A 70,226-nucleotide genomic window follows, 5' to 3' on the forward strand; every position below is an offset into this window, starting at 1 on the left:
TGACATGCAGAGGTCTACCTAGGTGGCCTGGCAGAAGGAGGGGCTGAGGGAGTTAGCTGACCTTGAAGTCTGGAGTGATGTGGCCACAGCATGGGGCACCAGGCAGTGAAGAGGCAGGATGGAGCACAGCCCTGGTCTTGGACTCTGGTCCCAGACTTGGGAAGGAATGAATGTCTATTGGGCCAAGTCCCCTGTTTGTGTCCTCCAGCCCTGGCAGCTGCAGAACACCAAGCATCCTCTAGTTTGCAGGCGTGGCCACTCGGCCTTCAGGCAGCTGAGTGAAGAAGAACTCATATGCCTCACATCAGGCAGTAAGGAGAGCTACACAGAAAATGAAGCAGGCCCAGGGCAGCCATGATGTTCTTGCGTTGAGGGTCAGGGTGAGTATCCTAGTTTTATTTCTATTGCTGCAATAAACACCATGACCAAAAGAAACTTAGAGAGGAAATGGGTGATTTACATATCCTGACCACAGTCCACCGTTAAGGGAAGCCAGGACAGGAACCTGGAGGCAGGAACTGAAGCAGAGGCCATGAAGGGACACTATTTACTGATTTGATCAGTATTTTGTTGTCTTTTGTTTCTTATACAAACCAGGATACACAGAGGGCTGGGCCTGCCACATTAATCATCAATCAAGAAAATTGTCCCCCAGATTTGCCTACATGCTGAGGCATTTCTCAGTTGAAGTTCCCCCTTCTCAATGACCCAAGGTTTTTTGTTTTTTCCTTTTCCTTGCTTAAAGGTACATACCTTTAATCCCTGCACTCAGGAAGCAGAGGCAGGTGGACCTCTGAGTTCAAGGCCAGTCTGGTCTTCAAAGTGAATTCCAGAACAGCCAGGTCTACACAGAGAAACCCTATTTCAGAAAACAACAACAACAAAAGCCAAACCACTAATAACAACAAGAAGACAAACAAACAAAACCAACAAGACAAACAAAAATTATTAAAGAGAGAGAGAGAGAGAGAGAGAACTCCAAAGACCAGAAAGTGGGTGGCCACAGTCGTGAACCCTGGGGAGTTGGGAAGTCGAGCCACATGATCTGCTGCCAGGCTGGTTGGGAGGACTCTGGGAGCCAGGGTGAGCCCTGTAAGCTCAGCTCCAGCAACAGGAAGAGAAAACTGTTGGTGGGAATGACAAAGGGCTGGGCAGAGCTAACTAGGTTGGAGTGGGCCTGCAGACATGGGAGTTATTCAGTCCCAGAGAGCTACCAGTTGCAGGCCAGAGAGAGACTTTGCAGGCATGGAAGGATGTGAGTACTGAGGGGAGGGAGGAGTTCCCAGCAGGGAGCACTGAGGCCTGAACTCAGAGACACCTTTAAAGATGGCAGGTTGGTGAGACCACAAAGGGCTAAGGAAAGCTAAGAGAGCCTGAGGGTGTAGGAAGGAAATCTGTACCCAGCCCAGAAGCGGTCATGACTCCATGGTATGGGGGGTTGGGGGGGGCGGCCACTGTGGAGGCACTGTTGATGATGGAGACATTGCTAGACTGTGGGCATTGCTGTTGCCCTTGTCCAGTGCCACCCTGGAGAATGAGAGGCCACCAAGGAGAATGAGAGACACACAAAGACTCAGTCCGTGATGAGCCGCAGCTCTGCACAGGGCACTAAGAGGTGAACATGACTGGGGCTGGCAGGAAAGAGGGGCTCTGAGAAAACGGCCATGTGTTGGTACTGATGGGAATGAACAAGTGGGGACGAGAGGGCAAGAGAGCAGGGACAAGAGGCTGGTCCTCTGGGCCAGAGCTAACCAATCTACAGATGAAGTGGGGGAAGACCTGGCCTGTGGTCACAGACTGGAGATGGGGTAGTGCACGAGGCTCCCCAGAGGGCTCCTAGTTAGTTTCCCCCACAGGAGCAAGAACACAGAGTTAGGGGTTGCAGGGGCTGAGCCTGAGTGATAAGGAGAGTCAAACAATTTCTAGGAGCACCTGGGCAACTTGAGCTGGAAGGCCAGGTCATCAAAGTGGGATTCCTGCTCTGCTGTCTAAAAGAGATGAGGCAGGCTTTAACACAGCTGGTGTGGCCAGGAGGACAAGCAAGGAAAGGATTAGCCAGGAGATGCTGTACCATAGTGCTGCGTAGGAAAGGAAGAGTGCAGAGGCTCCCAAAGGATGCGAGCATCCCAGGTCTTCCTCAGGCCAAGGAATTAATAAGAGCACATGGGTTATTGCCCAGCCCAAAAGGAAAGGCTAAGGATTGCAAATAATTGGGGTGATGGGTTGAATCTTCATGGCTGTAACTGTGAATGTTGCAGAAATAGCACAGGGCACACAGAAGGGTAAGCAGGCACCCCACCATTCCCCAGATAGAAAAAGCTGGTCATAATGTCCAGGTCTGTTGTCCTTGGTGTGAGTCCATCTGCCATTGACCCTATCTCCAGACTGCTCTAGGCACAGTACCTATCAACTAATACACTCCCAATTAAACAAATGTTTTTCATGAGACCCCACTCAACAAGCTGGGTGAGAGGAGGCAGAGCAGGGACCTGGAGATAGCAGACTGTGGGGTAACCAGCTCAATTGCATCATGTCAGAGGGAAGCTGGCCATCTGAAGGCTCTGGCCTTGACTCTGGTGGCAGGGCCCATTGAAGCTGGACAGCTGGGAAGGTTTCAGGCCCCATTTGCTAGGAAATTCGAAGAGAGGACAGGGAGTTAGTGCCGTTGCCTTGGCAACACTCTGTCACATTATAACGAGGCTCAGTGGTAGCAGGAAGCCTGGCTTAAAGGAGTACAAAGCATATCGATTCACCAGTGTCCTGAGGAGGCACACCAGGAAAGCTGGCTGGTCCATCAGGAAGACAGCGGGCGAGGTACTTAGGGAGCTAGGAGGTGGGGCAGACCAAGCAAGTGCCGCACTCGGTAGCCCTGGTGGCTGGGCACCTACTGAGTGTCTGAGACAGCTGAGTTTCAAGGCTGGCACCGAGAGGCTGGGGCTACCCTAGGTGGGAGACCTTGAATCTAGGCCTTCCCAGACAGGAAAACCTTGAGTCTGGAGAGCTGCACGAGGCCTGGCGGCCTGGAGGACTGGGCCACTCTGAGACAGGGTGGGTCCAAAAGAAGACAGTGGGCAGTGGGACAGGAAGAGTGACCACTGCACCTATCCCAGCACTGAAGTAGGGCCAAGCAGCATAGGCTTCAGCCTTGGCAGTACAAGGTCAGGGAAGAGGCGAGAACAGAGCACTGAGGACCATAGGCAGGAGAAACTGAGCACACCAGCTCTAGCCTTCAACACTGGAATGACAGAGTCCAAGTGAGAATGTCTTTTCTCCGTGATGATGAAATCGAGGGAAGCCAGTGGCTTCAGCTCTGCTTTACTCTCTCCTTGCTTTATATTTGGCTACAGTGTGATGCTATTGGCCTATGTCTGCAGGTCCCCAAATGCACAGATCAAAAATAGCTCACAGGAATGGAAGGCTGCAGAAGCGGGCTAAACGGTACATTATAATAACTGTTTATATAGTTTTACATCGCACTGAGTATTAGCAACAATCTAGAGGTGATTGACTGGAAGTGTGTGGGAGGAAATACAAGTGTTATGCATCAATTAAAAATTTAGAAATTTCAAAAACTGAAACAGGGAACTGGAGACACTCAGCTGTTAAGAGCAGTTGCTACTCTTTCAGAGGCCTGGAGTTAGGTTTCCTGCAACCATTTCAGGTGGCTCACAACCACCTGTAACTCCAAGGAGATCCGACACCCTCTTCAAGCCCCCAGGGGATGCCTGAGTTCGCCTGCACAGACACGGGATTAAAAATAATACAAATAAATTTTAAAAATAAAAATAAATAAAACTGAAAACATTGACTAAAATAAGCAAGGAAGTAGGACATGCAGGAAAGTGTGCACAAGCTATCGGCAAACACCACACCACTGTGAGGAGGTGTGTCGAGTTTCAAGTTGAACACGCAAGTGACAAGCCCACTCTCTTCCCTTTCCCCAGCCGTCCCTGTGTACAAGCAGGGCTAGGTGTTTGACTCTCACGACTGTCCTTGCTGATCATCACTCTGATGGCGGGAATGGGAGGGGCACCCGGGGATGAGCAGCCAGGATCATAGCAGCTGCTGAGAAGCAGGGCTGGACCTGTTAGGCCACGTGGCTGTAAAGGCACAAACTCACAATCATCTGTTTATCTCCTGTTCAGACTCACGAAAGAATGGACATGCCAGGTCCAAGTGGTACCTCAATGGTTCTGGGAGTGGGCTTCCTTGACATTATCTTCGTGGTCTTGTGTTTTTTTTAAGGTATGCAATATGTGTAAGTTTGTGTGTGTGTGTGTGTGTGTGTGTGTGTGTGTGTACGCGTGCACATGCATGTGGTGCTGAGGACGGAACCCAGGGCCGTGCATGCTCTATCATTGACATACATCTGTAGACTGTATAATTTATTTTAAAAAGTTTTATTCAACACTAATAACAATTCCACAAAATTCTCACATTTGCTGTTCTTCCAGAAGACCCGAGTTCAGTTCTCAGTGCCCACATCAACAGGATCACAACAGGTAACTCCAGCTCTGAGGGAACCAGTGTCCTTTTCTGGCTTCTGCAGGTACACTAATACACACACACAAATAAAAATAAATCTGAAGTGTGCAAGTCAAAGGTTCAGGATCTATTACCTTATTATATGTATGTTGGGGTAAGAATATATCCAATAAAAAACATTTGAAGTGCAGTTTAGCAGCATGAATGAGCACTCTCTCCAGCCATTCCTTCTATCTTCAAAACCTCTCTCACAACCCCAAACACGACTTTGCTCTCAGTAACCATTCCTTACTCCTCTCCCCAAAGCTGGAGCTCTCCCTGACTGACCACCCCACTACCTCCACCTCCCAGCTCGGAATTACCATCTCCTCAGCTCACTCTTACTTTTCAAATTATACAACCGTCTGGCCCAAGTCGCTTCATTTCCAGGAACTGAAAGCAGCACCGAGATAGGTGTTTATGCTCAGTGCCGCAGCAGCTTTCTGCAATAGCTAAGAAGGGAAACACCCAACACTGACTGACTAATCCCTGAACAAGTGGACAGATAGAGAAACAAGGTCCACCCTCATAGCTACGCCCACCAAACGCTGATCAACAGTGAAAAGGAAGGGCATTTGACAGATGCTACCATGGGGATGAACCTCACCACAGAAGGATGGGTGCCACTGAATCTGAAAAGGGGCCAGCCACCTCCTGGCCTACCTCGTGATCCAAAGCACAGACCAGGCCCGCTTCCCTAGAGTTAGCACCCAGAGGCTTGGGGTGACCCTTGCAAAGGCCTTCCTGAACCCCAGCCAGGATCTCACACCCCACCTTCCTTGGAACTCCCTGGGTAAGTCCCACACCAGAACCACCCCAACCCCTCCGGCCCACCCTTCCCTACCCCACCCCGTCCCCCATCCTTGCCTGTGACGTAAAAGCATAGAGCCATATCCCCTCACGGCTCTGCTATTTGCTATTGAGGATTTTTTTTACAGCGTTCATTTTCTAAAGACTGAAAACAAAACAATGGAAACAGATCAGCTGAGCTGCTTCCAAAGCCTTCAGCCGCTAAGCTTCTTGGCAAATACCTTGGGGACTCCTCCCCCAAAGGGTACAATTTAAATGAAAGACAAGCCTAGCCCCTGGACAAACTCACTACACTCGTAGGCTTTGGGTGCAAGAAAATGAGAAAAGGGCATCTCCATCCTAGCTGGGGCACTCCAGGGCCAGGAGAAGGGATGAGGACAGGCTGGGCCCAGAGGGGTTTAGAGGCCCCAGCCCCGGTGGGGAACTCTCTTCTGGACCTTGGGTCTGTCTCTCCTGAGCATCGGTATGTGTGGTAAAGAGAGCGACAACACAAAGACAGACCCCACAGCATGTGTATAACAAACCTATGTGGCGTGCCACGCACACCAACACAGGATCAGACGCCCACTCCAACCCCTACCTGGGTAGGGGACCCATCACCTCTCTACTCACACTTCAGCCCCTAGCCGACCACCCTACAGAGACAGGAAAAGGCCTCTCCCAGTCTCAGGTGGCCTAACTTCAGCTTCCCCCTCCCTACCGCCTCTGGAAACATCCTTGCCATCCCTGTCCCTTAAGGGTCACTTAGGAATGTCCTGTGCAGCATAAGGACCAGGCCTCTGGGGATGTCACTCCACCCATCCTCAACACCTTCCCTCGGGGCCTTCCTGTCACCACTCTGTCCCTGGCGGAGTCTCCACAGCGGGTCCCTGGGCTCCCCTTGGTCAAAGGCCGGTCGAAATAGAGTTGTCTGGCCCAGTTTAATTTCCCCCGCCTTTTTGATGTCACATCCTGTCCCAGCCTGCCTACCCGCCGGCCGCCGCCCTCCCTCCTCCCTTCCCCGCGCGAGCAAGGCGCGTGGGTCCCTCGGCGCCGCCCCCGCCCGCGCCCCTCACGGAGCAAACTTTTGGCATCGCTGCAGCCCGGGCGCGCCGCCGAGCTCCGCAGGGCGCGCCTCTCCGCCGAGCCCGGGCGCGCGGGGACCCGCCTGGCGCGCAGGGAAAGCAGGCGCAGCCCCCGCCCCGCCAGCCCAGCCCTGCCCGAGAGGCAGTCGCGCCGGAACCGGGACCATAAATATGCAGAGCGGAGGTTCGGCGCAGCACAGCCCGCGCGCCGCCCGCCCCGGCTGCTGAGCAGGCGCCGCTGGAGCCCGAGCCGCGGCCGGAGCCCCAGCCTCAGCCAGGAGCGCGTCCTCGTCCCCGCAGCCGCCGGCCGCCAGTACCCAGGCCCCGCACGCCAGGACGTCGGAGCGGCCGCGAGACATGCAACCGGCCCGGAAGCTCCTCAGCCTCCTGGTCCTCCTGGTGATGGGCACCGAACTCACCCAAGTACGTGTGACCAACGCCATTTTCCTCTGCCAGGGCCACCGAGAGCCGGGCAAAGTCGGGGAGCTGTCCCCCGGGCTGGGGCTGAGGAGGAGACCGGGATGCCGAGCGGCCCCGAGCTTGAGGGACGGGTGCAGGCTGATTTAGACTGGGTTTCCGCGGCCCTGGGTCAGAGGGGCACGGCAGCCCCTCTCCCAAGACCACCTCCCCACTCCTGAGAAGTTCAGAGGGTAAACGGGGGGCTTCGTTTTCTGGGTTTGTCATCTGGTAGGGAAGACAGAGGCCACAACCGAGCCCCTAGGCATCTTGCCAGTGAAGATACCTAACTCCTGCCTCCCAACACACCCCCCTCCGTGGCCCGTCTGTCCCTTTGGGAACAGCTCTACCCTCTGCGCGGTGGGCATGGTGCCACCAAGCCCTGGAAGGACAGCTGCAAGGCGCTGGGGTGCATTGTTGGCTGGCCGTGGAGGATTTGGGGGCTGTGACCGCACGCGGCTAGAGGCATGAGTGATTCTCCGTGTGCGGGTTGGAGATGCCTAGCGCTCATCTGTCCAGAACAATGTAGCGACCGGAGTGTGTGTCTGGGAGGGTGTTCTCCATTTTAAAATCACAGCTCGGGAAGCCGGAGCTCCCGGCTGGGAGGCTCTCTACTGCTAGGGTGCTCGTGCGTGCTAGCAGGGAAGAGCCTGCCAGCTTTGGGGCTGCTCGGGAGTGACATTAAAATGCCCTTTGTCCGGTGCCACTGTGCCTTGATCTGAGTTAGGACCTCCACTCTTGGCAGTCAAAAGTCCAGAAGGTGAGTGGGCAGCCCACCTTTTGATCCCAACCCCATGTGCCTGGACCCTCCCTACCTCTCTCTGCCCCTCCCTCAGAATAAAAGAGGAAACAAAGGAGACAGGGAAGAGCAGAGAGCAGACTCCGGAACACACTTCCCTTGTTCACCTGGAAGCTGCCTGGCTGCCTCCGTCCGAGACACAGTTTAGACTCGACCTGCCAGTGGGATCTGTTGTTCCACTTGCCCTCTATGTCTTCTGCCTGGAGCTTCCTGGACAGACAGCCAGTTTCTCCTAGAGAAGAGCTTTGTGGAACTCTGGCAAAGGAGTTTCCATAGTCCCTCTGGGGAAAGCCTGGAGGAGGATGTTGGCTGGGCATGGTGCATGGATGGATGAATGAATGCACGCACACACACACACACACACACACACACGTGCCAAAAAGAGCCATGCAGATCTTGCTTAGCAGTGGCCTAGCCTTACAAAGGGCAGTGCCTTTTTGACAAATCTTGGCACAGAGATAGTGGGTCCTGGGTGGGTCTTGGAAGTGACTGTCCCCACATAATGTTTTTCTTTCTTTCTTTCTTTCTTTCTTTCTTTCTTTCTTTCTTTCTTTCTTTCTTTTTCCTTCCTTTCTTTCTGGCATCTGAAGACTCAAGAAGCTTTTCCTCCCTAAATCCTCTATCTGTTTTGGTTGGTTGGTTGGTTTTGCTTTGTTTTCTTTTTTGTTTTTGTTTTTCCAAAGATCTGCTGTAATGTGGAGAAAACTTTTAGTTCAGTTTCATTTGGACCCTTTGTCTCTATGGTGGTGTTTGCCCGTCTGTGCTAACAGAGCTGAAATCCTAGCAAGAGCCAGGGGCCGTGGGCAGATCCCTGTGCACTCAGTGCCCGCATCTGTGGTCTCCAGAAGGGACGCCCTCCCGTAGGGATGCCTTCAGGACCCTGGTCAGCTCCCAAGCCCCAGCCCGGCGCCTGGTGCTTAAAAGACAAAGAAGTTGTTGCTTGCTTGCCTGGAAGGTTCTCTCTTAGAAGCTGAGCCTGGGGTTCCTCCGAAGAAAGCCATAGGCTCTCCCTCTTCACCTCTACTGAGAGACCTGCCTTCCTTGGGCCAGCCCCTTAAGTCTCCTTTGTAGAATCTCGCCTCGGAAATCTGCTATCCCTGACAGCGACGGGATTTCAGCACCAAGTCTCTCAAACCACCAAGACCTCTCAAACCACCCAAATGTGTTTAGTCTAGGAAGGCTCAGAGCTCTCTGTCTGGGTTCTGCAGTCAGGGGCCCCAATGGGATGGGGACAGGTGGTTCTCACAGTCAATGGTGACAGCTTGAGCTGCACTGAGTCAGTTGGTCCCTTAGGATATCCATGCCTGGAAATCTGCTTCTTCAATCCTACTGTGACAAGAGACACCACTAGAATACCTTTGGGGCTCCGAAAGCATCCTTCTTCCACTCCCATGGCAGGGAAAGTACTCCCCACAGCCACATTTGCTTTCAGCTCTTCCAAAAAGTGGGAACCCAAGATCCCAGGGTGGTACTGGTACTGGTGGGCATTCGAACCAGTCAGAGATGGATGGGCCATCCTAGCCATGGAGAATGTGCTGGGCCATCTGTTCTCTCAGCAGCTGGCTCATGATCCACTCAATCAAATGCCAAGTGCTGATTGACAGCTTGCTCCATGCAAAGCTGTGGCCCTCATGACCTTTGTCCTCAGACAGAAAGCCACTTGGTGTGGCTTTGTTCTGTGGTTTTCAATAAAAGGCTGGCCTTTTTACTCTTTGAGGGCTATCAGTGGCATCATCAGGAGTCTCCCAGTGGGGCACTGGTTGTTTACTTTAGTGCTAGGTCAGGGGCATGACAGGGGCTCCTTGGTCCACAGGCCCATGCATAGCCCACTCCAAGCCTCAGCTTAGATAAAAGTGTGGTCTGTGGGTATGGGATAAGGGCTTGGAAGATCTCCAGCAATGAACTTGAATCAGGGGGGGTTGTTCTTACTAGTCACACTCAGCACTGACCAGGTGACCTTGAGCCAGGTCTTAACCTCCCTGAGTCATGTTTTTAGAACAAGGAAGATTAAATGGGGTGATTTCATGGACTTCTCTGTCCAACACACCTCCTATCCCACTCTTGGATCTGCTCCACTCAGCAGCCCTTTTCTGTAACAAGCCTTTCTTGGCCACCAGCTGGTTGTATTTGACCTCTTCAGGCCTGGGCATATGATGACACACAAATCCAAATCCTTGTCATCATCATCTGGGGCAGTACACTTTGTGGGAAGATGTAAGGCTCTGTTGTCTGCACCAAGTCCTCTAGCTGTGAATGGAAGAAGCGGGGGAGAAGGGTGGTGTCTCAGCTGAGTGCTAGAGCTGTTTCTGGGTGACCCCAAGCAGGAAGATAGGGAGGAGGACACAGGAAGGAAAGGGGGCTGCAGAGACTGCTGTTGACGAAGAGCCCAGAAACCTTCTCTCCTTTACCCTGTGCTCTGATGGCTGCTGGGGGCCAGCTCCTCATTAGCCATCACATCCAGCCCAGCATGGTTTTCCCTAACAATACAGCGACCCAGACACTCCAGTGAGGCCAACACTGTAAATGCTTATAGACTTTCCCCTCGTGCCAGCTAACGCTGTCAGGGTTGTTGCTCCATTTCTGTTTTTGTTGAGTGACCACTGCACACTTGGTCCTTTAGTCTGGTAGACTGTTTGTCACTGCTGGTGTCTGCACAGTTGGCCCACAGGCACCTGGCCACACCCGGCTAGCTTTGTGGATAGGACAGGTAGAGACAGAGCAGGTGACATTAACCTCATCTCTCAGAATCCCAGTAAGGGGTCCCATGGACACCTTCCTCATCTGCCCAACCCTTCATCTGCTTTGGTCACGCAGCACATATGATGAGCAGGATACAGGGAGCCAGGCTGGACTGGGCTCATTTCCTGCAGCTGTTATTTCAGAACTCTGTGCTAGAGCTGGGCACTGTTCAGGGGCTGGTGATACCTAGGAACAAGTGCCCGGCTTCTGAGACACAGACTCTAATACCTGGGGCCTACCTTGCTGACAGGGAGGCTGGAGAACACAGAGTCGAGGAGCACAGTACCTTAAATCCCTCACACGCATAGCAAGTTGCTTTCCGCTCCCTCATTCGCCTCCTGCAATCAAGAGCTAGTGGTTGTCCGCCTTGGGTGGTATTTATTGTTAAAGTTATCAGGCCCTGTAATCAGTATTAACATCACTGCATAAGGTGATACAGAACTAATTGCCAGCTACATTGAATTAGATGCACGAGGAACTGGCCTGATGGGAAGAGGCTGCTTGCAGCTTTGAGAGATGCTGTTTCTCTGCGGCCTGGCAGAGACCAGCACCTGTTGGCTTGTCCCACTGCAGTCCAATAGAGGGTGGGAGGTGAAAAGGAAAGCCTCACCCCCCACCTCTTAACTCTTTTTCAGATTGTTATTCATATGGAAGCTCCCAGGGGCTCTGGGTGCTGAGAGGTCAGCCGCTGCTGAGGGCTGGCACTGTCTGTGTCCTCCTCCCATCAGGCATAAGTAGGGGGACTGAGGTTTTCATACCATAACGTCCCTATGACCTGGGCTCACTCTCGTTCTTAAAATGAGGACTCTGAGGCCCAGGAAGGAGGAAGAAAAACCTTTGTGAGGGCCCCAGGTGCAGCCTAGCTGTCTGACACCTGAAATGTGGGTGCCTGCTAAAACAGAGAAAAATAAACAGCTCTGTGGATGAAGCACCTGAAAGAGGAGGTGTCTGCTGTGTGCTCAGGTCACACCAGCCTCTGTAGTACAGAGCTGTGGGTAGCTGTCTAGCTATGGGAGAAGATGCTGACCTGGACATTTAACATTCAAGAGGAAGCAGGGAAAGGAGCAAACATAAGGTCTGAGGCCATGGTTGGGGTTTCTGTCCTCCCACTAAGGCTCAGGCCTCAGGTGGATCCCTTCACCTGCAGAGGCCCAGGGAGATCTGACAATGCATGCTGGGGTTCCTTGGCTCAGTCTTCGCAGGGAATGCATGGGAGTCCAGTGCCTCCTCAGCATTTGCTCCGTGACTTGAGATTCCAGAAGTCACAAGTAGAACGTAGCCATGTGGAACAGATGTCACCTATTTACATATCTCTAAATCACCCAATCTCTGTGAGTGTGGCCACATCCCTTGAAAGATCTGTGCAGTTTGCACAGTGCAGGGAAGATCTGGGCCTCCTCAAAGGGACCAGCACCGTCTATCTGTGCTCCACCCTTTCTCGAGGATTCTCAGCAATAGGTTTTCTGCCTGGACCATCTGCTACTCTCTGCACCTGGGTTAAAGCTCATGAACAGTGCTTAGGAGCCAGCTGGTAAGAGTAGCTTCTTTACAGATATGAACATGTGGAGCTATCTCTTTGCTCCACAGGGCTGGCACCCCAAAATATAGCTCAGTTGGTGGAGTGCTTGCCAAGCACGCACACAGGCCCTTCTGAGTTCTGTCCTCAGTGCCACGTGAATCTGAGCTTGGTGGAGAACACCTGTCATCCCAGCCTTCAGGAGTAGAGGCTGGAGGATCAAATGCTCAGTTTCAGCTATACGGTGAGTTTGAGATTAGTCTGGGATACCCAAAACCCCATCTCAAAATAAAACCTGAAGCTAGGTGTAGCTCATGCTTATAATCCCAGCATTTAAGAGGCCAAAGCAGGATTGTCTTGAGTTTGAGGCCAGCCTGGGCTAGCTACAAAGGCTCTTTCTCTAACCAACCAAACAACAACAACAACAAAAATGATAACAGCTTGATAACAAAGAGATCACAGAGGGAGAGAGAGAAAGAAAGAGGGAGGAGAGAGAGTGAGAAGGAGGGGAAAGAGAGAGAGAGAGAGATGGGAGGACACTGGCTCCCCAGCATCTCTGATTAGTCACCCAGTAGTGATCTTACTTACCTGAAGGCATTCTGTCCAAACCAGTGGGCTCATATCTCACCCCTGAGGATTTGTTCTGCTGCTCAGAGCCACCCCAGTATACAGAATGGCTGTCCTGCAGGCTCTGAGGAAGGAAATTCCCACTGGCTGCAGGTGATGCCCCGTGTCTGGGGGTCAAAGAGAGAACACAGGTGCATTTCTCAGGCAGAGGGCTTGCCTACTGTGCTGTGCCTATCAGTGTCACTAGTGACTTGCAGGCAGGAGTTTTCTTCAGGATAGCAAAGTCTTTGTTAGAGACAGCAGAGAATCTTCACAGTTCAGCCTTGGCTCTGCAGCAGAAGGCCTCTGCAGCAGGGGGGACAGGATTCAGGGAAAGCAGGAAGCTCAGAGAGCAAGAGGCTATCTACAGAGTTTGACAGCATCAGGGTCCCCAGCTGAGCAGATATGACATCCTCCATGTTCCTCTACTCCCTGCTGGACACCCACAGTCAACGTTATTTCTCTAATCGTGCATAGCGTAATTCACATCTAGGTCAGGTGCTGCTGCCAGGGAAGTCAGCCGGTCCTCAGCTACGGAGACTCCTTCTCCTGGGAAGGAGGAAATGGAGTCTGTGTAGCTCCCAGAAACTGCAGGTTAGCGCCTAGGGAAATGTGTCCACTTGGGAGGTGCCAGGATTGGCTCCAATTCTACTGGACAGCTGAAGGTACTTTGGCTGAGGCTTCCCACAGACATTAATGAAAGAAGCTAGAGAGGGGCAGAGGCGCTGCTAAGGCCCAGGGAAGCCGCATGGCAGTCAGCTCTCTGGATGAACAGAGTGCATCCAGAGACCTTATGAGCCAGAAACACAGAATGCCAGGCCTCAGTGTGGGACACTGTCTTAGGAACAGCTGAGAGTCATGGAGTCTTCTGCTAGGAGGGTGTGGCACTTGGTCACTGGGAGACTTGAATAGTTGAAACCAGAGCAGATTAAAAAAAAAGGGGGACAAAATATCAGAGGACCTCAAGTCCCTGAATTAGTTCTCTTGCTAGCTCTTCTGACCTAAACCCCAAATTCAGTGGCTCTTGGTGGCTATAGTGTGATTCCTGCTCATGGCTTGGCTGGCCCTGGCAGCTCTGGGCCACAGGGAAGGACAGCTCCTCTCTCCAGCACTTTCCACGGAACAGGCAGAGAGCAAGGGCACCAAGACATGTGTAGCCCCCAAAGCTGCTAAAAATGCCAAATATGCCAAAAATGGCAGGTCACACACCCTTGGCCTGTGGGTGGTAGTCTAAAGTGCAAGGATCCAGGCTGATGGGGGAGGGCAGGGTGGCGAGCACATCACCCATCTATACTCCCAGAGGCCTGTGCTTCTGGAGGACACATATAAGCTTAATGTGGGGGAATGAATGGCTCGGCTGCCTGTGGGCTCTTTTGTGGCTGCAGGAAGAATGTCCTGGGCTAAGAGCAATCATTTTCCTATTCTCAGAATGTTCTGTCTGCCTCTGAGAAAGATGAAAAGGGTAGGTAAGGGGGAAAGAAGTAGCTCTATGTGGGAATCTTCATCTCTCTGCTCCTCTCTTTGTGTTTCCATTCCTCTGTCTCTATCCCTCTCTAAATGCCTTTGTCTTCATTCTTTTTCTGTGTCTCAATGTCTCTCTCTATCCCTGTCTGTCTATCTGTATTTCTCTGTCTTTATCTCAGTCCTTTTACTCCAGTTTCTCCTGGTCTCTGTTGGTCTTTTGTATCTTTCCTCCCTCTCTCCTACCTCTCTTTCCTCTTTCTCCTTCATTTCTAGTTTTTTCTTCTTCTCTTCTCTTGCCCCTCTCCTATTCTTCTTAAACTATTTAAAAATAGGCCACAGAGTCATTTTTATACTTCCATGTGTCATCCAGAGTTTATCTTATGGAACTATCCTTTGCTAGGAAGCACCAAGAAGTGAACCTGAGGCCGGCTTCTCTCCAAGTGGTCACTGCTGGCCTTGACGCCTTAGCAAGTTCCTGTCCTGTGGCCTCAGTTCACCACATCGGGTGGTGATGTGGTGCTGGTGTACTGTGCATCCCCACCCCTCATGGTCCTGTCATGGCACCCCTCACACTCTGCCTACCATGTGCTAGCCCTGGCAGGAGGAATGTGTCTGGGCAAGTGTCCTGCCTCAGCTTGTAGACTCAGCCCTCACTTTCAGAGCTAGGGAATCTGGCCTATGGAGGGAGGTCAGTATTCTTGTTTCATAGCTGTTGATACAACTGTGCAGATTCTAGGCCAAGACTGGTGAGGGCAGGGAATGAGAATAGGAAGCTGACAGGTAACACCACAGGTAGCAGAACCATGGGCCTTCTGAGACCTCACCAGCTTCTAGAGCAAGTGCTACAGAGGGCTCCAACTGATTCTCTGGGTCAGCAGGATTGAGATTGCATAGGTTACACACTCCTGGCACTCAGCAGACTGGTGCTGAGACATCCAAAGGGCAAGGGCACTACCATGCTTACTGGCTCTGCCCTGGGAATGGGCTGTCACTCCACACTGCCTGGGCAAAATCTGGCCATCTTCCAAAGCCAAGCAGAGCTGGGGGTAGACTCCCCTCTGTGGGCTTCTGTGAGAACGAAGAAGCACCCTGTATGGCAAATCCACAGGACTGTATGAGAACAACACTGTTGCATCAGTATGGTGATCATTCAGTGGCAAATGTGGGCTAGCCCCTGCTTCAAGGGAAATCATGTAGAAATTGGGGCTTGAATTCCTCCTTAGGAACACCGAGTTGTCTGGTACCACACTTTAATGTAAAGGCCTGCATTCTTCCACAATCCAAGAATCACTTCTGAAGTGCTGTGTAGCACATGAAGTCAAATGACACTCCAGTGCTTTCTGGTGTCCTTCACAAACGCCAAAGGTGCAGAACCTTCCTGTCAAGCCTGGGAAAGACCATAAGCAGGACTTTGCTCCGGATCTGGAAGAGTTGGAAGTTCAAGTCAAGAAACTTGAACTTCTTGGCTCTTCAGATCAGCTCAGGTGAAGGTACGGCAACTTGGTGCAGGTGAGAGAGACTCAGGTACAGGTGAAAGAGGTTCAGGTACAGGTGGAGAGACTCAGGTTTGGGTGAAGAGACTCAGGTGCAGGCAGAGAGGCTCAGGTGGAGGTGGAAATACTCAGGTGCATGTAGAGAGGCTCAGGTACTGGTATACTCATGTACAGGTAGAAAGGCTCAGGTACAGGTGAGAGAGGCCCAGGTGTGGCTGCTGGAGGAAAGGCTCAGGTGCAGATGGAGAGGCTCAGGTGCAGGTGGAGAGGCTCAGGTGGAGGTGGAGAGGCTCAGGTGTGGCTGCTGGTGGAGAGGCTCAGGTGTGGCTGCTGGTGGAGAGGCTCAGGTGGAGGGGGAGAGGCTCAAGTACTGGTATACTCATGTGCAGGTGGAGAGGCTCAGGTGTGGCTGCTGGTGGAAAGGCTCATGTGCAGGTGGAGAGCTTGCATGCTGGTGAAAGAGGGTCAGATGCGGGTTGGAGCCGGAAGAGTGGTTCTGTATTCAATGTACATATCTGTTCCGATCACACTATGAGGTCATCAGATGTGTATTTCATCAGCTCTCTGTCACTTTAGACACATTCTGGGATCATGTGGTTTTGACAAGCATCAGTGTGAGTAGGGTTAGGATTTCCTTCTACCTGGCTGAATGATTGCCCTTTGATGTCAGCTTGGTTCCCAGGGATCTTGAGAAGTGAATATCCAGCTCCCCTTGGTGCATTCTGTGTGAGTTGCATCAACTACATAGTGCTCCTCGGCCAAGTCTTAGGGAAGCCCCATACCTCTGGCTCCTCACATGGGCTTATGAGCCCAAGTCATGCCACAGTGGCCTGTCCTGGTGAGGGTAGGAGACAGTCCCTGGCCAGTGGTACTGAAGGCTTCCTACTTCTCCCTGGGACTATTTGAAAAGACCCAGGCTTCGTTGTTGCAAACGCCCTGAATTCCATTTCCTTTCAAAAGCCCGGCTAAGTTAAGCTCCTCTAAATCGGGACACCAATTGTGAATCCTGTGGAACATTACTCACCTAGGGCAGAGTCAGGAGCTCCTCAGAACAATTGTGGTCATATGTCTACCATATATCCCCCACCCAGAAGGGATCACACCTATGGGGAGCTACTTCCACTTCTTCCTGGTATTTGACTGACAGCAACTCCAGAAAGATGTCAGAGGTCAGAGGGGCCTCACACCTTGCATCAAAGCCCAGCTCCACAGCCTGCCCCAGTGTAGGCTGCTGGCTGAGCCCAGCTTGTCGTTTGAAAAGTGACGATGACTGCTTTGTTCCTGCACCAATCCTTTATCCTAGTAACACCTCACAGAGGGAAGCTACTGCTGTTAAGCCCATTTTGCAGGTGGGAGAGCTGAGTCACAATAAGAGTTAAGTTATTAGCTGGGTCACAATCTTTTGGAAGTTCATGGCAGAAATCAGCTTTACCCCCAAGGTCTGTATGTAGACGGGTCACTTGAGGCCTCCCTCCTGCAGCGACATCTGCCTGTTAGAGAGCAGGAAAGGTTTAGCAGTTCCTGGCCATAGAGTGTGCCTAACAAAGACAGTTATGATCTCCATGTTGCATCTGACACAGAGCTTTGGGCGTGCTGCACCTTGTATCTTGCATTAAGTAGGTGTTCAATAGCAGTCGAGACTCCTGAGTAGGCCTGAGAGTTTTGTGGCCTGGGCTGGGCTGGGTTTGAAATTGTTGGTAAACGTTAAGTGTTCCTTGCCTTTGTGTAGTGGGAAGCAAGCCTGTGTGGCTTCTGCAGACATAGCCATGTTCCTGAATCTGTGTGAAATATGCAGGTGGGGCAGGTGTCTGTGGATGCTGAATCCTGCTGAATCCGGCAGGACCACTGGGTGTGACTGGCATGCAGTACCAGCTTTCACTGAGAGATGGTGCCCTTCTCCAAGAGTTGTAATTTGCTGGCATCCGATCCAAACCGGAGGCACCAATGACCGCCATGCATTAACCAGAGAAACAACTCCAATTGACTTTTTGAGCCAGCAGGCCTCACACCCAGTGCTCAGGCCAGCATCATCTTGGCTGTCGTTGAAGTTTTCTCTGTAAATGGGACTGAACACACAGACAAGCCCCAGGCAGGTGTCATATCCCTCTTGGCAGATACCAGGAAGTCTCTCTTTGTCCTGACATCTCTTCCACCACCGCCCTCCCCTTCCAGAGAGTATAATTGAGCGGGTGGGAAAGAGTGCAGCAGGGCATGGGGGTAGGATGTCTCCTTGCCCAGGGCTCCGACAACTTGGAGGAATGCCTACAGGACCCGGCTCTCCTCAGCTCAGAGGGCTGCTGCAAAGTCAAAAGCACTACGAAGGTGTTTTGCCGGCTGCGCTGTTGTGCTGAGACTCACAGGTCTTGGCACAGACACCGCTGAAGCCTGCCATGTCCCTGTCTATATAAGCCCACAGCATAGACACCAGACGCCCTACCCCTATGCACACACCACAGACCACAATCACGGGTGTGGTCTCTAGCTCCTCCTGAGCCCTAAGCTTCCAGCAGCGCCTGATGGTAGGTGGGCGCACTCTCCTGCACCCCCTGCTGTGCAGAACCGGCACACCAGCCCCCTCTCTGCTCAAACCTGCTCCTCAAAGCGCCCCCACCCCGCGAATTCCAACTGTCCCTGCCTTCTGAGGTAGTTGCCCAAGGCTCCCGAGAGTGTCTTTCACTTTGTAGCCACCTCTTTACTCCTGCGTGGCACCGGAGACTCCACCCGTGCCACTCTTCCCCGCTGGGGCTCAGAAGACACCCCAAACTAACTAGGACCCAATCCACCTGGGAAGACTGAGCCACAGCAGCAGAGGAGACCCTTGACCGAAAGCAGGCTGGGGCCTCGGCGAGACTGGGCCATGAGGGTGACCGAGAAAGCTGCAGTGATAGGTGCCATGCGAGATTTCTGAGGTTTTATTCTTAATGGTTTGTGGCGGCGTTTTCTCCGTCCTCCCGCGTGACCCTAACTCTTGGGCCGACGGGTTTGCAAACCTCGCTGCCTGCAGCCAGGGGGCGGCGCGGAGCCAGAGCTCGGAGGAAAAATCCACCCATTTCCTGGGCAGATTGCGTCGGCTGCCGCCCGGCCTTGTCCCCGCCCCCCGGCCGCGGCCCCCGCGCACAGCCCGAGCCGCGCTCAGAACCCGGTGGCCCTTCTCGGCAGCGGAGCGTGCAGGGACGCTGCAGCGGCGGGCAGCGCGGGCAGGCAGCGCGCGCCGGGCAGGGCCGCCTGGTCACCTCCCGGCGCCGGGGCGGCGCGGCGATGGCCAGGGCGCACAGGGTGGCGGAGACGGGCGGGCGGCGGCGGGCGGAGGGGGCACGGGGACGCGGCCGGGCGCCCCTGCCCGCCGTGGTGCCCGCCGCCTGAGGCTGCTCGGGGCGCGGGAGCCGGCGCCGGCGCGGCGCGGGCGCAGGAGGCTACTCGAGGCGCGATGTCGGTGCCGCTGCTGAAGATCGGGGTCGTGCTAAGCACTATGGCCATGATCACCAACTGGATGTCCCAGACGCTGCCCTCGCTGGTGGGCCTCAACACCACCCGGCTCTCGGCCGCCAGCGGCGGGACTCTGGACCGCAGCACCGGCGTAAGTGCGCCCGCCTTGAGTCCTCGCGGCCCCTCCTCCTTCCTGCTGCTTCTTGGGTCGGAGCCCCGGGCTGGACCGCCAGTGCGGCACTGGATGGGGTCACCCGGGGAGGGAGGGATGTAGGGGCCGGGGTCGCGAGCCCACCCCCCGCCCTGCAGCCCAGCAGCGCCTCCAGTTGCTGCCGCCACCCGCACTCCGGCGTCTTGGGCGATGCTTCCTGCGCCTGGTCCCCCGGAGGGGCTTAAGGACACCTGCTCCGGTGGTGGTAGGAGGGGTTCAAAAGTCCAGAGTCCCCGTTCACTTAATATTATGAAGTCTTTCTTTGCAACGCTTAGAAAACTGAAGCTAGGGACTTGGGGACTTAGCCAAGGTCACTCAGCAAGTAAGGGGTGAAGATGCCGCTAACGCGTCTTTGTGGGCTAGGTCCAGCCAGGACTCAGCTCGCCCTACTTTGTAAAGGGCGGAATGGACCGGCCCTTAGTGGGGTCCGAGGCAGAAGATCAGAGCTCGTAGTAGTCTCACCTGAGTCCCCCAAATCCCAAGGGATCCTTCTCTACCCATCCCCGTTCAAAGATCTAAGTTAAGGGTCCACTCCGGAGGAGATTGAGAGGAGCTGGGCGGGACCCAATGCCTGAGTCGGGGGACTCCCCCTCGCCTCGCCTCTCTACTGGCCTCTGAAATGAAAATCCCTTTTCCCGGCGTCAGCAGCCTGGGGAGGCGGAGGGATGGCTGGGGGTTGGGGTGGAGGGTCTGGGTAGGGCTGACTTCCATGGTGCTTGGAGCAGGCTAAGCTGAGACCACCCTTTAATGAGGGGCCCCTTTCTAGGGGCCTAACCTTCTAAATGAAAAGGAGAGGTGAAGGGCGAGTCTCTTTTTTTCCTTCTGTTCTGCTTCCAAGGGCTCAGTGGTGTGACCTCCCCCGACTCCTCTACCTCTCCTGTTGTTTCAAAATGAGTTTCCCTAGTGTCCCAGGGCCTGGAGTGGTGGCGCATGCCTTTAATCCTAGCACTCAGGAGGCAGAGGCAGGTGGATCTCTGGGTTTGAGGCCAGCCTAGTCTACATAGTTAGTTCCCTGACAACCAGAGCTACATAGTGAGACCCTGTCTCAAAACAAACAAACAAAAAAAAAAATCACAATGAGTTTCCTTGATAAGGACTTTGCGTGCTTCTGAGTCCTGAGCTGCTGAGGGTGGATGAATGAAATGAAGTAGATCAGCACCATAGCGTCTCTTCCCTCCTCCCCAGCCCCATCTAAAAATAGCAGGGAAGTGCAGGATGCCAGGGAAGGGTTTGCGGAAGGGTTTGGAGACCCGGCAGACTCCAGGGGCAGGAGGGCAGGAGGGCAGAGGGATAGTGTGCGGGCGCCTTTGTCTGCTGCCCCTGCTGTGTATCTGAAGGTCAGGGTAATGGGTGGTATAGAGAGCCTGCAAGGTGAAGCTGACCGTTCACAGCTCTGGCTCTTTGGTGGTCTTTGGACAAACCCTCAAGACTGAGGTTAGGGGTGACCCCCACACAGCATGTTTGTTGACATTCATCAAATGGCTCCTGGGCAGGAGCTGCATGGAGTTGGAAGTCAGCGTCTTAGCCGGCAGCTTTTGGGGAGACAGAACAGCTCTAGACCATCGCTGCTCTCAATTCTTAGGTGCTGACTGGGGGCTGTTAACAGCATTGCTTGTCTCCAAGTGTTAGGGAACAGCAGATCAAGGTGTGACTGAACCTTCATGGGAAAAGAGGGTATCTGATTCCCTAAGCTGTTAGCCACCTGCTTCCTTATATGGCCCCTCACCCAGCCTAGCGCATCTGCAGCCCCTCCCACTCCCCAAGCATTAATTTGGTTAGGTATCAAAGCTCTGAGCCTCCAGAGTTGAACCTGCATTCTAAGGCATTGTGTCTCTCTAATCTACCTCAGCACCCAGGCACAGGTCTCTCTTGCCCTTATCTTCATGTTCTCTCATTCTCTCCTCACCCCCTTCCCACCTGCCCCTCTCCAGGTGTTGCCCACCAACCCCGAGGAGAGCTGGCAGGTGTACAGCTCTGCCCAGGACAGTGAGGGCAGGTGTATCTGCACCGTGGTGGCACCCCAGCAGACCATGTGTTCACGGGACGCCCGCACAAAACAGCTGAGGCAGCTACTAGAGAAGGTGAGTGTGCAGGGGTGTGTTCGAGGCACACATGCAGGGCCTGCCCTGGGCCTGTGCTGCCATGGCCCTGCTGTAAATATTTGTGGATGAATGATGTGGGCAGGTGACTGCATGGGTAGCAGGATGGAAAAGAGCAAGGGTGGCCCTGGTGGGGAGATGAATACACCTGCTCCTGGGCTCCAGGGGCTCCATGGAGGAGCTTGCTGTAAGAGCAGAAGCATGGCTCTCCTTCAGCAAATTCTGTTTCTCCTCCGAGCGATGTTTAGGTCCCAGCAGTGCTGCCAGGGAGGCAGTGGACTCCAGATGCCTGGCGCACAGGCTTGGCATGGGTATGTCTCCATTCCGCTGGTGAGCCGTCGCACCCGGCGAGTCATTCCCACCATGGATGCTTCCAGTGGTTATTCCCTGACATGACGGCAGCCGTGTGTAGTCCATGTGTACATTTTTGGCCTTGTTTCCTTTCATTGTCACAAGACCAGAGTAGAGCTGGTGCCACTGGTCACTCCTCAGATTAATGTCCCCAGGCCACACAGCTGGTTGGAAAGGAAGCTAGCCCAAGTCACCAGACCAGCTACCTTCCTGTTTGGCTTCTGTTTCTTACTGAGAGTGCCTAAGGCTGCCCCCAGGGACCCTAGATTCTGCAGCCGACCTCACTGCTATGGGTCCCGAGGGTGCTATAGTGGGGAGAAGGGAAAATAAGGAGTTTTTCCACTCTGCCTCCCCCAAGAAAAGATACCTCTAGGACATGAACCCTTCCCACCTAGAAACCCTGGAGTCACATGTCATGTACACACACACACACACACACACACACACACACACACGGAAAGCTGGGACTTTCCCTACTGATTGGCCTTGGACTTTCCGAATCCTCATCGATATGAGCTCTGTGGGGTAAGGCATCCTCTGTAACTTGAAGACAGGCACTGGGTATAGACATCACCTTTGCAATTGCAGAATGGCTTTGGAGCCCAGCTTAACCCCTGCCCAGGACCTGGCCTTCCAGCTGGAGCTGGGCTATTGCAGGACTTCCACCGCCATGGGCAGAGCAGTCCATTTTCCTGGACTCAGCTGCTGAGGCAGGGAGCAGCCTGGGGTCTGGGGTGACTCGCCAGTTACCCTCAGTCCCTCTCTAGAAGGGACCTGGGACCTTGTTTCCATCATGGTGCCTGTGGGGCTGGCTCACCCTAAAGGGGTAGAGTGTGGGTATTGGTTTCTTGGCCTGTTTTGCTACCTTTAGCCACCAGAGTAAATCATTTGAAAAGAGTTCAAGTAAAATATATTTAACAGACCCCATGGACATTTATTTACACCAAACTAGACAGGAGCCTAATTGAGCCTTTAATTATTCAGAACTGTAGCAAAGGGGTGGGGCTAGGGGGCCCTGAGGCCCAAGCCAAGGGGCTCTGGGAGAAGGACAAAGCTGGGAAATGGTTCCAGAAAGCTCTAGGGGCCCCTGAGAATGAGGCCGCGCAGCTTCCTTCTCTGCCTATGCAGGCCACAGTTTTGCTGCTTAAAAATTTAAAGCCCCATTTCACGCCGCGCAGACTCTATTTTGGGAGGGCCTGAGCACTGGCTGGAAGAGAGGCCCTTCATTTACTGTGCCTGCCAGCATTGATGAGACAAGCGTGCTCCGCCTTTGTGCTCTAGGGCTGGGCCTGGTCAACACACCTCCTTTCTCTACTTTGCTTTTTCCCTGCTGTGGGGCAGGGCCAGGACTGGCCCAGACAGCACCTACCATCTTGGGCAGCAGCAGAAGAGCTTCTTGATTCCTCGGGGCTCTTGCACCCTGGGCCTGGTTCTGTGCTGCTGCTGCAGTCTGGCTTTGTGTTGGACCCACTTGGTTGCACAGCAGATCAGGTCGTGGGACCTCACCCTAAAGGCTCCAGTTTTGTTCAGCTTGAGTCCCTGTTGAGGTCTAGATATCAGCATGCTCCTCCAGGGGCTGGTGGCAGAGGAAGGAGGGGACTGTCCTCTGAAGAATGCATGATCTAGGTCTGAGAACAGAGGCTTTGTCGTCCCAGACCTTGAGCTGGCTGTGTGATGGGGTCAAGTTTCTTAACTTCTGAGCTGGCATTTCTGTGTTGGCATGCAGAACTCAGAACCGTTCAACCTCCTGCCCCCTGCCCCTCACCCCTCACTGGGTTTGAGGAAGATCAGTGAATAAATACTCTAGCTGGCTCAGGCCAGTGCCTACACAGGCAGTAAACATTAACAATTAGTCATTCCCAGGTGGGGACAGGTGTGTGGCTGGGGTGCGTGTCCCCTTTCCCACTTGATGGCACCTAGTGCTACAGTGGCTAAGTGTATCCCATGACCTTATGACCTTGAATATGCTGGTTGGCTTCTGGGGACTCTCCTGCAAGTAGAAGGAGTGTGTGGGAGCAGTTATTGCCAGAGGGTTAATATGGATGTCACCCATGTTCTGTATGGAAGACTTAGCTGGGTAGTTAGCCAGAAAGTGAGGTCAGACTTTGGTTTATCTTAAAGTAACCAACTTGTTTGGCATCTTTAAGTTTGTCTGTTTGTTTGTTTGTTTGTTTTAATGTAAAGGCTGATCTTTACATTTTAAAATTCATTAAAACCATTGGCCCTTGGTAGAAAGGACAAAAGTCTCTGACTCACACTGTGTGGTCTTGTGTTGGACTGAGCCCTTCCCACACCAAATCCTGCCCACTATTTGACTAGCTGACTTTTGAGCTCTGTTCTTGTTGGTGTCAAGTCTCCAAGGAGGAGGAGACTCGGAAGAGAGGCTTTGAGCAGAGGTGGCCGTGTTGCTCTTCCTCTGATCCTGGCAGGTTGCACTGAATGCCCTTCTTCTGGGTACAGGTGTGGATGAGGACCCCACCCTTGCCCTCCTCAATTCCAATAAGGTGGTTTTGTTCCCAAGTAGTTCACAGTGTCCTTCATCTGAGTTCATCCCAGAAGACTCCTTGGAGGCAGTAGCATTTGGGCTGGGCCTGGAAGGGTAAACATAGCAAACTTGACAATTTTTTTTCCCACAAGAAACACTGTGGCCATTCAGAGAGGATGGAGCAGCCAGAAAGGCTGTTCAGCAAGAGCAGCTCTTCCCCTTAGAGCATCGAAGAGAAGGGAGCAGATTCACAGGCCCCTGCAAGGCTGTTCTGTAAAATGTGAAGGTGAATGTGTATTCTGCTTTCAAGTCCTGAAGTCCCCTGTGGCTTTAAGTGCTGAAATGGGTGATATTTTCGATTGGCCAGTGAGAAGCCTTCTTGTCCCGCTTCTTATTTCACTCCACTTACTGCTCTGAAGGTTTTGTAGTGGGAGGCAGGAACCTGCCCTCACTGTTCTGACCACTGAGCAGCAGAGCCAAGCCTCTATCCCAAGGACTCTGTTCCTAGAAGGGAGTCTTTTTCAAATTCAGAAAGAGAAAAAGCAGCAAGAAGACCTGCCATTCAGGATGCACCTTCCTTGCTAGTAATTGGATTAGATTCTGAGAAAATGACCCAGCCCACTGCGGCATCCTCCGCGCCTTGCCTCCCCTCCCCCCTCGCCCCTGGTGAGCATACATTCTCACATAAGCCATAGCCAGTTTCCTGAAAATGAAATGTGCTGGCAGGTGGCCTCACCAAAACTGTTTTTCTTTGACGCTCTCTGGAATCGTGCTGAATAATAGAGTCCCATCTTGAGGCTACACTCCATTCAACAATGCCCGTAAGGATGTAAAACAGCGATTCTTCATTTGCTGGGTGATTGATTCCTGACTCTGTGTTCTGAATGTGCGTGTTTGCCGAGCAGTCATCTGCCTATGATATTGTGGGGGGTGATGGATGGCATGTGCGGTGGGGAAAAGGCTGGGCACAGAGCCTAGAGCAGCTCCCTATCCCTTCATTTCACACTCATAACACCAACGCTGTCCACAAGGACATTCCAGGAGACTTCAGGGAAAGGGAATTTACACCCCAGGCCGGCCTGGAATCACTCTGGGTTCATCTCTTGGCTTTGTGCACTTGTCTGATGATGTCAGTCATTCTCTGGCATAGAGTGGAAAAGGCCCCACCCTTAAACATAGAAAGAAATGGCCCCCTAGGCCTGTGCCTGCAACTCCAGGGCCTGCCCTGGTCTCTGTAGCCTACTGTTAGAGTTCTACAGAGGAGGGTAGAGGGGATGTTTACCCCGCCAATTTGCAGTGTTTAGGGATTTCTTGGTCCTAACGGTCTGAAGCTGGTGATTAATTGGTAAATCATGTTTGGGTCACTTCTGCCTCCCAGAGTGGTGCTGTGGGAAAGGTCAGCCTGGCTGATGAGCAGACAATGAAACTGCCTGACATCTGCTGCAGCTCTTGCCTTGAACCTGTTACCCTTTTGACAGGTGCAAAACATGTCTCAATCTATAGAAGTGTTGGACAGGCGGACTCAGAGAGACCTGCAGTACGTGGAGAAGATGGAGAACCAAATGAAAGGACTGGAGTCCAAGTTCAAGCAGGTGGAGGAGAGCCATAAGCAGCATCTGGCCAGGCAGTTCAAGGTATGTGTGTCTGCCTGGGGCTTTGTTCCTCTCCTCTTCTTCTTTTCCTCTTCCTTCACCTCTTATCGCTTCTTTTCTTCCTCTCCCCTTCCTCCCCCCACACACGCTTTCTCCTCCTAGTCAGATTTTCCTTCCCTTTTCTGCTTCTCTTTCCCCACAGAGGTAATGCCTAGGGGCCTGGGGAACAGATTGTTCTCTGCCTTACAAAACTGTACCACTCTGGGAACAGAGAGCCCCCCAACTCTGGCCACTGAAGGGGGTGGGGCTTGATCAGCACCTCCATCACACAGCTTCATCCCCTTCCTTCATCAGCCTATAGGAGACATGGGTCCCAGGCTCCCTGCTCCTCTGACTGAGGCAATCAGCTGGGCAGGGCGTCATTAGAGGCCCTCAGCATTCCACAGCTGCTGCAGGTAAATCACATTAGCCAAGGATTATCTTAATTGATTAGAGCCATTTCTGGGCCCAGATCACTCAGGGCAGTTTTTCACTTCTGACCTAATTTAGCTGTGACAAGGCACACACTGTAGATGAAGCTGCGTTAAGTGTTCTGTGTCTCCAGGTGACCCCGGCCATTAAAACCTCACTTCCTCTGACCTGAAATTATATATACATATGTACAAGTATGTATATATATACGACTCTCCACTAGGACTGGGCTGGGAATTATCTGCCACCTTAATTAAGGTGTTCATGCATGTTAATTAGGAATCAGGCCCAGATGTAAATGAACAGGTCAAATTACACAGCCGCTTGGCTGGAAACTGCTGAGCGACTCTCTGTCCTCCTTTCCTCTTATGCTAATGTTATCCTTTGATGCACTCCCTACGTGAAGCAGGAACTAATTCTCCTTTTAAAAGCGGTACATTAGGTAGGCAAAATGGCAGGCTAATGAAATTATAAATCTATATTATAAATAAAATAATAGCAGACAGATTCCACTGAGGCAGAATAAGCCAGTGATTCTTGTCCCAGGCAGGGGAACATTGTGCCCCTTTTTCTGATGTAACATGATGACTTACCTTGGAGAGATTTTGACCTTACAGACCAAAAAGAGTTTGTGTCTCTCCTGGCCAGCATCTGCCCTCCTGTGCTCAGCAGACCGTGAAGACAGAAGTGTCTTCAGCAACATGAGGTAGCTCCCCTTGGAGAGTATCATCCATAGAGCACCCTCTGAGTTCCAAAAGTTGGGGGCTCTGAGAGTCTGGGTCAGCAAGAGCAAACCTTTGCCTTTTACACTGTAGACATTGCATGAAGGAATTTCAGCAGAACCGTGAGGGAGTCCCATCACCATTTGAGTAACTTGTTCTACTGTGATTAAAATGTGATTTTCCTTAAGTGACCATGCAAATATGTATCTTTTAATGGCTGTTTGAGGCAGGCTAGTGAGCTAGCTTTTCAACGGTGTTTCATTTTCTTGCTTACAGGGCTAACTTAAGAGTTTTTTCAATGCGCCAGTGACTGAAGAAGCAGTCCCCCATGTAACCATGAGAGAGCCAGAGAGCTTTTTGCACCATGCATTTTTACGATTCTTTTCCAATCCTTAGCACCATTTCACTAAGGAACCTTGAATCCAGCCAGGATCCTCCTTTTGCATGCGACTTTAGCTGCATCCCATGATTAGTTTGAACCCTTGTCAATGCACTTTTTGAAAAAGAAAGAAAAAAAAAAAAAAAGAACCACAGACTTTGTGTATGTGACTTAAAGCATGTAACCTTAAGATGTTGCATTCTCGACTGATAAATAAAGAGCTTTCCCAAATATGTTGTTGTTCTGAGGACTGTTTAATACGCTCTCCTGTCTCACTGGGACCAGATAACTGACGGCTTACTAAGATGGGAGTGTGCACACCTTCCCTCTCATAGGGAGAAGCCAGGCCAAGGCAGGGTGTTTCAAGTTCTTGCATGCATCGCACTGAACCAGCTTATTTTAACCTTGCAGGCAATAAAAGCGAAAATGGATGAACTTAGGCCTTTGATTCCTGTGTTGGAAGAGTACAAGGCCGATGCCAAATTGGTATTGCAGTTTAAGGAGGAGGTCCAGAATCTGACGTCAGTGCTTAACGAACTGCAAGAGGAAATTGGCGCCTATGACTACGATGAACTTCAGAGCAGAGTGTCCAATCTTGAAGAAAGGCTCCGTGCATGCATGCAAAAACTAGGTAGGCCCAGCACCCTGCAGGTGTGGCATTGCCTGGCCCGACTCTGCCACACACGCAGGTGTAGGGAGTGCTGCTGAAGCCACAGTGCCTGCTTGGCCTCAGCAGGTGACGGCTGCATCAGGGCTTCTGGGTAGGGCCACCCAGAGAGAGCAAGAAAGAATACAGGCAACACCCACACCAGAGTGCCACCCATGTGCAAGCCCCATGCTAAGGCCAATGCTAGACACCACTGAGCCTCACATTTAGAAAAAACAATAAGATGAGCTTAGACACCACATACTGCCAGGTGTGTGTGTGTGTGTGTGTGTGTGTGTGTGTGTGTGTGTGTGTTCAGGCATGTGAGTGCTTAATATGTGTGTGATGCAGGCATGTGTTTTTAGGATAAATTTAAAGGGCTGGAAACACATCTCCAGCCAGGCTGAGAAGAGGACTGATGAAACATCTTCAGACAGTACATCAGGTTTAGTTGGAATTAAAAAGGGGGATTCGGTAGCAGCAGGTTATGGACAGAGCAATTGAGGACCCTCAGTGGCCTGGGTACCATGGACTGGAGAGCAAGGTAGCTTGCTCTTCTCTCAGAGCCATGCTTCCCCAACAGTCCTAAGGTGGGGGTATCTGGGATCTCATGTGTGACTGATTACCCAGTCAGTGGCTTTGGCCAAACTGCATGTGTGGGTGTTGGGGGTCATTTTTAAATCATATATATCATGTCCTGACAGCAGCTTCAGCATTCCCCCGCAGAGCCTGACCAACCCATTTGCTTTTATGCCATGTACTTGTTAGGGTGACTTTGCCTCCAGAAAGATTGGGGTGGAGGGGCTTTGTCTGACGTTCTGACTCGGTTCCCCTTCATCCATGCCTTACAAATTTAAAACACCCAAAAGAACAAACACCTTTCAAAAGCCTTGGCATGGGCCAAGTAGATGATACTGTTGGTTAAGTGCTTTCAGAATAAGCCCAAGGACCTGAGTGCAAGACCCAGACTCATGTGAAATGAAACCTAGTGTTAGGGAGGGAGACCGATGGGTCTCAGGGCTAGCTGGCCAGCCAATGTGGCTTACTTGGGAAGTAATATGGTGAGAGAACTGTCAAGGTGGGTGGCTCCTGAGAGATGATCCCTGGGGTAGTCTTCTGGCCTCCACAGGAGCTCATACACGCGTGCACCTGCACAGATCAACACACAGGTACAAACCCATGGTGCTAGGTGACAAGTGAACGAGAGCATTCCCTAGACTAGTGGTCGCAGCTTCCAGGTGACTCCCAGTGGCTGCTCCTGGCTTGTCACACAAAAGTGTCAGGCTCCGAGGCCTGGTGAGCTAGGAAGCTGTGCTAGGCATTGGACACTAATTGTTTGGAAGAGACCCTTGGACCCTTGCAGGGCCACCAAGGAATCATCTCCAAGTGTATACTCTTGTGTGCCTCATGAGACCCATGACCCGCTGTGGCAGGGGCTAGTGGCCGCAATCTGGATGAGCTCCTCCCCCACTGCCTGCACATTTGTTCTAGGAGTATCTAGCGTGTTGGGCTAAGGAACAGGCTATGAGTCCCCTCCAGCCTTCCCTTTAGTTTCCACCATGGCCTCTCTCCCAGCCTTTTCAGCCAAGCACTAAGAGGTCTTCCTAGTCACTGAAAAGCACAGAGACTGGGTTTGTTGTTTCTTCCCCCAAAAAATGTTGTTTCCCCTGCCGGATGATCAGGCTGGGTGTCATACCTAGGAGAAACCGAGAGAATCCAGATGGAGACCATGGTGGGACACTATCAAGGCCACCAAACTAATGGGCCTTTGGGAAAGGGGGCCAGCCCACACGGCTCTCCAGGTTATCCCAGCCAAGCCAGACTTCCCATCTGTCCTCAGCCTATTTTTAGCAGTTCCGTGAATTTACCTTATGGCTAGGATCTTGGGGCTCTCACGTAGCTGCCCTTGGGCTGTTAAGACACACTTGATTTGGGAATGAAGAGAGAATAATAGGGCCAGGTAATCCCACCCTGGGATGCACCAGTGAGGTCACCTGAGCACGTAGTTCTTTCCTAAGAGGGACTTCAGTAAGGATGTATTTGAAGAGAAACAGCAGCTGGGGGTGGAGCAGTTAGCCCCCATCTGGCCAGCGCTGGGGTTCTGAGCTATAAAATGCCTAGTGCAGCAAGAGCCACTCAACAGCAGGTGCCTTTGTCAGGTCCTTGTCATCTTCCATTGCAAGGTCCTGGGGTCACTATGAAAATTTGTGGATATTGTTCATGTCACCAGCTCTGCACTGTCTGGCTCAGAGGAGGTTTGGATATGATAGTTCAGTAAGCAGGTGGGTAAATGGGCAAGCAGGGGTGGGAAGAGATAAATGGAAGGACAGAATGACAGTGGGAGGCATACTAACAATGGATGCATAGACAGAGGATTGGTCAATGACTGGTGACCGGCGGGTAGATAAGCAGCTGACAGAAATGGATGGCAGATGGTTGACTGATAGGTCTATAGATAGGTTCAGCATCTGTCCCAGGCATTCATTCAGCCTAGGGACATAAGGACTAATACCCTGTGACTGCTTAATTCAGTTTTTGCTTTAGCCTTGCAGAGGCATCATCCCCCAGCCTCCCCAGCACGGCAATGCCCAGAATGTGGACTCTGGCTGTGGGCAGCACTCACTGCTGGCCCAGAGGGTGGGACTCTGCACATGTGGAAACCCAGTAGCTGAGTGTTACTCCTTAAGCCCACAAGCCCCGGGTTCCTTGGTGTGTCTGCCTCTACGGGTGTTTGGTCACATTCATGGGAAATAAGGGAAGTAAGGGCTGCCTGAGTCTCTCCAAGTCTCTTCTCAGAACTGACCTGGTTGTCTCTTTTCAAGTCAGTTGCTGAAAATCCCTGGCATGCACACATGCAGAAGTCACAATTCAAGGACCAGAGTTACAGTTGCTCCTGGTGCATCTTGATGGGCTGGCATGCTTTTCTGAGTAGCCCAGCCAGGACCTGGAATTTGAAACATCTTCCCTCTGGACTAAGCATAGAGCTTAGGCATAACATGTCTTGGGCCTTTTCTGAAAGCACAACCCCCTGGAACAAATCTTGTCCCCTGAAGGGAGAGAGAGGCAGTGCTACCCAAAACCCTCATGGCCACTAATCGGGATGCTTCAAGGTCAGATCCCAGCAGCTAACCTGAGAAGGACAGAACCCCAGCACAGGCTGCTCAAGGCAGCTACTCCCCAGACTTTGGCCATATGGTACTGCAAGCTTCCTTGGTCACTATTGCCATTGAAGCTGGCTTAAGTGGCCTACCTGTCATACCATCCTGGCAACTAATGCCAAGGGCTCCCTGGTGGGTTTTATTTTCTTTCTGTAGGTGGGTCAGAAGACCCCAGACAGCTAGGGCCAAATGAGGGGCAAAGTGTGGTTTTTGCTCTACTGAGGATGTCTTAGTAAAGTGTGTGCCTGCCAGCCAGGAGAGGCACTAGTAGGATTCTACTTGCCAACTCCTGCCCTGGTGGGATGCTCTAGCTGCCATGCTGTGCTGTGCTGTAAACTCTATATAAGATCCTCTCTTACACTTGAGGTGCCAGGGTCACCTGGCTGAGGTTTAGCAAAGGCAGCGGGCACAGTGACCCACAATTCTGTGTGGTCACTCACAGATGGGAGAGTTAAGGGCGATTTGGCAGTGGAAGCCCCAGGGATGAGAGCCCAGGAGTCCTGTAGCCTACAGCACCTACTGGACCAGACCTGCTCTTCCGTTTCTTCTAAAACGTGGTCTACTAGAGGCCTGGCCTTTCTTGGCTAGGGAAAGGATGACTCTATGAGAATGCTCACAGGCCTTCTGTGGGCTATGAATCCAAACTGAGGTCAGCATTGGGACTGTTTCATTTCCATCTTGGACTTTGCTCCTAGCCCACCAACTTCTTTCTACATCACACTTCTCTAGTTTCAGGGCTGAATGCTGAGGATGGAGGCCATGGCCACAGCCTGTTTGAGGCCACAGACCTTCTCACCCAGCTCTGCCTCCCAGATATGCCTATCCTGATCTGAGCTTTGAGATGGTCCAGGATGCTCTCAGCTTGGCATCCACTCAGGAAGTGCACAAGGCACTTGGCTTGTCTAGCTTCCTGCTTGGCCAGGCCTCTCCATCCCAAGACCCTCCCACCTGGACACTATCCTTCCTGAGGCCCTAGGGCTTTCTACCACCCCCACATCTATTCTGAGTACATGACCGGAGAGGGGCACCTTCTAGAACTGGGTGTGCCAAGATACCGCCAAGCCTCTGGGATAGTCTCTTTTAGATTCTGTCAGTCCGAGAGGTCTTGGCAGAACTAGTGTGGACAGGGAACCAAAAATAACTCCCTGACTCAAGGAAGGCAGGCAGCCTCTAGCCCCATGGGCCCTGGGAGCTGTGCCTGCCCCAGCAGCTTAGAGAGCAGAAGACACAGTGGCCACACCTCCCTACCCTCCCCAACATTGAAAGGCTGACTGCCCTAGTGACTGTGCACATAGGAAAAGGCTGGGTGTGGCTGGAAGGTTGGAGCCGCTGAGCATCCTTCCTGTAGAGCTCAGTCATGGACCTTCTGTCACTTTCGGATATAGTGGGGAAAAAAAGTTCAGATGGGTAGAATGGAAGAATGTGGTAGGATTGTTTAAGGCTGCTCCTTGACCTGGCTGAGAGCAAAGCTATGGTTTTTTTTTTGCACATTCCCCATCTGAATTCATGGTGAAATAATTGAGCCATCCAGGCATATCCTGGAAGGCCTGTTTTGTGCACCTTGGCTTTGTTGGGTCACTGGTGATATAGTACCTGCTTGCTGGTAACTGAGGAAAGCATGGGTAGCGTGAACAGTGGGCTTCACTCCCCAGAAGCTCACCCTACTGACCCCAGCACTTGCTAGGTGGTGAATGGATGTACTCAAGAGGCCCTTCTGAGAACTAAGTCTTTTCATTTGTTTATGGGGAAGCAGGGTGAGTGAAAGAGGCTTCTTACCTAGAGCAGCAAGCCCAGGTGCTTTTGTTGCAGCCCCAGGAAATGTGGGGTCCAGGTGAGGTCACTGAGATGCATGAGATAAAAACATCTTTAGGGTCTGAGCCCTGCCCTAGAAGCTGTCTGGGAAGGTGAGATCCTGTTCTAGAGTGGGAACAGAATAGGCCTGGTGATGGAGGCAGGGAAGGCTAGGAAGAGCTAGCATCCAAGCTGAGGTGGGCATCCTCCTGACACTTCTGCCATGTTCAGGTGATGCACAGGAAGATGTCAGGTCCAGCCAGGAAGGGATCTCCCTTCCCAGTTTTGGGACAGATTAGGTGTGCTGGCATCTCAGAGAATCTAGTGTGTGGGAGTCCTGTGTGGACCACAGGCACAGCATGCCTTTGGGTTGTCAGGGTGTCTTCCCCAGGGATGTCCAGCCACATGTGCATGCTGATTCCTTTGAACTGTAACCTCCAAGCAGCTCATAGATTGTGTCTCCAGTATGGATGGCAGGCTTTCTATGAGAAATTACAGGATCAGTGCTCTGTGAATGGTGGGTCTGGATGGCAGAACGGCATCTGGGAAGAGGGCTTGCAGAAGGGTTGTCTTCTGTTGGCTTCTTCTCAGTTCCCACCCATTTTGGAGGGAACCTCTGTCTCCTGGTAATGCAAGACCCTCTGCTAAGTCAACAGGAGCAAAGAAAGAAAAACTGGGCATGAGGGGTGGAGTCCAGCTTGGGCTCCCCCTGCCCAGCCTCTACAGGTAGCCCACTCAAAACTCAATCAAACCTAAGAAAGCATGCAGGTGTGCGAGTGTGTTCATGCAGTGTGCGTGTGTGAGTGCATGCATACATGCATGTATGTGTGTGTAAAGTTGCTTCTAGGATTTATGGAAAGGAAATGTTTCCACAAATCCATCAGGAACCTCACACTTCCAAATCCTGTCAACACTGGTCAACCTTGGCTTTCTTCATGCCTTCTTTTTCCTTTCCATTTCCTTGATGTCTCTTCCAAGCTCAGAGCTTGGGCAAGGCAGGGAAGTGTGCACAGAGGCCAGATGGGCATGCCTTGTGCTCATCAGTGGTCCTCTCAGACCCTTGCGCCCAAGACCTCCATGAAGCCTCAAGCTTCAATAGAAAGTATTGGTGTGAAAAAAACCCAAGATCCTCCTAGAAGGGGAAGTACCTTTGGGGAAGGTACAATAGAGTGCATACAGTGTGGAACTTCCTGGTGTGAACAGGATACCAGCACTGGGGCATTGGTGGGAATCCAAGTGTCTCTTTTCTGCATACAGCAGGCTTTTAATTCTGCTGAGCCTCTGGATGTCCAGGGTGCCCTCTCTGCTGGCTCCTCGGCCAAGCCAAGCAGTTGTTCTTTCCATTCCTATACAATGCCACTGGGGACATACTCACCCCATTTCAGGCTTGGGGAGATGGTGCTGAGTATGGGAGCAGGGTGAGCTGCACTCTCCCCTGGGCCTAAAGGCCCCACAACCTGCTCTCTGTAGGATTATCTCTGCTTCCCTGTGGTCTCAGGTTAAGTCTCTCACAATCCCACCTAAGCACCTGGATCTTCTCTGAACTTTGCAGACAGTGTGTACGTATGCTAATGTGGCCCTTGAGGGGTATCCTACAGACTGGGGAGGGGGGCCACACTCCAGCCTGACCTAGTCAGATGAGGAGGATTCCTAGATATCAGGCTTTAGCTGGGGCCACATGGGTGGCAAGAGAGCTGCTGGCAAGGCAGGTATGCTGTGTCACAGCCTTAGCATCTCCCGAATGACCAAGTTGTGGCTCTGAGGTCATCTCTGGCCATCTGTGATGTGGGAGGGCTGCAGAAGTCACATTCAAGAACCCATGAGCCCTCCTGCCAGGGGCTGCTCCTCTTGAGAGCATGGACGTCCAAGACACCCTCACCGCCCCACCCCCCCCCACCCCACACACAGCAGGACAGCAGCAGCATCCACCCACCTCCACCAGGAGCCTGGTTCCAAGACAGACATATACACAGGAAAGGTGCTCCCACAGTGCGGGGGTGCTGTTGTGGACTGCTAGGATTGTCTATGTTTGAGGAGGTGAACCGAGCCTGGGTCCAGGATTCTAAATTCCCTCCTGCTGCCTACTATGCTGGATAAGCATTTTATTCTAGCAGCCAGGGACGACTGGACTCTTTTGCTCCATTTCCCAGAGAAGACTGAGGTTTTCTGAGGCCAACCCTCACTTGTTATCTGGGCTGCCCTGGTCTTTTGCTCCCAAGGATTCATGAGGTCCAGGAGGGCAGCCACTGACTGCTATGCCCTACCCATGCTGCCCTCAATTGGGACCTGTGTAAGTGGCACCATGAGCTGCCAGCCTCCAGATCTGGAGGAGAAAAGGATAAAGCACCTGTCCTTCAAGCCTAGCTGTGCCATTGGGGGAGGGAGCCAGGCTCTCAGTCACCTGTTGGTCCTGACCTGTGTACACTCTGTTCCAGCCTGCGGGAAGCTGACAGGCATAAGTGACCCAGTGACTGTCAAGACCTCTGGCTCAAGGTTCGGGTCCTGGATGACAGACCCACTGGCCCCAGAAGGTGACAACAGGGTAAGTGTCCCCTAAGCTCTTAAGGGACATAACAGGCCTGGTCTCTGTCCCTCACCGTACTGCCAGTCATGTCTGCCTCCCAGGCCGACAACTTAAGGGGATGTGGACTGGGCAGAGACAGAGTCTCCCAAGGGCTTCTTCAAAGGAAAGCTAGTGGAAGCTCTTATGCTAACACATATGACAGACAGTGGGGCGGGGAGGCTGTCCATGTGAGGATGGTGGTGGCAGCTCTGCCCCATGGCCGAGGAGGCTGCCCAGGCATCTCCTGTGCTGACCGCTATGGGCAGTTCCCATCATTGCCTGTGCTTCAGGGATGGAATCTATTAGGCCTTTCTTGTTTTAATGACAGCTGATTTGTACTCATTTGCCATTCCTTTCATGGCTGATAGAAGCTCTGTGTTCCCTTTTGATTTTGAGAAGAGGCTGGGTTTTTTTCTGGGTGTTTCCTCCCTGGGAAAACCTCAGAAAAGAAAAATTATCTAGCTGCCCATTTTTGACTACTTCTCCTTCCTGGGGATTATGCCTACCACTTCAGAAGGTGGGCATCTGGAGTCAGAGGCAGAGAGAAACCCTTGAAAAAGGATGCCTGTAAGGAGCAGTCAGGGTCTCCGGGAAGCTCCGACAGAGATGGAAGGGAAGCTGTGCTTCTGTGAATCCTTTGTTGCCACACAGCCCTAATTACTGTAGCCAGGACGAGCCTCCTGGGGTCTGGCACTTCTCCCCAAGGCTCTTCTTGTCAGAGGTTTGCAGGATAGTGGACAGACACACTCAGAACTAGAAGGTCCTCCTTGGACCCAAAGGAAGGAGGCTGAAATCCAAGATCCCCCAAGCCTCATCACATCCCTCCATGGCAGGCAGAGCAAGGGTAGGCAGCACAGGAAATGGGAGGCCACTGGGGGTAGGCAAAAGACCCTCTAGATATGTCAGCTTTATAGACCAGTGCCACTGAGGCCCCAGCTCCTTCACATGCCAGGCAGCTTGGAGGGTTGGCTGAGCTGCCCTGAAGATACAATAGGGACAGGAATGTGTGGACATAAATTCCCTGGATCACGATGGTAATCTGGTTTCTCAGCATTCTAGTCTGTGCTCTCTGGCTATATAAACACTTTGACAGAAGGCAGCTTCTGTGACTCTTTGTGCAGGTGATCCTAGCTTGGGTCAGGTTGACCACTAATGCAGACAAGTAACGCTGACTGGGACATTTAGGATGCGTCTGTAGCCACATCCCATCAGAAACAACTACCTCTGCTCAGTTTAAAGTTTGGTTAGGAGCACCACCTCACTACAGATGTGGATGACAGAGGCATTATGGGGAGAAAGAAGGCAAAGACAGGAGTTGCTTAGGAAGACCAGACCAGCATGCCAGGCTCTGTCCCAGCATGTTCTGTCTAGTTACCAGCTCTGGACTGCAGAGAATGATGTAACTACATCTGTGCCCCCTTCCCCCTACACACACTCCCAATCCCCAAACACATGCTCTCTATATACCTTCCATCACCAGGGCCTCTTTCAAAGGCCTCTGAAAACTGTTAATCTCCACTCACACAAACGGGCCATGTCCTCAGAGGCTGGTCTCTGGAGTCACTGAATCTATGAGATTCTGGGCTGAGGCTACCCACAAAGGACCTCCCCTGACAGCACAGATCAGGGAGACCACCATCAACCCCACACTGGCTAGCCAAGATCATCAGAGGAGCCTGCATCTGGAGCCTTCTGACGCTACATATGTGTGTGCCTCGGCCTCTGGGGTACAAGGCATAGCAAGAATGTAGGTTCACAAAGCTGTTGGGACAGCCGTGGGTGCTGTGACAATTAGGTATCTGTTTTCTGCTTCATGACTACCTTCCAGGAGAGGAAGCTCTGGTGGCAGACAGAGTGGCTAGGAGGAGGAGGGGCCTTCGTGAGGGCTGACAGCAGGCAAGGGGCAAGATGCTGATTGGCTGCAAACACACAGTATTGGGCGCTGCTCTGGGCACGTTGGGCTCTAACCATTCTGAACCACATGCTGTCCACAGTGGCTCATGTGTCCCAGCCTGCTAAGTGACATGTCGCCTCATGCTGCCATTGATCAGCACCAGCAGTGTTTGTTTTGTTTTGCTTCCTTCCAATCTCCCAAGCACTTTTGATCACGTACACACGGGAGACCAATAACTAGCCACACACAAAATCGAGGGGGGCTGGAGATTGATGTTGGCTTTAGAGCAGGCCGCCATGGAGGATTTCCTGAGAGGGATGGGGTGAAACAGAGAAGGGGGAATTGCATGGGACCCATGAAGAGGCTTCAGAAAGCTGCAGATTAGTATGTGTGCCGAGGGGCCGTGCTGAGCTAGCTCAGTCCCCACTGCCTCTGCGTAAACTGTTAGAACAAACTTAGCTTGGGGCACCTTTGCATGGGCCTTCTTCTGTCTATCAAGCACCAACTGCATACAGGTGCTGTGCTAGGACACCTTACTCAGCAGTGAGCCACAGACCCTAGCCCCAACAGAGGCCAGGCCCTTTTCACCAGCATTGGCTGTGGGAAGAGCTTGGCAGGAGCTGGTGTATTTTTTGTATATAGGCTGCATAAACCCCTACACCCCACCTACCGTACATAGCTCCAGGCCCCTGGAATTTCAAAGATTTCATGCCAGGTTCTAAAACTCACAGTCCACTTGGGTTGGGACACGCTGACAGAGCCATGTTCCATCCACCTCCTTTACTGTTCCCCCACCTCAGGATTCTGGTCTAGCTTACACAAGAGAGGGGGTTTGTGACATGCTCTCACCGCCCCAGGAGGTTCATGTTCCAAGGGGTGGGGTACCGCTTAAGCCCTCACTAAGCTCTGTGCTCAAAAACTCTTTCCCCTCATCTAAGCAGCAACAAAACCAGCAGATGATCCTTAGAACAGAGGGTGGAATTATGCAGAATGCTTTAGATTATGCAGATATCCTGGGGCCTGCAGCTCTGTCTGCTGGCAGCTTAGACATCCCTTCTAATCCTTTCTCAGTGGGAGTAGGGACTGGGACATTCCTGGGGTGGCTGGCATCCAGCCACTTCCTCCTGGCCTCCCACTGAGGCTCTCTCCACCCCTTCACTAACGGCTCCCTTTAGAACATCTTTCCAAGGCCGAATTCCTTGATGTTAGCAGTTTCAGGAGGACACTTGTGAAGTGCTTGGTAAGCCAGCGAGAAGAGCAAAACTCAAACCTTGGTACTAAGAAGGGCCCTGAAATAGCATGGCCAAAAACACCTCGGCTGCATTGTAAGCTGCTGGACAGCCCCAGCAGCTCTGCCTGGCCAACCTCCATGAAAAGCAACTACATTTAACACAATTAAGACCTTCCTGACCTCAGTTTCCTCTTCTGAAAATGGTGAAACCAGCAGCAGGGGCACAACTTGGTGATGTGCAAAACAGCTCAGAAAGCCCCACAAAGCCTCGGGACCTCTAAGCAGGCAACCCAGGCACTTGACATCCACCATAGGAGAGAATGACAGGGTGAGAGAGATGCAAAGTTAGCAAGTTCATTATGAGGCGGAAAAATACGATGCACCAGAATCAAACACAGATGTTAGAAGGATGCCCCTGTGTGCCTGGGCAGCAGCGATAGATGTGATCTGGGAAACTACGAAATGTGTAACTAAGTTTGGATGTTAGGCTATGCCGACATACTCCTTTTTCTTATCCACAGAGCTCATTCCCTGAAGAGCAGATTTTTTTATAGGTCCACTGGGCAGCGGGAGAAGGGTGATGCGTGAGATAAAACATGGATCAAAAGAATCCTTGCTCATACATAGGTCACAGTGGGGTTGGACTTGAGGCATGGTTCACGAGCTGTTTCAACAGACCGGCTTGTGAAGTTACTTAGAAAAGGGAGTGTGTGTATCTCTTTTGCAGGTGGTCTGGTTATGGCAAAATTCTCGGGGGTCAGCTATTGAGAGACAGAAATCAGGACTAGAGAGTGACCTCTCTTCCGCTGGTCCCCTCTATTTCCCAGCTGGCTGTTTATGTCTGAGAACCCTGGCCGCCTGTCCCCACACCCTGCCACGAAGGCAGCTCCACTGCTACATAGGCTCATAGGAGGGTTCACACTGCATGATGAGGCTCATGTCCTCTAGTAAAGTCATGCAGTGTGGGCATCCGACAGCCTCAACTCTGCCCTCCGTCGTTAGCTGGGCACCCTTGAGTCTAAGTGGAAAGAACCACTGATCCTTTTAGAGGACATGAGAAGGCCCTGTCCCTCAAGGCAGCCCATTGAGGGAGCAGTGGTGGGCAGCTTTTCCCCCAGAGACATGTCCCGATACATCCTTAATCCATGACCCAGATCACTGAGGATAATAACCACCTCAAATGAGACCCTGTTGTTGCTGTTGTTGTTTTTAATCTCATTAAAAACAAAGGGCACATCTGCTCCCAAGCATCTGAATGATGTCTCAGGAACAGTTTTTTGTTTGTTTTGTTTTCTTTTCTTTTTTTTTTTTTTTGTTTTTTGTTTGTTTGGTTGGTTGGTTTGGTTTTGCTTTGCTTTGCTTTGTTTTAACAAAAAAATTCATGCCAAGCCTGAGAGCTGCCGCAGCCCTAATCCCTGCTCAGCTTCCGCAGCTCTCTGTGGATAAGGCAGCTGCCTTAATGCCAGGCTGACACCACCATCTCCTCTTCTAACCCACCCATTTCTCATTTGCTCCAGAATTGCTTCAAGATGACTAAAGGTTTTGGTTCCAAGTCCAGATGATTCTCAGGTCGACTGGCATGCAAACAGTCATCAAAATTTACTTCCTTTGTAACGCTTCAGACTCAGGCCGCAGCTGAGTTACTTGGTTGATTTTCCACAGCTGCGAGACCCAAATTTCAGTCTGAGAAGTGCTTTCCCCAGATTAGGGAATGAGTGATTGACCCCCAAAGCGAACCAAAGCCCCGGTTAATTACCTTCCTCTGTGTGTGCTTGCACGGATGCACGTGCACAAACACACACACACACACACACACACACACACACACACACACACACACCAGCAGGATGATGACTCAGACTGCACATCAGCAACAGCCTGGTGAGACAAGAGGACTCACAGTGTCCCATCAGTGCACTGGAAGATGGCCCTTCCCGGCACTCACCTTGAGAGCCGGGTGTCCTTGCAGACAGAAGCTCCTCAGTGTGGGAGCATCTACCTGGCAGCTGTGCCCTTTGCGACGCTGACTCCAGCATCGAGACCCTGCTTTGATGACACTCCTTTCTCCCAAGCCCTTGGCCAAGACCCAATACTGAGCAAACAGCTGTGACTGTTGTCCCATAACATGGTTCTATTCCAAGTAGAAAGGGTTCCATCTGGGGACCTGGGGGGGCACCCAAACCACCCTCTGATGTATATTGCATGGACTGGCAGTGGACTGTTATGTCTGAGAACCCTGACTCCCTGTCCCCACTCCTGTCCCTCCACTGTGTCCTGTCTTTCCCAGGAGTAAGAAAATAGTCCCAAGTGGGGACCGGGGCAAATCCAATGTTCTTGGATGCAGGGCAGGATGCTCTCGTCTTGATGGTTCTTCCAAGTCCTTCTGTTTTAAGTTTCTGCACCCTCCTTATGTGGGACACTAACCAGGTCTGCTCTCCCCACAGGTGTGGTACATGGATGGTTATCACAACAACCGCTTTGTCCGTGAGTACAAGTCCATGGTGGACTTCATGAACACGGACAATTTTACCTCGCACCGTCTCCCGCACCCATGGTCGGGCACAGGTCAGGTGGTCTACAATGGCTCCATCTATTTCAACAAATTCCAGAGTCACATTATCATTAGGTTTGACCTGAAGACAGAGACGATCCTGAAGACACGCAGTCTGGACTACGCTGGCTACAACAACATGTACCACTATGCCTGGGGTGGGCACTCAGACATCGACCTCATGGTGGATGAGAACGGGCTCTGGGCTGTGTATGCCACAAACCAGAATGCTGGCAACATTGTCATCAGCAAGCTGGATCCTGTCTCACTGCAGATCCTGCAGACCTGGAACACCAGCTACCCTAAGCGCAGTGCCGGTGAGGCCTTCATCATCTGTGGGACCCTCTACGTCACCAATGGCTACTCGGGGGGCACCAAAGTCCACTATGCCTACCAGACCAACGCCTCAACCTACGAGTACATTGACATCCCCTTCCAGAACAAATATTCTCACATCTCCATGCTGGACTACAACCCTAAGGACCGCGCGCTGTACGCCTGGAACAACGGCCATCAGACCCTCTACAATGTCACCCTCTTCCACGTCATCCGCTCCGACGAGTTGTAGCTCCCGCTTTCCCAGAAGCCAAGGGTCCAAGTCCTCACCCCGAGGACATTTCCATGAAACAGCTGCCAAATGATCCCAAGAATACTAAAAGTCCTGATTTTGAGAAATCAGCGCATTTCTGACGCCGAGGGACGGTGTCACCTCTGTGTTCCTCCTCCTCGTGCAGGTGGGCTACAGATTTCAGAAGAAATCGCCACATGTGGATGGAACTGCAGCCCACGGTTCGCTGGCTGTCCCCATCCCCCCTCTCTCTGGTCAAATAACTCAAAGAAGCAAGGCGATGACTGTTGGCCCCTCTCACCCAAGAACAACCACACTGTTAGGATTGCATGGACATCTCCTTAGGTTGTGCCCAGCGCGATGACGTGATGGCCGTTCTCCCCACCCAGAGCCCCAGCCCCTGCGGCGCTCGATGTAGGCTGCTTTAGCCCACACGTATCGCAGCTGCCTTTTTCTTGACTGTGTTGTTGTCTCTTAGATTAACTGTGCCGAGACTCCCAGTAGCTCATGGACTTGTGTCTAGTACCTTCCCGAAGCGATGGTGGGTGTGCGTAGAGTGAAGTTGCCGTACCCACGTTGTTGAACTTGCGTACCCTGTAGCTAGATTGTGAGGTGTTCGTCTGTTATTCCCCGAGGTGGTAACTCCATGTGTTCAATTTATGCAATGAATGTTGTCATGCAATGCTGTAGTTTGGATTGATAAGTGGATGGATTCTGTTTCTAAAAAGAAAAAGAAAAAAAAAATCAGTGTTCGCCCTTATAGGAGACTTAGTCAAATTCATGTTGCTAATAACCCAGTGGAATTTTTCTCTTGTCAAGTTATCTGAATTGTGTAACCGTAGATGGGAAGGACGCATCTTGGGAAACTTCAGTTTCCGACAGGAAGGAACTCCCCAAGGGCAGCCATGTATGGAAAGGTCATTTTTTAAGAAAAAAATAAATAAAAGAGGGCAACTTTGTACTATTCAGTTATCTAAGGAACAATAAAAAATATTAGGAGACATCCTTGCTTTGCTTATTGTGTGTGACAAGAGAGATGTGATGGACACACCTAGTCTTCATAGCTACCTTCCAGACCACAAGACTCAGAAGGGAGAGAGGACAGTGGATCCCAACCTCCTACTTTTCCAAAGCCAGAAAAGGCTTGGAGTTTCCCCCACCTTGGGCTCCCATCCTTCACCTACTCTTCTTTCCAGGAACAGGCACCCATGTGAGACAACCCTGGTGCCATTGGTAGTCACCAGCCAAGACCTCACTAACGCTGATGAGTTCATGAATCCACTCCACTTCTGGCCCAGCCTTTCACCAAGGGCTGCTGCAGATCTAGGGAGAAGGTTCCCAGTCCTCTCTGGGATCCCAAGATATGTATATGTTAGCAATTCCAAAGAACTCAACCTACAGATAATGTCCTAGAACACCCAAGTAGATCCCTGTATCTAAGAAGTCCCTGAGGTACTTGTAGGGTAATTCACAGCCTCAATTCAAGAGCCTTTCTAGAATGTCCTGGAGTTTAATGCCAGCCCGAGAAGTGGTGGCATGAGAGGAGCCCTCCCTACATGGTGATGTATCTGGTCTCAGATTTGACAAGGTGACTGTTGTCTATATTCTATGGTGTGGGTTCTGGTGTGATAACTCTCCTCTCACCTCACCTCGACAGTTGGGCATCCGGATAGACTGTGGAGACATGGTTCAGAGTGTGTGTTCAACAAGCAGTGAGCAAACTAGTCCCCCATGTTCCAATGCATGTCCTGGGACAGCAGCTGGTTGGTCCCCAAGCAAAACATCGATGGCACTCAGGACAAGCTGACATCTATGATATTCAGTTGTTCTGTAAAACTGAGAGTCCGAGGATGTCTAAGGACAGACAATGTGACCACACAGAAGTTGGAATCACTGCCATGGTGAACAACTAGGGAGTAAGTGGCTGTGAACGTTTAGGGACTGTGTCTAGCTTGTCCATACAAGGCACTCTTATTACCCAGCCCTCAAAATAGAGTAACAGGATAATGGTGGGAAGAGATCTGGAAGGACTCTAGAGGGTTGCTGAGCAGAGACCAGTCAGGCCTGACATAGTGTTCTCAGGCACTCTTACTCCAGAAACCATAACCTGGACCCTAGTCCCTTCCTCAGTGACTAGGTGGCTGCTGATACAGGTGGCCTATCTAGTAGGTCCAAACTTTTGACACAATGTTACCTAAAAAGTTTGATTTACAAAAAGAAATTGCAAAAATATCTCTTAATGTTCTAAGTAAATTCATGATTTTATCTTGTCCACATTTGTAGCTGTCCTCGGCCAAATGTAACCGAGCTCAACCCACAGGTTGGACACAGTTTTCTGTAAGAGACAGGACTTGCTTTGGCCCTCTCTCACCATGTTCACCAGACCTCAGATATAATAAGCCTTAACATGCTCCCTGACCATCTACATTCTGGCCTCAGATCCCTCCCACCACCACACAAACACCTTAGAGGCCACTCCTCCTCCCCACCAGAATCTCCCTTCCACAGGCTCTCAGTCCTCCTCTAATCAATCTCATCCAAAATATTCTAGGATCTGAGAGAAGTGGTTTAGGTATCCAAAATAGGTGAGCCTCCAAATGCAAAAAAGAAAAAAAGAAAGAGAAAGAGGGAGAGGAAGGAAGGAAGAAAGGAGGGAGAGAGGGAGGGAGGGAGAGAGAGAGAGGGAGGGAGGGAAAGAGAGGGAAGGAAGGAAGGAAGGAAGGAAGGAAGGAAGGAAGGAAGGAGAAAGGGAGGGAGGGAAGGAAGGAAGGAAGGAAGGAAGGAAAAAGAAAGGAAGGAAGGAAGGAAGGAAGGAAGGAAGGAAGGAAGGAAGGAAAAAGGAAGGAAGGAAGGAAGGAAGGAAGGAAGGAAGGAAGGAAGGAAGGAAGAAAGCTTGCTTTTCTTCTCTCTGGCAGGTCACAGGATCCACCTGAAGGTAGCAAGGTGGAAGGAGGGGAGAAAAGGGCAGTCTGGGGAAAGCTAATCCTTAATTACAGCCTCATTAACTGCACAGCTTCCTAAGCAAGTCACGCCCCATGACCATAGCCATGAAGGAACTTCCAATTAAAACTTTCAGAGGTGGGAGGTATTTTTCATATTTTCATGTTTACAAATTATCTTGGGGTGAGACCCCCCATGAGACACAGTGGCTGCTTACTCATCTAAAAAGCCCCAGGTTTCAATAAAGCCATCACTCAAGCTGTAAGGACTCTGGTCCACTCCCGATTTGATGGAGCCCTGTATGCACACCATCAGACAACAACCGTGTAACTGTGGGCTGATTTCTGTGTAATTTTTCTTTAATGACACAGAAAAAAAAAAAAAAAACCAAAACATAAGTGAGCAAATGCCCGCCCATTCTGTGAGTCACTGCAAGACAAAATAAGGATGTGACAGGGCCACATGGATTTGCTGTCTCAGACAGTGTATTTGCTAGGGAAAATATTCTGCTAGGAGATTAAATACGTAAGGGGAAAAAATGGCTTCGTCCAGAAAGCGAATAAAACAACCCCCTGTCACTAAATCTCCCAGATTCCAATAACTGGATATGCGGGCCAATAGCAGAGCATCAGCAGATGAATTTTCTTTATTAGAAGTTTGGCCTGGAATCAAAATCCTGCCACTCTTCGAGAAGCTCAGAGATCAGAGCATGAAGCTCAGTGTTCTTTCACAGGCAAGTGAACAGTGTCCCCATTGTCTACAGGGGGTCTGCTCTGTAGCAAGCCGTGTCTAGTCACCCACCTCAGGCACCCTGTGGCTCTGCTCCCTACTCTGCTGGGGTCCCCAGGCCTAGCTCCTGGAGAAGTTAGAGAAGTCTGATGTACAGGAATTCTTCTCCCCATCCATACTTGAGCCCTAAGTTGCAGAAGGCAGCGGCTGGCTTCAGTGACCCATCTTGGAGCTCAAGGACGTGGTAGTGGAAAGCTTGATGTTCATACCAGCCTTGGACAGGGACAGACCAGGCACTCATCTAGGGCAGTGAGAGGATTAAACAGGTCTTATACTTGTTTATTTTTCCCCACTCAGTTCTTGTTCTTAAGGTTTTTTTATGGATATAAAACTACTTACCTGCATGTGTGCTGTTAGGAGGTGACTAGATCTTGAGGGACTCCATATCGACCAGATGCCTAAGAGCCAGGACCTACTTGGAGAAAGCAGAGTCACAGTGGTGTGCCTTTGAAGAATATAGCTTGTCCTTCTGCTCTCTCTCTCTCTCGCCATCTCTTTCTCACTCTCTCTCACTCGCTTGCTCCTTCCTGGCTGCTATAAGGTGAACAGCTTTCTTTAGTCATTCCCTGAGACAATGGCATCTCTGCCTTGACCCAGACTTAAAAACAATAAAGCCAGTAGGCCATGGATTGGACCCTCTGAAACCATGAACCAAAGTAAACTTTTCTCCTTCCAGTTATTTTTTAAAGCTATCTACATTCTCAAGTCTATTTCTGGACCACAAATCTTACTCAATCTGATGCTGTTTTTGGAAACCTCATTCTGAGGCTCAAGGATCCATTTATACAAATTGGATATAACATCTTTAAGATGCCTCCAGGCATGGTCCCTGTGATTCTGGTGTCTTTCGGTTTGTTTGTTTGTTTGTTTGTTTGTTTGTTTGTTTTTTGGAGACAGAGTCTCTCTTCTAGTCCTGGCCGATCGAGAACTTACTGTGTAGACCATGCTGGCCTTGAACTCATAGAGATTCATTTGCCTCTGCCTCCTGAGTGCTAGGATTAAAGATTGTGCCACCAGGATCAGCTTGATGCTGATACCTTATTTACAAATATGAACAGGAATTTTTCTTTTCCTTATTCCTGTTGAGTCTGTAAAGAGCTGGATTTTGAGATAATAAATCTCTGAGATAGATCTTTGTTTCAAACCAAGTACCAAGTTCTTGAGACTTCACAGGGCTTCAAAGACAAGCTGAGTTCTCTTGTATGCAGCCTCTCAGGGGCTCCATGGACATGAGGCAGTAAAGTGAAGCCATAACCAGACTGACAGATGGCAGGGACAGCCACCAACCAGCCTCTGGGCCTCGGACACAGGTCATGCAGGTGAGTCATGGCTGCTTACTCATCACGCTGCAGGCAACAGAAGGTGTGAGAGCCTTCAAGAAAAAAGGATCCCAGTTTGTCCTCTAGCCCCCAGAGCCTATGAGTCACTGTGGCCTGGCACTGAGATAGGCCTTAGAAGAAGTCAAGGTCCTGGCCAAGGAACACTGAGCCAAGACTTGGGCATCTCCTATCCCTCTGTCTTTGCAAGGAGGGGTGAACGGGTGGGGAGGGAAGCCTTTCCATACTTCTTTTTATTCCATTGCCTTCCATCCCTTCCTTTCTCCCTCCCTCTCTCCCTCCATAGAACTTGATCTTCCTTCCTCCAGGTCAGTATTTTCCCAGCAACACAGTACTCTCTCTATCCTTCTGCCTCCAGGCAGGCACACTTCTCCTTCCAAGGCATCCCTCTCTTACCCTCCACTTGCTCAGGGCTTCAGGGACTTCCTGTCTAAGCTTATCCTGTGTGCCTATGGCTAGGGAAAGTGAAGCACTGGTGGGGAAAGTCATCTAGATCTCTTCTCGACTGCCCTCCAACCTGATAGACCCATCATCCAACACAGGAATTCCAACGTTGGCCTTGTGGGAGGAACCCTGAGGGAGCTCCAGACCCGTTCCAGTAGCCATCCTCTTCAGGAGGTCAGCCACAGAGCGGCAACATCTCCACCACACTGACAGAAGCACCAGGTATCATGGCAGAGCATCCAGAAAGCCTACACAGAGAGTCTCACTAAGAGATGTGTCATGGTCACACCTTCATGGCCAGCAGGACCAGCATCCTGGGCAACACTACCTTCTCAGCCCGGAGAAGGTACCCTCCCCTAACTAATGTGGGTGCTTTGCTCTGTTGCTGAGGCATTGTTGTCCCTACTCTGCAGGTAGAAACACAGAGGCCCAGAGAGACCATTTAACACCTGTTCTAGTTAGAACAGCTAGTTTGGAGCAAGCTCAAGGAGGGACCAAAGTCCCCTGACACCAGCCTTGGGCTCAATCCGGAGACACCAGCTGCATTGTCATGCAGCAAATGTCTTCTAATTGGCTGGTTTGGGGAGTCCTGAAGGACTATAGCTGCTTCCCTAGCCCCACCCCAGGCCTGTTTTCCTCACTGAGCCAAGTCCACAGGGACAAGAAGAGCCCAGAAGAATAGAGAAGTGAACAGACTTCCTTATTGATCTCTTTCTTCCCACCAAAGCCTGGAAAATAAGGTCGCCAAGAATGATGTCTTGGGCACGAGTTCTAGGTAGTTTCATTTCCGCTGATTGAATTTTGTGTGATTCCTGGAGGACACCTACCCTCATCCCCAGCAAGGGCCTTAGTCGCCTTCAGGACACCTGCAATATCTGAGACCCACTCAGACCAGCAAGACCCCTTATGTGCACAGTCCTGTGTGTCGACAGGCGCAGGTGCCTCCTCTCCCGCTGCCTCCTGCCCTGAAGCCACCCCTATAATTAGCCAGATGGGTCTGCTATCAGTTCCAGGCTGTTTGTCTCACCCAGCCTGGCACTGTCCCTGCTAAATTGGCTGTAGCAAAGCCATAATAAAGAAGAGAAACAGCGGCTGCATCAGGTCATCCAGAGGAGCATCATCAGGAAGGACTAGGAGAGGAGAGATTCAATTAAAGGCTACTACAACTCCCTTTCCTGAAGCTGGGCTGTGGTGCACACGTCCCTCCTCAGGGCCTCTTCCTTCTGGGAAGATGCCCCTATGTACCAGCTCAGGGAAGCTGGGGCCAGAACAGCTCCATCACCAGGGAACCCCCAGATCCACCAGCCCTGAATACTTGGGGAGACAGAGAGAGGCAGTTCCATAGCATTGGCTATGAAACGCGCTCACTGCTACAAAAGTACAGTGAGGCAAGAGACATCTGGCAGTGTCTTCTGGTCCTTATCAGTCCTATAAATGCAGGCTGGGTTGCCTAATGGTGTTTTTCTAAGTCCTCACTCTCCCTCCTCCTCACACTCCTGCACACACACACACACACACACACACACACACACCTGCAATCCCTCACCAGTGCAGGTGTCTGAGAACCAACTTCCAGGAAGGAAGCAGAAAGGAACATAGTAGGGATGCAGTTCCTGGGTGCTGACTTGGGTGGAGGACGCATGCAGGAACCAGACAGAGCCCCAGCTGCACTGACTTGCCTGAGTGAGCCCCAGGCTTCCATCTGCTCAATGAGATTTGCAAGGACGCACTCCTAAGGAGTGAGACCATCCTAAGGAGTACTTGGGCCCACCCTTTTCCTGAAGCTAGGCTGTGGTGCAGACACAAGTGATAAGTCAGTGGCTGTCCTAAGAGGCCTCTTGGGGTTTTCTAGAAACAGGGTGGAGATAGCAGGGGTCCTGACTTACAGGTAGGTTCTAATGTCCAGTGCAGAGGGCTTAGGCAGGATGGCCTGGCCAGCTGCTGGCCTTTTTTTCTAATCATAATGTCCAGCACTGGATTGAACCTCTGGGACTCAGTATCTTGTCTGTTGATAACCATTCCCCCTTTCCTCTATTAGAAAACTAAGTCTGCATTTGGACAGAGATTTACACTGCTGTACTGATGGCTGAATCTGCCTCTCTACCAAAGCAATGGCACTACTGTGGGGTCATAAGGCAAGGGGTGGGGAACAAAACCTCAGCTGTCAGACACCTCACTCCCAGTCTCCAGGAGCAGAGCCCACTGCCATCACCTCCCCCCACCACCACCTGTTGGTGAGTGGACGTGTCTGCATCCACCCACAGAAGTCAGAAACTCCCCCCCCCCCTGGTTCTCAGATCTCCCAGGGTCCCATTGACTAACTGGCATGAAGGAGGGGCTCAGAAGACAACCCATTAGTGGAGTACACACTCCACCAATGTGAGGACAGAGCTACAAGTGAGATGAGCAGCCACGAGGACTGTGGTTTTCCGCTCATGTCCCATGTCTTTCCTGGAAGGATGCCTGGCACCTGCTCTGCATCCCCTGTTTGCTTTAGGGCTGTGCCCAAGTAAGGTCAGCACCACCTGTATACAAACTGCAGAGCAGCAGTCACTCTGGTAACATTCAACTGTGAGGACCCCAGGGTGTCCTGGACAGAAGACAGTTCACATCCAGCAGGACATCCGAGGTTGCTGTGAGATTTACCCCACTCATATCGGAATGGCCAATAGAAAGCTGCAGAATGAATTAGCTCTGGAATGATCCATTTAAAATTGCTGGACTCAAACTGATGACAAGAAACTGAAACCATGAAAAGTGAAATCTCTGATAAGGAGGAAAAATGGGAGATGGATGGTCACTGGGCACTACACAAGTAGAAGAGGAACACAGTTTCCTCCTAGGAAGACTGGAATCCAGCAGGAGTTCCAGAACCTTCCATTCTTCATTACAGTTTAACAGACATTTCTAGAACTATAGGAGGAGTGAGGGGAGCCAAGAGTCCTCCCTTGAGGCACAAGATACTGAGGTTCTGGCTCTTGCCCTCTCCTGGAAGTCTGCCAGTGCACCAGAAGCTACTGGGGGCCCTGCTTGCTGTAACCACAGATCACACCCCTAGCTCACTTCTAGTTAGCTTGAGACTGGATCTCCCTAAGTTGTTCAGATTGGCTTTGGACTCATATGTAACCTAGGCTGACCCCAAACTTGCAAGTGCTCCAGCCTTAACCTTTTGAGAAGTCAGTTGCACCAGACAAGGCTGCATTCCTTGTATGCATCCTCTCTGCCTTTGGGAACAGAACACTGAGTCAAGGCAAAGAAAACACAGAAGCAGAGCCATAGCCCCCAAGCTTCTTGCCTTTTGCTCTAACTTCAAATGGCCCAAAGGCCCTGGTCAAAGAAGGCAGAAGAAAGCCAGCTCCCAGCCCTGAGCCACCCTACTCAGCTCCCAGGCTTCCGCAGCAGGAGCGAGAAGCAATTTGGTATGTGTGAATTATTCAGAGCAGGCAAAATGGAATGAGGAACTGAGGCGACGTGTGCAGACACCGAGAGACAGCAAACAGATCCCAACTGGAGCAAGCTCATAAGGTTGATCCTAGAAACAAATTAGCTGTGAGTTACAGGAAACATCATTTGATTAGATGCAACTGGTTGTTTCAAAAATAATATTCATAATCTGGGTTACTCCATACAGCTTTACTGTACACTGCTCTGTGGGCTTTGCTGGCATGGCTGCTGATGTCTACCTCCCCAAAACCTGATGGGTCCCATGGCTCCAGGAGAACTGAGGCCCCCAAAATAGTCACACACTGAATAATGTGGAGGCTGAGTCCAAAGAAGGGGCAAAGAAAGTGGTGGTAAGAGAGGGGAAAGAGAAACAGCCAAAGACATGGAGAGGAAGGGCAGCTTCAGTCTGCCTGCCTGGGGATGCTGTACCTGGGACCCAAGGGAGGGGTCAGGGGGGTGTGTGCTCCAAGCATGAGTGAGGGTCAGTGCCAGATGAGGAGCAGGGAGGAGGGGACATGTCCAGAAGCACTGGACTGTTCTCAGGCAGCGGGTCACAAGGGCCAGGCAGTCAGCAGAGAGGCCAGAGTTGGAGCTAAGCTATCGGGACCAGCGTAAGCCATGGAGATCAGTAGGAAGTCAGAAATGGAGAGGTGGGTAGGGGTAAAGTAAGAATGTAGCCCAAACACAGGCTTGACGTCAGAATGAATACAATAACCTGAGTAGCCAAGATCATACAAGAAGGAGCCCAAAAACTTGGAATGAAACCCAAAGGCTTTGAGGGTGAGTAAGGGAGGGGGCCTGAGGAAGACTTGAAGGAACCTTGAGGGGCTTAGGGCCACAGTGGGATCTCAGGACTGGGAAAATGGGGAGGCCAGATCTGGAGGCAGGAAGGGACAGGGCACTGGCTAGAATGACAGTGCTGATTTGAGGAGCTCCACAGCAGGACACAGAAGGACCACGGGTTCAGGGATAGGAGTGATTTCAGGGGGGCAAAGCTATCATGACCCTGGGTTGGCTTCGAGACTGTAGGCCAAGTCACAGACAGTTGGCTCTCTGCACCACGTGTGAGTGCAGCAGCACCAATCCTGGCTTCCAAAATCCTGAATGTGAGGGGTAGGAGGAGCTGCCTTGACCAGACACAGGGAGCAGGTATCAAATCCTAAATGACATCACTGATGGCCAGTGATGGCTCCAGTTCAGGGGCCAAGTTGTAAGCTGAAGTGACTCCTCTTGATGAGGTATATGGCCTACCAGAAAAAGTGGGGAGGCAGGAGCAGACTCGGCCAGGCCTGGAACTTCTCTGAGCTCATTCTATGCACTGTGCTAGGTTAGCTCAGGGCCTCAGAGTCCAAATCTGGGTTGCATCTTCAACACACTTGCATGTCCACCCTAACTTCCACAGGACTCAGAGTCTAGCTAGGTCACACTGTATGCCCAATGCCACATGCCCAAGGTACATGGACTCTGCGAAGAAGGGATTTAATTCTGCTCAGACACGCCTACACATATGCATGCGCACCTGACACCTTCCACTGTGCTCACACAGAACCATCAGTGGGACATAGAGTGAGCAGAAGCCAAGAGAGACTCGGAGTGTAGAAAGCTGTGAGAGCCAGGGACAAGAGCAGCTGGGACAGACAGCAGAATCCTAGAAAGCTTCCTGCAGGGGCTACTGTCTATACCTCAACCGGAAAGTGTCAGGCCCTGGTTCCCAATGATGCTATATGTACAGTGGCTGCTCATTTCACAGTTAATGCATTATATATACAACCCCATTGAAGCCCCCTCCCTCAGCTCCTCCCAGTCCCACTCTCCCTCCCTCTTCCCCTTCCCCTAGTCCACTCAGAGGAGGAGTTTTCCTCCTTTGCCATCTGCCCATAGCTTATCAAGTCTCATCAGGACTGCCTGGATCCTCTACCTCTGGCCTGGTAAGGCCACATCATCAGGAGCAAGGGATCAAAGAGCAAGTTCGTTGCTCAGCTTTAAGACACCAACCCACCAACGACAGGTGTTGGAGTTGGTCTGGTGCTCTATGCATTCAGATGCTAAAATCTGGGCCCCAAGATCTGGTTGCAGTCCAGAGGAGGGCATTCTCTCATGCACTCTACTGTGTTGTGTAAGCTTTGCTCCCCAATTATCTGATTGTTAATTTAAAAGCTAGAGAGCTGATAGCTGGGCAGAAAAGAGGTAGGCGGAGCTTCTGCTCCTGGGCTTGGGGTCTCATGTAGGAGAGAGAAGGAAAAGAAGAAGGAAGTCGCTATGGACCATTAGGCCACGAGGCCTGGCCTAATGGAGCAGAAGCAACACAGACTTTGCAATATGGCAACTAATATTGGGGAACATGACTAGGAAATAGCTTAGAGGATTGATATCTGCCCAGCTCTAGTGCTTTAAAGCTTATTTATTATAAATCTAATAAGTCTGTGTCTTTTATTTAGGAACTAAACAATCTAAGGTGGGGTAGAAACCCCTAATAAATAATTAAAAGCAAAAGGTGGCATAGCAACCCTCCAAAAATAATTCCATGTCAGACAGAAAGTACGGGGGTATCTGCAGCTCAATGTAAAAAGTGGGGGGGAGGTTGTAACAGGAGTGGGCTTCCCATCACTGCTAGTATACAAACAGAAACCCAGGCCTTTTGGTGGGGCTTTGAGAAAATTAATGAGTTGTACAAAGGACAGGATTGGATGCCCTTCCACCATCCCACAAACCACAAACCCTACAGTATGTAAATGTGTGTGGCTCAAGGCCTCTGCCCACTGTTTCATTAACAAGCTATCTGCAAGGCTGCAACTCACCCTGGGAGCAGCACTGGCCGAGTTGGTCATTTCCCCCAGCACCTCTCCAGGCGTGTGAGCTCCTCGAAGCACCGTCTGTGCACTGAGCAGATCCATTTGTTTGTTTGTTTTTTCAATAAATCAGCATCAAAGCCAAGAACCCTCAGGCTACCCCGCCCATGGCTGGAGCGCGCCCCCTGCGACGACATTTCAGCTTCCTGCTCAAAGTCAGCAGAATGTGATTTTATTGATTGGAGATGCTGGGCTTGTCGATTTTCTACACAGGAAAGGCATGCATTTTCCTGTCTCTTTCTTAAACAAGTCGTAAAATGGATTGTGCATATAAAAGGGCAACATAAAACACTGGCCACCTCGAGCTTCGTGGGATTCACTGACTTTATAAATCAGAGCGATGGGTTCAGAGAAGCTACCGTCTCTCTTTCTGAATATAAAATGCCTGACTTCAAAACTGAGAGGCAAATGGCCTAAATGTCCTCAGGCTGCTGGGCGGTGGGGACAAACAGAAGTGATAGGATTTTTTAAGGAGGAGTGATGGGATTTCCTAAGAAGCGAAGGGCAGAGAGGGCAATGCCATGTCACCCCAGCCCTCAGGGTTTGGGGGACATATTCACCTCCAGGGCAGCATCAGGGAGGGCTTCCTCTAACTTCAGAACAGTCCCTCCATCCCAGATTCTCTCATCCCAAGGACCACCTGTGCTGTGCTGAGATTCACTTCCTGTTTGAGAAAGACCCCGGCCATCCCCATTTTACAGCAGGCAGCATTTTTCTGATTTTTGATAGTAAATGTCAGAGGCTAATGACCTAAAGGTAATGACTCAGGTCTAATGTTCTTGGCACCCCTTCCTTCTGCTCCATGTGATACTCATCCCTGCGGTTCTTCCTGGATCTTCCTAGAGTAGATGGCTCCTCACACATCAAAATGACCACAGCAGGCCAAGAGGTGTGGCTTCCTGGAAGCAGGAACGGATGAAGACGCACATCTGCCACCCTCAGTTTAAAATCAAAAGCCTCGCCTCTCTGAAACCTCTTAAACTATACCAGAAAATGCTGGTTTGGGCTGAAGAGAAGCCAGCTGCAAGGCTGGTGACTTCTGGCAGGTGACTCACCCTCTCTAAGCTGCAGTCTCAGATACCCAGATGGAGAGGCTCCCTGGAAGTTTGCAGGGCTGTTGGGAGTGGATGTATGTGACGCCAGACCCACCACAGAGCTCACAATGTATGCTCAAAACATGTGAAAGTGCCAGACGCCCACCAGCAATGGAGGAGTGTTCACCTTTCTCCACATCCTTGCCAGCATCTGCTGTCACTTGAGTTTTTGATCTTAGCCATTCTGATGGGTGTAAGATGGAATCTCAGAGTCATTTTGATTTGCATTTCTCCGGTGTCCAATGACAATGAGCATTTCTTTAAGTGCTTCTCGGCCATTCGAGATTCCTTTGTTGAGAATTCTATGTTTAGTTCTGTACCCCATTTTTAATTGGATTATTTGGTTTGTTGGTGTTTAATTTATTGAGTTCTTTATATATTTTGGATATTAGCCCTTTGTCAGATATAGGGCTGGTGAAGATCTGTAGGCTGCTGTTTTGTTCTATTGACAGTGTCCTTTGCCTTACAGAAGCTTTTCAGTTTCATGAGATCCCATTTAGGCTCCCTACACATATATACCTGATGGGCAACTTGGTCTTCATGTGGGTCCCCTAATAAGGGGTGAGGAGGGCTATCTCTGACATGTACTCTGTTGCCTGCTTTTTGATCACTTTCCCCTGGTGGGGCTGCCTTGCCAGGCCACGGTGGAAGAGGATGCGCTCAGCTAATTAAACTTGATGTGCTGGGTTGATGTGTTTGATGTGGTTTTCTGAGATGTAGGGGAGGGAGATGATGAAGAAGAGGGAGGGAAGGGGACTGGGAGGAGAGGAGGGAGGGGCTAGGATAGTGATATAAAGTGAATAAATAAATAAATGCAAATTTAAATTAAAAAAACATGTGATCTTCAGCAGGACCTCTCTTAATCCCTTCATGGATGGACACCGACTTGGTGGGCTTCCACCAACCACTGCAGCAGCAGGGACCTCATATCTGCCCAGAGAGTGAAGACTGTGCTGCACAACATGAGCCAGGATGTGTACACCAGTGTGGGACAGCTACATCATGACCCGCTGCTGGCAGCCCCATGGCTTTCCATCTCGGCTCACAGACTTCTGGGGAACACTCTTCCACCCAAAGGTGCTAGACTCTGAGTGGACAGAGGGCAGTGGGCAGCTGCTGGACCTCCAAGAGGGAAAGCCCAGCTGCTGTGACAGGCGGAGGGGCAGGGGCTGCCTCATTTCTGAATCAAGCCTGTTCTTTAGGCAGGAGCCACTAAAAGGGAGGATACGGATGCAGCTTCTGGTGAGAAGCAAGCAGGGTTGAGCAGCCCTGACCTCTTCTGGAGTCCAGGCTGGTGTGTCCTCCATCACTGCCTCGGTAGCCCATTCAGGAGCACCTGGCTGTGTCATTTTGTTGCTAATGACAGCAGGAGAGGCAGTGGCTAATCGTCTATGTTAGTGTGCCATTTATTCTACATCTGTAATTACGCTTCGCAGCCGGCGATGACAGCCTCCTGGTGCAGGTGCGCAGAAATAAAGCACCCAGAGCCTCAGCTAGGTGAGCAGCATTCTTGGTGCTTGGCGCTGTTCTTTGACCAAAGTATGGATGGGATGATGCATCAGGGAAAAACCTGGACCTGAGCGAGACACACATGGTCCCTGGTCTTTAGAGTCCACAGTCCAGCCAAGGGGACATCTGAGAGCTGGCTCATTGTGATGGCTGCATGTGAAGTTTGGTACTATCGTTATGCATGAAGTAAATGATTTCAAGGATAGGACAGGAAGGATGGCCAGAGGCTGGACCAGAACATCAGCACTCAAAGAAACCATGCTGTTGTCTTGAAGTCTATGAGCAGGGCATCTTCTGTGTCAAGGAGCCATGGCTGATATAATTTACTTACGGCTTTGGAATGGTGATGACCCAGGGGTTGTCTGGGCATTGGTGTGTTTGTGCCAAGAGTGGAGGATCAGACTGACAGGTGGACAGAAGAAAAGAAGGAGGGAGGGAGAAGGAGGTATCTGTGATGACCTTTAGGATGGAGGGACTTAAAAGGGGGCAGGATGGCCCTGAGTTAGACGAGAGGCGGGGATGGCTCCTAAGAGTGAGCACTGCTCCACCTTGGGCTTCAGGATGACATGTCTCACATGAACCATGGGGCTACAGGTGGCCTGTCAACTGCAGCAGAACTGAGGTCCCAGCACCTGTGCCCCCACCTTGTCCGAGTGAAGGGAGAGCGTGGTCACTTGCTGCCAAGGGTTTCCGAGAGAACAGTCTGGCCCTTTAACAACCTGATGCCTGGTCACCCCAGACATGCCCCCCCCCGAATTCAGGAGCTCAGCAAGGCACAGCTAGGGTGTGAGCAGGATTCCCAGGGTCCTCTGTGCATCACTCAGCGTGCCTGCCACTTCCTCAAGGGCGGGAGCAGCCCGAGACTGGCAAAGGGAGGGAAGTAGTGAACAGAACCATAGAGGAAGGAAAGAGATGAAAGAAGTGTGTAGGAGTCCAGGCTCAGATCCAGGCCATCTGAGATGTGGGGTATGACCACAGGGCCCCAGCTGCTCTTTGCTAAAGCTCCTGAGAAGAAAAAGGGACAGTTGCCCTTGACACTCAGCTGAGAACAGCTCCACACGGCCTTTCAGCTCTGGTGCCCAAGAGGGATCGATATGATAATGGTGACCTTGTTTTTGTTTTTTATTTCCACCAGCTATGTAGGTGGAGGTTCCCACTGGAGGGAGGAGGAGGCACGGGTGAGGGAGGGGCCTCAGGCCATCAGTGACACACCCATGGGAGCCAAATAGGGCATCCTGGATGTGACCAGGGAAAAGGCCCTGGCCACCTTCAAATCCCTTCCTAACCTCGTGATCTATTTTCCCCAAGGACGGAGCTACAAGACACCTGGGATGGGGGCAAGTGACAAATATAGATGGTGCGATAGTGCTGAGTCACGCTTCCCCTGTTTGGGAAACAGAGCTAATTAAGTTACCAAGAAGAGGAGGCCTCTGCAGGAGGCAGCAGTGGAAAAAAAAAAAACTCCCTGATGCTCCCAGGGCTCACAGAGACCGTGAGTCAGAGGAGCTCTCAGACGGAACCCGATCAACAGATCTTGAGGAGGCCAGGGGCCACAGGGGACCCCTCACACCCCAGAGGACCAGGAGTGCCCCTGCAGCCACAGAAGAAATGGCAGAACTGGAGAGATAGTTGCCCTGCCATCTGTAGCCCAGTTTGGTGGCCTTCCTCCTCCAGGACTTCAAGCACCTTCCCAGACTCCCACCTTAAATCTTGAAGGAAGTGAGTTCAAGGATGTGGGACCGTCAGGCAAGGGAAGCCAAGGTCCCAGCCCCTTCTGAACAGGCTATAACATTTGAATTTGAACACATTACCCAATAGCACCTGTTCTGGGCCATAGCTCTTCAGGGTGGGCTTAGGGTGGACCAGGCCCATCCCAGCCCACAAGGAGCCCAAGCCTGGGCCATGTGAGTCACATTCAGACAAGAAACACAGCTGGAAGCAGCATGCAGGCTTCTCTCCTCAACTTGTGCTCCACGCAGGGTCCTCTGTCCTCCTGCTGGCTCAGAGGGTGATGAATTCTTCCAGACCCCTCCTTGGCACAAGTCAAGGCTCCTACACACTTCCCTCATGTCTCCCGACCTCTGTGGCTTTCTGTTTAGCACTTCCCTTGCCAGGCCTGGCCCCTACTCAGTCAGAAGCTTGAGAGGAGGTACTGTGGACTCTGTGCCTGGATGCTGGGCTGCCACAGCCAGCCTTATACAGAACGGTCTTTGCTGAGGGCTCCTTCCATAGCCTCAGAGGGCCTGCAGGGACATGCTGGCTTTTAATATGATGCTGTATGGGTCTGAGCTGGACCTGGGGTCTAACAGGAAGATCTCATCATGCTCCCTCTGGATGTCTCCTCAGAGACGGCGTCAGGCTAGACTGGAATGCCAGACCTCCTGTGTGCTAAGCTACAGATGTGAATCATTCAACCATTCTTGACAGGACGCTTTTCACTCCCTTCTGGGAGGATCATTCTTGGACTTATGTGAACATGCAGGCAGAAGCAAAGCCCAGCATGAAGCTCTGCCCTGTTGGATGGCTGTTCAGAGCACACAGGTGACAGACCCATCCCTATCTGCCCACCACCCTGATGGCCTCCCTCCCAGCTCTCCCACCCAGCCCAGCCATGCCCAGCCCTAAGTGCCAAACCTTTGCTCAGGCCTCCTCTCCAGACACCCAGCTGTTCTCTCCTCAGCTCTCAGCTGCCACATTGTATTCACAGAGACTCCCCGTGAGAGAATAGTGTTTGCAGCCCAGGCACAATCCAGCATCTCAGCACCCAGGCACAGAGCTTGAAGCGCCCATGCTGCCATCCTGTGTCCAGCCTCCTGTGGCCAAGAAAGCAGCTGGCACTCTAGCCATCACATGCCAGTTCCAAGCAGTAGGGCACAGCAGAAGTGAAAGGGGGGTATAGGCTACTGACTAAGTGTGGTTCCCAAGGGCAAGTATGACTTCCATGTTTATCTCCTGGTTAATACCAGACACCTGCCTAGCCCTTAATGCAAAGTGGGCTTGGAAATGGCATCTATATGCTAGAGGCCAATGCACCAGAACTTAGGGGTTCTGTGCCTGAGGAAGATGAGGAGGAATGGACGGCTGTCTCTGTCCTTAGCTCCCCCAGCATTCCACCCTGAGCTAACCTGCTGGGCTCCCCTGCATGAAAAGCAAGAAAAGTCCTCAGCATGTCCCTTGCTCCGCCCCACCCCAGACTCCAGTAAACTCTACATCCTTCCTTCTGGGTTCTGGCATCTCCAAAACGGCTGGAAAGTGGCCCACCCTCCTCTCTAATGAAGGATGCGCTACCTCTATGCATCTCAGGCCTCATAACTGCTTCTAAATACATTTGTTCCATCTTAGGATGTGAGTGAATGCCAGTGCCCTCACTAGTCTGGGCCCTAGGCATACGTGGAGACCTTGATGGACTGAGTCTCACCATGGTGAGGCCCATAGGCCTCACTCATCACATCACAATGAAGCAAAAAGTCAGACTCACAGGAGGACTTCCCGTGACCATGGATGAAGCCATTTCATCTTTCATCACAGACTATGACTGACTTTGGAATACAGAGAGAAATTGGCATCCTGAGGTGACAAACCGTCCTTCCTCAGGGCCCCCTTCCTCTGACTGGTGGCTCATTATGGCAACACACTGCTCAGAAAGTGGCCAAGAGGAAGAGTTCACAGCAGCAGGCCAGTGTGCACTTGGATATCATCATCATTATTTTACAGAAGTTCAAAACTGTGGAGGAGGCAAACGTGTGACCCATTTCTGCAGAAGATGGGCATGCTGGCAGCGTTACCATGACAACCAGACGCTGCACCATCTCCCTGGCTCAAGTGCATCAGAGAATCTCATGTCCAGAGTCTCTCCAAACTTAGCAGCCTGGAGAGTCGCCCACCATCACTTCCCCATCACATAAATGCGGGGCATGGAGACTCCAGGATTCAAGGGTCCACAGGGCCTACAGGGCAGCATCCCACCGGGCACTCTCAGTCAGAGCCTGTGCTCTCATTGGTCTAACTTCAGTTCATTTTCAACAAGTAGTCCTTGGAAAAATGGGAGCACTAAAAAAATAAGCAGCAGAAGCAAAAAGAAATCAACTTTGAGTCTTTTTACAGAAGAGAATTTAATTATTAGGAAAGAGGTTTATGCAGGCCTTAGCTTGCTAGAGGGTCTAGAATGCAGCTTAGAGGCTGCCAAGAGATGAAGAGGGGGTTGCTGGGGTCCAGAGGCGAGCACCTTGGGGCACTGCTGTCCAGTGGGTATATAAACAGTCTGGCCATTCTGTCTTGTGGCCGAGAACCAAATTCAATGTGTGCTACCCTGGTCCTCTGTGCTCCAGGGGAACAGAGCAGGGCTGTAATGAGAATTTTGAAATTTTGATTTCTTTAAACAAAACACAGAACTATTATAAGAATATGTTTTCATTTTAATCCTAGGTGTGGGGACCTGGGGATGCTTCACAACAACTGACTATGATTTGCCTCTGGGGGAGGCACAATTTTGTCAGCTGCAGATAGTTCCTGCACTTGTGTGATGTCTGGAATTCTGGGGACTTTTCAGAGAGCGTATAAATGCTAGGGCCCCGAGAGGCAGTGGAGGTCGTTGGTTGGCTGCTGTTTACTGTTGTTGATCACAGTTTTTAAAGTAGTCATCTGCAAGAAAAAACAAGAAGAAATTAGATGATGAAAATCAAATTCGCCCAAGGAGCTCCACACTCTTAGTCAACAGGAAGTAATCTAATGCTAATGTTGCCCCGTTCCGGCCCCTGACTTTATTCTGGGATCTCTTTCAGGAATCCTTTCCTCTCTACCCTTTTTTCTTTCATATCTAGTGTCAGGGGATTGAAATGGAAAAAGAGAAGGGTGGGAAAGGGTGGAAAGGAGAAGAACCCACAAAGTAGCAAATATGGGTTATACCTGGCAGAGGAATTCTGAGGGGAGAGGGCAGGAGAGGAGCCTGAGGAAACGAACATCACTGTAGCCGTGGGTCCTTCTTGACCCTGTCCAGCTGTGGCAAGCTATAGGTACATGGAGGTTACAACTATATGTACTGGTTGCTGGGAGGGGGAGACTCTCAGGATCCTAGACATTTGAGTCCCTGTTCATTCAGCATGGGACACCAACCGTTGAGGTAGTTCTTGGTCCGCAAGCCTGACTTTTGTCTGAACAGAGATCAACACCTGACTCCTATAAGAGCCATGAGGTGGACTTTATGAGGAGGCCTGGAAGCAGCATCCTAGGCCACTGGCCGCTTTGGGTGGGGAAGCTATGCTGGGGAACATTCAATGTGGTCAATATCTGGGACAGTGAGATTTCTGTGGGAGCTTGCTCCTACCGCAAGAACTGTTCTCCTCCAGAGCTCAGCAGATACCCCATGGATCCCGTGAAACGTGAGTACCAACTCTGATGAAGGGACAGGCCTGAGGCCCCTGCCCACAAGTGGCTCCAGGTCCCACAGAGATAAGGACCCTGGGCAGCAGGATATTCAGGCAGTCTGTGCCAGTTCCCCATGCCCTGAGGCCATGTTGCCCTTGACTTGGAAATATGTCTAGGAAGTGTCCCAAGGTCTCTGTCCTTGTGACAGGGTGAGCACTGTGAAGGACTTGCTGGGTTTGTCCCTTTCCATGCTTCCAAATTCTGCTCTGTGAGGATATAACACTCACCCTGAGCAGCCTGAGGCTCATCCTGGAAGCCGAGAGCAGCAACCTTGCACACATAAGACCTGCTGCTTGTTTGTGCTCGGTCTTCCAGTCTTCAGAACTGGTGGAGGACAGCTCTCTGCTCTTCACAAACAGCCTGACCTCAGGGATTCTGCAGAGCCAGGAAGATGGGCCAGGTCAGAGTCTACCTGGGGAGGTAAGTAGCTCCCAAGAGGGAAGGTACTGGTCTGCACCCAGGTCCATGTCAGGCACCAACTCATGATGGGACCTTGGGACCATCCCTTCCCTTGCCGGGCTGCAGTGTCCCTGTGTATCTAGAATGAGGACTGCATGAGATGACTTCCGGGTTCCATGGCTTACATCCCGGCTGTGACAGGACAGGGCAGACACCATCATCTGCACCCCAGTCAGTGCTGTGATTAGTGCCGGGGAGCAGAGGAGATCCCCAGAGGCAATGAGTGAATAAATGAGGGTGGATCGGTGGTATGGATAGACGGTGAGTGTAGTCAGCACTTCCTGAAGTGCTAGTCAGGCTGACAGATGCCCCAGTCCTTGGATGGCCACCCATCAGCATGTGGTACAAACAGCATGAGGACAAGAGCAGAACCCCTGGAAATCAGGGCTCATACGGTGCCCAGCTCCCACAGCAGAGAGCAATAGAGGTCTCCATGGTTCAGACACCATGGAGCAAAGCGCGGCACCCAGTCCTACAGTGAAGGATGCCATTTTACACCCACTTTAAAATGCTTCAAGAAAGACGTCAAGCTGGCAGGAGGTCTCTTTGGATAAAGGTGGTTGCTGTTAGGCCTGACATTCTCAGTTTGATCCCCAGGACCCAGATGTAGAAGGGGAGAACTGACCCCTGAAAGTTGCCACCTGACCACCACACATGTACTGTGCCACCCGTGCCACCCCCACGCATAACATAATAGATAAGTGCAAAAAACATTTAATGAAGACCTCGAATTTCTAGTGATCTCACAGAACTTGATTGAGAAGCAGGAGATAAGACCGTTAACACCATGTAACCATGCATTGCAAAACAGAACAAGAACAGGAGAAATGCAAGGCAGAGAAAGGCTGGGTGTGTAGCTCAGTGACAGAGCCCTTGCCCAGCATCAGTGAACACTCAGACATACTAGGACCCATCATTCAAAACACGGCACAGAGAGAAAGGCTCAGGAGAGCAAGCATCAAGCTCTCTGACCTACTCACCAACATCTGCCTTCTCAGGCCTCAGGGCTCAGAACAAAGGGAATGGAGAAAAACCTATTCGAAGAAATGACTGAAAAATCTCTATATCAGATGAAACTATGACCCCACAAAATTTAAAATCTCACCAAGGTCTTAGATGGATTAACAGAGAAAGTGACACCAAAGCACAGCTTGCGCAAACTGCCACCAGCCCATAGTAAAAGCTGCAAGCAGCTGGAGCTCACAGAGGAACAAAACTAAGGACATTGGACTTCAAGCTAGAAAGCAGGCAAGCTGAAAGAACATGGAAGGAGAGCTTCCCAACACTGCTCGAGAAAGACCCTGCTGGCAACCGAGAGCCTGGCAAAGGAAGAATTTTCTATAAAAAATGGAGCTCGCAGTGCCCTGCAGATACTTGTAATTGGAAGAATGATTGCAGGTGTGCTGCAAAAAATCCTGTAGGTACAAGGAAAAAGGTACAAAGAGGAGGTCAGGTCTGGGCTAGAAGTTTCAGACCAAAAGCTGTAAAAATGGAGCTGCTTACACTTTTGTCTACATCTTTGGTCTCTTTAAAATGCAACTGTCTGTTTTCAACAAATTTCCCAATAGCCACGTTGTGGGGTTTACAACGTATGGAAGATGGAAATGTGCCAATGTGGGGACAGGAAGAGAGGAGTGGGACACAGGGCAGGAAGAGCCTGACACTGCCCATAGTGCTATACTGACCTCCTCTCTTGGGCTCAACAGCACAACTATTCGGCTTTAGAATGGTGTAAAAACCACATGCAGTCAGAAAATACACTTCCAAGTCTGCATTTTGACCCTTCCCGTGGTCAGCACCTTGCAGAGTAACCTTTACTTGCAATGCTGGGCACCAGTGGCTCCTGGCAGCCCTGTGGTCAGGGAATCCACAAAGACTACAGCGTACAGAAGCCCAGCCAGAGCGTGCGGTATGCCTGCCTACTAAGTGTGCTCGTAAGCCAAAGAGTGTCTACGTCATGTTACTTAAGATGGCTGTGGTAAGGCAAAAATACTTTTTACAAACTCCACAACAGCAGCTGCTGAGCTGGCTCAGTGGGTTCAAGGTGCTTGCTGCCAAGCCTGACAGCCTGAGTTCAATCACTGGAGCACCCACCCTTGGGTCGTCCTTGGACTTTCCATGTGTGAGTCATGGAATGTAGAGCACTCTGGGATGGAACCCAGGGCTTCCTGCATGCTAGGCAAACACTCAACCAATGGAGCCACGTCTCCAGCCCAGACAGTTTCTAAGGGGGCTTTCAACTTCAGGGCCCCTCTCTTGATCTCTGGACTGACCTTCCTCCCAGGGAACATAAAGTTCTGTTCAGTAACTGCATGCCTGTAACCCGTGTTCTTAGGTGGGAACAGGGAGATGGGGGCATCCCTGGAGTTTATGGATTGGGCAGTCCTGCCAAATTAGTAAGATTCAGGTTCACTGAGGGACCTTGTCTCCAAAACAGTGATTGGGGAAGACACTGAATGTCGTTTTCTGGCCTACACACGTGCACACATTGCACACACGGCACACACATGCACACTAACACATACCAACTGGAACACAGACTTTCGTAGATTTAGATTTGAGATGTAGGGTGAGATGTAGATTTGGGAAAAGCAGATGAGCTGCTACCTTTGTGACATGTGATCTCTCTGACCAGGCCCACTGTAAGACTGGGAGGATTTTAAGCAGGCCAGTGGCCTGCTTGTTCCAAGTAAGGAAAGATGAGCCACTTCAGTCCTCTGGAGGAGATAGCATATAGGCTTGCCCCTCTATGCTGTAGAGAACTTCTGTATGTCCCAAGGTAAATGGGAGACCCTTATCCTCAGATGCTGACACACTGACTTTCCTGGCTTCAGCTGACCCCTCCCCAGCACTGAGGGCAACATTTCTATGACTCAGTTAAGCACTAAAGAGCAGTCATCTCTGGGAAAGGATTAGACATACTAGAGGTGAGGTGTTCCAGGGCAGAGGAGGCATTGCCCTACTGTCTCTACTTGGCCTGCCAGTGGGAGCTGTTGTACCTGTTCTCTGTGGGGGACCTCCCCTGGGGAGCCAGGGTAGCATGGCCAACGCGGTATATGGGATACCCCAATATCAGAAGCTTCGCAGAGGGAAGACACCTCCAGAGGCTTTGGTGTGAGTTCTGGGTGGACTGAACAGGAGGGAGAGAGGGTAAATCCCAAATCCTATTGCAAGCATAGCATTTTCTGTGGGCAGAGGTACATACTTGCATTCCAGGGAGGATAGTTCAGAAATGCCATGGTCATTAAGATGCCAGGCCACAGGGAAGGGCTGTAGGCCTGGGCAGCTAGGCAACCGTCCAGGGAAGATGAGAGATAGAGGTCCCTGTAAGCTGAATACAGAATCCAAGGGCCTAGCGTCTCCCCAGCCAGCCGGGCTTCACACCTGTCTTCACAAGTTTTCCCTTGAGTCTTTAGCTTCCTGTAACAAGAGGCCACATCCTGCACCCAAGAAACCAGGCAATGAACTAGGGAGCCCTGAGGGTCCAATAGGCCGAAGCATCTTTCCCTGAGGCTCCACCACCTTCCTGGCATATCTGCCTACAAGCCTGCATTTTTGCTTTAAATCACAAGGCAGCATTTGTCTGGAGCTGGCGCCGTCTTTATCGTCTCTAACGCATCTTCTCTGGAGGGCATGCATAGCAGCCATCTATAAATTTAGGAGATAGAGGAGACAGATCTCAGTACCTGGATGAAAATGGGTTTGTGTGTGGCGCTCAGCAGGAGACAGATCTGTTGTTCCTTCCAGGAGGCAGCCCATTTGTCTGGGTGAGGAGAGCAGGGTAGACACTGGGCCTTCTCTCTGTTTCACCAGTGACACCTGGCTGGCTCAGCACCTATGGAGGATTGTGAGGAAGGCAGGGCATGAGGAACTGCCCAACAAGGAGCCTGTGATAAGGACCCCAGGTGTGGGTGTAGAGCCTTAGCCCCCTGCCTAGTTGTACAACTAGAATTAAACAACCAGCAACCCCTAGCCAGCAGAAGTCTTGGGATATGAAGTCTGCCCAAGAGGCGTCCCTTACCTCCTCAGACTTCCCTCCACTACTCCATTAGTTAGGTGAGCCTGGCCAAGGGCACACAGAACCCAGGCCCCCCACGTGCCCATCTATCCTTCAGGGGTGAACTGTCTCATACCCAAAACAGCCCTGGTCCTTTCACCTATGAAGCAGGACCTCAGCCATGATTGACTGTGGGGAGCTGGGCCATTGCTAATGGTTGGCTGTGGCATGCTGGTTGGTTACATGGCAGAATCAGATGTAAATAGAGGCAGAAGGATCATCCCAGTATTCAATTCTAGGGAGCAAGAAAGTTGAGCCTTGAGGATGCTTAATGCTCCTCCAGGATTAGCCCTTCATCCCTTCTTTGGAGAGTCTTTGTACACTCAGCCTGTATGGGTCTGCACAGTAGGGCAGAAAAGCCAGTACCTCCAAAGTCCAGTGGACCCCTGACCCAACCAGGGACACATGGACCTGCTCATTCCTGCAGAATATTTTTGTTCCCATCCCCATGTCCCAGGCATTGGAGTAGGATACCTCTGAGTCCCTGCTTCTCAGCACATGGCCTGTGACCTGCAGATGTCACAACTCACATGTCTCTGGGACAGTATACATGCAGGAGCTGGGGAAGGACTGTGTTCCAGCCACCAGGCTGTCTGGTGACACGCTGTGCCTCTGTACCTCCGGTAATGCCTGGCTAGGTAGGACATCTTCTAAAAAGCCCCTTAGCATTCTTATGGCTCTGGACAGATAGACCGACCAAGTTCTGGCCCCTCCCGTGTGAGGAAGAGTATGAGGTGACCCCTGAGTCCTGGTTCCCTGGCTAACCTGCACCACATCCCAGTGCCAGCCCCCATTTGCCTGGGTATGGATGCAGAAAGCAGACTCACAGCATGACAAGATGAAACCTCTCTACCATGCTAATGAGTGTTTTCCTGTGGCTGTCTGAGTGGTGTTAGCAATGTCACAATACATCCCTGGCTGCTGGTGATGCCAGGAGAAGGCGGGAGGAGGTGATCTCAGTGCTTATGGAACTCCATGTTTGCTGTGCAGGGCTGAGCCTGACCTGGCTTTGCTTAGAGGCTCCAGAACATCTGCTGGGGCCTGGGGCAAATAGCCCACCCCTTCGGTACCAGCCAAGCAACCCAGCAGGATACCAACTAGCAACTTGCACTTGGAACCCTTGGGTGGGTGTTCAAGAAATATCATCCACATAGGCACTGTTCCAGGCTGCCTTGGAAGTAGGGGTGGGGCGAGGGAGCCAGGGCCTGTGAGAGGAGGAACATAGTGAGAAAGAGTATTGTGCAGTCTCTGACTGTCACCGGGCAGCTATAGTTGTGAGTACAGGGTTCTGCTGGGTTCTGCAGTGTCAAAATGGGCTCCTTCTGCCCTCCCTCCTCCTGCTGCCCTTTCCCCTGCCTCCCTCCTTCCATCTGAACTGCATGTTAAAGGCTGCTCCCCGGAGAAATAAGGATCACCAGCAAGGAATGTGGGCCCAACTAACCTAGAACTTCAGCCATGCAAGCTGAAGAAAGAGGCTTGCACAGGAAGCTTTAAGAACAGGATGGGACTACAGTGATCATCACAGGTAACAGGCATCCTTCAAGAACATCATCTCACAAGAGCTCAGTGCTGTATGGCCAGTGCCAAGTACTAGGAACCCCACACCCACATCCTTCACTGCACAGGATCAAGGTCCTGGCCCAGGGCATCAGTGCAGAATTCTCTTATTCCTGTGGTGGGTGGTAGCTGAGCCCCTTTATTAGCAAGAGGAACAGGAGGGCAGGATTTTTTGAGCTAAATCATATCACAGAAGCCACACTGGCAGACATGACAAGTCTATGTCCCTCCCCAGCATCCATAGCCAATGAAGATGCTTTTTTTTTCTCTAGAGAGATATCAGCACATGCCACCCACGCAAGTAGAAGAATGTGGTCCTTGGAATAAGGACTTGGACCACTCAGTGGCCTCCCTCTGCCACTCTCCATCACAAAGTTGCCCAGAGCTCAACAGACAACACCCGGGGATGCCCAGCATTCTTTGGCTGCCACACTGAGCAGACGATGGCAAGGGACCAGGGTGTGTCTCCATCCCACGTGCTAGTAGGTCCATGGATTTATGGACCAGTGCCAGTCTGGAAGACATACAGGGTCCATCTCAGCAAGGACTTGACCTCCCACAGGTAACAGTGAGCAGACGTGAACCGGGTGCAAGGGTGGGGCCACCCTGCTCCAAGCATCTTGATGATTGCGGTATAGACAAAGAAAGGGTTAAGAATGGTGCCCCTGGCGTTTGAGGACAGAATAGTGTTTGTGTGTTTGTTTGTCACCATAGAAGAGAACACCCTACACCCTGCATCTTCATGAAAAAATACAGGAGGAGAAGTTGAGAGAGAGCCAAGGACTCACAATCAGAGGCCCCGGATCTGTTCCCCCTCACCACCGCACAGCCAGGACACAGAAAGGCCCTCGTCCTCCCTCAACACAGCTGGGGCAGCAGCGAGAACCTTAGAGCTAAGGGGCGTCTGGCGGAGGGAGTGTGCAGTGCCGTTGTAGCTGTCTCTCCTAGGTGAGTGAAGGGGCTCTAACAGGCTCAAGCAGGGAAAACATTGCAGACGGTTTTGACCTTTCACCCCTTTTCCTCTCCTTTGACGAAAAATTGCATTCCGAAAGCTAGCCATAATAATAGCCAAGGTCTACTCCCTTATTTGGCCACTTCCTTCTTCTGCGGTTGATGACCAAGGTCCAGCTATCAAAGTATTGAAGTCCAGTAATCAAAAGCTTCCTTTGGCTCACCTAATTAGCATGCCCCATTAAAAATAAACACTTAATCCTTGTTTTTCCTTGTACAGAACATAAAACATACTGTCATTTTTCTATGTGCCCACAGCTGTCTCCTCTCGATCCAGAGGCAGTCCTTTGTCCTCCCAGGACAAATATCCCTTCCCCTTCTCCCTTCTTCCTTTTCCCTTCTTCATCCTCTCTCTCTCTCTTTTTCCCTGTTCTTTGTCACTTTGGGACAAATAAATCTTGTTTGTGCTGAGAAGTTGGTCTTGGGGAATTTTGAGCTGGTTTTGAGGTCCCTACAATGAAAAGGAAGGGACATGAGGGCAAAAGGTGTTTCCCAGCTGCCACACTGCAACACTGAAGACAGCCAGCCCAGTGACAAAGGCAGAGCCAGGAGAGTCACAGCGGAGATGGGCTAGCGCTAGACCACACCCTGCCTGGGACCAAGTGGCCTCTGGCACCTCCAAGAAGAGAAGCAGGCCCTGCTGTTCGAGCTTGTTTCATTCAGTTGTGTGTTTCAGGCAGACCTCCTTGGTCTCGGGTCCCCTGTGCTGACTCCAGTGTTCATTGCAGGGTCACCATGCCTGCCTGATGCTTTCACTCTCACTATGAGCATAGCTCAACACCTGTTTTGCTAAGGTTTATGCAAGTGAAGCTGGTACCATGACCGTGAATAGCTTCTCCATCAATGCGATAAATCTAATTGAGCCAAATTCAAGTATAAAAGCAAGTTCATTGGCAGCGCTCTGGTGGGTTCACAGATCTCACGGGAGGAGGTCAGTAAAGTCGCTGGGTTAGAGGCTTTTGTAGGAGAGGGGAGGGAGGCAGTTGTGTGCTTGGTAAGGTATTAGAGAATTTCTTTATTAGGGCTCTAGGTGGTCACTTTGGAATCCAGAACTAGATGTCAGCTTTGTCCAGTGTTTTGTGTGGGCTATCTTCAAGGCTTTTGTAAGCATGGGCTGCTGGACAGAGGTCCACACCATCTTGGGCTTTGTCCCAAAACCTCTGGCCTAATGGACCACACAGGCATGCATGTAGCAGGGCCATGGCAGAGCTGCCTCTGTATTCGGGTCCTCTGTGTCTCATCCAGGCACTCCTTTTCTTGTGTGTGAGAGCCAAAACACTCTAAGAGAGGGGGCAAATGAAGGAAGCTAAAGGCTTCCTGAACTTCTTGAAAAGGCCACAGAGAATGGAGACACTTTGTGGACACTAATCCAGCATTGCTGGTTACACGTGGTCTGTCTTCCTGAATGCTCAGTGGACAGCTGCTGACAGGGATCATCAGTGTGTGGGTGGGGAATGAGTTCCATGGATGAGGAGGTAATGAGTAGCCTTGCTCAGCTAAAAGCTGCCTGTCTTCATTATCTGCACAGAATGAATGGAGATTTTTCCATGTGGCAGACAGAGCTGATTCCCGTGTCAGCCTGGGGTGTGGGGACAGTGTCTCAGTCACAGCTGAGTGGATCTTGGAAGAAGCAGGAAGTATTTAGACAGCTAAGAAGAAACCAAGGAACCTCTACCAGTCTGTACCCAGCTCCCCTCTGAGGC

General features: G+C 51.4%; 1 protein-coding gene and 1 long non-coding RNA gene across 5 annotated transcripts; one reads left to right on the plus strand and one right to left on the minus strand.

Moving 5' to 3' along the window:
• The first annotated feature begins 6,328 nt into the window (after positions 1-6,328).
• Olfm1 (olfactomedin 1) lies at positions 6,329-42,610 on the plus strand. Of its 4 annotated transcripts, none has more exons than XM_021638631.2 (6): positions 6,329-6,821; positions 21,040-21,189; positions 25,522-25,677; positions 27,619-27,838; positions 35,238-35,344; positions 40,935-42,610. In XM_021638631.2, the coding sequence occupies exons 1-6, from the start codon at positions 6,756-6,758 to the stop codon at positions 41,607-41,609; spliced, it is 1,374 nt and encodes a 457-aa protein (XP_021494306.1). In that variant the 5' UTR covers positions 6,329-6,755; the 3' UTR covers positions 41,610-42,610. The 4 variants fall into 4 exon arrangements, with proteins under 4 accessions (XP_021494306.1, XP_021494451.1, XP_021494226.1 ...); XM_021638551.2 differs by lacking the exon at positions 6,329-6,821 and adding an exon at positions 18,598-19,048; XM_021638776.2 differs by lacking the exons at positions 27,619-27,838; positions 35,238-35,344; positions 40,935-42,610 and adding an exon at positions 27,105-27,440 and having other exon boundaries at positions 6,351-6,821.
• A 17,567-nt stretch (positions 42,611-60,177) lies between these two features.
• On the minus strand, positions 60,178-65,728 carry LOC132656022 (uncharacterized). Its single transcript, XR_009593979.1, has 3 exons — positions 65,585-65,728; positions 61,667-61,814; positions 60,178-60,656 (listed from the first exon to the last, which is right to left on the minus strand). It is a non-coding gene; the product is annotated as an uncharacterized LOC132656022 (long non-coding RNA).
• Positions 65,729-70,226: the final 4,498 nt, after the last annotated feature.

Source organism: Meriones unguiculatus, chromosome 8 (genome assembly GCF_030254825.1).
Source record: "Meriones unguiculatus strain TT.TT164.6M chromosome 8, Bangor_MerUng_6.1, whole genome shotgun sequence".
NCBI classification, from domain to species: Eukaryota; Metazoa; Chordata; class Mammalia; order Rodentia; family Muridae; genus Meriones; species Meriones unguiculatus.

Bases quoted from the DNA above. Each gene is read 5' to 3' on its own strand.
- Olfm1 (XM_021638551.2), top strand. From the start codon at position 18,899: ATGTCGGTGCCGCTGCTGAAGATCGGGGTCGTGCTAAGCACTATGGCC. The intron at 21,190-25,521 runs GTGAGTGTGCAG...CCCTTTTGACAG, and splicing joins TGAGGCAGCTACTAGAGAAG to GTGCAAAACATGTCTCAATC. The intron at 25,678-27,618 runs GTATGTGTGTCT...TTAACCTTGCAG, and splicing joins ATCTGGCCAGGCAGTTCAAG to GCAATAAAAGCGAAAATGGA.